A 72089-nucleotide genomic window follows, 5' to 3' on the forward strand; every position below is an offset into this window, starting at 1 on the left:
GACCCTGGGATTATGACCAGAGCCAAAGGCAGATGCCCAATGACTGAGCCACCCGAGAGCCCCAGTTTTTGCTTTTCCCATTTAGTTGGTCTTTGTGCATTTTCACATCAGTAATAGATGTTGAAGACGGAAGGAGCAGGTGTAACAGGAGTTGGGAAAACCAATCAGAGAAGCTTATGAAATCTGTAAGAAGAGGAAAGTTTTATGAATGATGCTGTTTGTATAACAAAGTGGGTGTGTGTGTCTGTGCGTGTCTGTGTGTGTGTGTGTGTGAGAGAGAGAGGCAGTAAAGAGAGAAAAGCAAAGGGAAGACACTGAAGTGAGACTCACAGAGTGGCCCTGAGGGACACTAAGAAACAATTTTGATGTTGAATCCCTGGAGAGAAGATAATTACCATTTTTTTTCCCTAAGAAAAACTTCAAAAGTATGGCCAGAATGAGAGTAAAAGAATCAGCAAGTGGTTTGGTAATACCTTGTTGGGTGTAGCATGAGGGGTGAAAACTCCCAATATTTCATTGGCCTGACATCAATAAATCTAAAGATACAGGGACTCAAGAAAATAGCCTCTGAATATGATCAACCCCCATAAAGCTGCAAGTAATCTTTAAGATTAGGTCAAAGTTTGTCCATCAGCTTTCAATGAGGCTGGCCAGAAATTGGTTCAGGTGTCCCAGGAGAGCATCCCACTGTTTGGATCTGGAGTCTAAGTTAACTGAAGGAGAGGTTGCCCGTAATCTGTGTATTGTTACTGACATCTTTTTTTCATGCCTTGGACTGTAAATTTGTCCTGGAGGCTCACGTGTCATCAAGCTCTATTTTTGCCGGCTGGTCCAGTTCCAGAGGCCTGTGCGCCGATCATTTTGTATGCATACGCGCTGATGTCCAGGACACATCGCTGTGTTGGGTCAGGCAGCCCACAAGGGCATTCTTGACCTTTTTATGCATAATATGCATGCCCTGGTCTTGACAGAATGTGATTAAGATGGAGAAATTAAAGGGCAAAAGTGAGATCCGGTTATTTTCAAAGCAACTGTAATATCCCAGATCAATAACGTGCAGCTTGTTTTTACACCGATCTTTATGGTTTTTGACAGATTCCCGAATGCATTAGGTGCTATGTCTTTCCGTGTTATCTAGGCACCCCCCGACAGGTCAGCTGGTTTCACTGGGATTATTTCATACTGGGTTGAAGCATAATGGTTCATTCTGGGCTTGCTGAAAGGCAGGATTTGTAACAGTGTGTGAGCCCTGTGATTCACTGGCGAGATTGTGATGATGAATTACTTGCCTGAGGGGCAGACACAAAATGTTATGAGATAAACCAAGGCCATTATCCAAGCATTCTTTGGTGTGTTTGGGTCGTTTTCAGCTGGGTATGATTTTTTTTTCTTTTTCTTTTTTTTTTTTTTTATTCTTTTTCTTTTTGTCAAAGATGGGATGGAGAGAAGTCTCTTGCTGGTCCCGTGCTGGAGGCACAAAGATGGAGAGTGTTTTCATTCTAAAATTATGAGGCAGAAACCACCCTCCTGACATTATCTGGTCACCTTCAGGCACCTGGCAGTAACTCACTGAAGCTACCATGAGAAAATGCTTTGAATATGTACTGTTCAACACTGTGTAATATTATTATTAATAGATTTACTGATCCTGTCCTTACAAGGAGAATTCCAGAATTGTTCATTGGGAGAGCATTTCTATGTCTCCGAACTATGGAAAGCCAGCTTGTTTTTTCTTCTATCTCATCTCAATCATTCCCTGTCTTGTCTTGTTATTCTTTAACAAAAGCAATATTCATGCTTCCTCTTACTCTGTAACTTCAGAGGATCCAAAGGCTCTAGTGGTTCTATATTAATCAAGGTAAACTAATCCTCTTTGTGGCCCCCGATAAATCCCACAATCTCAGTGGCTTACTGCAGGAAAGTTTCATTTCTTGGCACAAGCAAAGTTCACTATGCTTTGGGTGACCTTCCTCCATCTTGGAGTCATGCCATTTTGAACCTGTACTCTCCATAAGACCTTCCCAGCAGCGAGGGAGGGCTGAAGGTATGAGTCGGAGAGGGTCACTTGGAAGGTGGTTGGCACTCAAGCATATCCCACTGGCCGGCCACATTTCCCTACCCGGAAATGGAGAGTAAACAGTTTGATATTTGGTAGGTGTTTGATAAGCATGAATGGTTTTTTGCCATATATCTTTGCATCCTCTTTTCTAAGCAAACATTCTGTGATTTATTTGTTTGTTTGTAAATCTTTGTGGCCTGTGTGTTTTCCCCCACCTTCTAGCATTTTATTGCTCTCAGTTTACTCAGTTGTATAGGACCTCAGAAGAGAATTCTCATCAGTCTGAAAGAGGGGTCTGTATAATCCATGATCCCTGGATCCATATCTACACCCAAAGTAAATATTATCCCAATTACCTAAGCAGATGGTAGACATTATTCATTTCTAATTTCTACTTCACTGGAAACTATATAGGATTTTCCTATTGAGGAGTTGGGTTTTTTTGTTTGTTTTGTTTTGTTTTGTTTTATAGTGTCACAAAATCGCCCAAAATGTTTGCATACACAATTCACATTTCTGCCTCATTCTTTTTGTTTGGTGCAGACACCCCACTGATGCCCAGTGAAGAGGATTTCCTCTGCCAGCCCATTCTTACCAAGTAGTCTAGAACAGGAACAGCTTAACTTTTCACTCAGTGGTTTTATTTTATTATTTTCCCTTTTCAATAAAGTGTGTGCCCTCTGGGAGTAATTCACATTAGGAGGCAAGAATCAAGTTAAACACATCCATTAAAATGCATATGAAATGAAACAGCAGAAGATTAAAAGAGCCTGTATTTTAAAATACCAAATCCATGGCCATTTTGCAAGGAAAAGCAAACAGTTAATAAAGGGCAGCAGCTGTGCAAGGACTAGGAGGTGGCCTTCTGTCCCTCCATCCCCTCCTGAGAACGCCCCCTTGCATGACCTGCCACCATTCTTCTTCCTCGACAGGAAGAAGACTTAGGAAATCGAGGCCCATGTGCGAAATGATTTTAAAATCATTTGTCAGGGCACCTGGGTGGCTCAGAGGTGAGCCTTCTGCTCAGGTCATGATCTCAGGGTCCTGGGATCGAGCCCCGCATCAGGATCTCTGCTCAGCGGGGAGCCTGCTTCCCCCTCTCTCTCTGCCTGCCTCTCTGCCTACTTGTGATCTGTCTGTCAAATAAATAAATAACATCTTAAACAAAAAAAAAATCATTTGAAGCTCTTGTGACTAGAACACGATGTTCCCACATGAACAGTGCCCGAGTGAGACTGCACACCGTTCCCTCCATCCTCAAAGGAGCCCATCTTAAGCAGCAAACTTTCTCCTCTTGGGTCCAAGAGACCCAGGGCTCCCCTGACCCACCAACTTTGACACTTTGGCTTTCTTTAACCAATGTGTTGACTAGAACGTTGCTGGGCTTGTAGGGTAGAACTTCTCAGTGAATGAGGCCTCTTAGAGCACGAGGCACTGCAGAGAGCTAGAGAAAGCACGCCTCGGGGTATACAGATAGGGGACAAAATCCAGACACTGGCATCTAACAGCAGTGTCCCCTGCAGGAGTGGGGGGTTACTCTCCTTATCAGAAAAATGGGCATACTGATTAACTTCAGTTGTAAGATATTTGTAGGATTAACTAGAAATATATGGCCACTCACTTGGTATACAGTAAGAGCATGATAATTGATTGAAATTACTTGCTTTTCCACCCCCTACCCTGACCCAGTATAGCCTTGGGAGACTTTTGCAACAGATGACTTGTTTGGGTTTCCTGGGTTCAACTACCTCTCATTTGGCAAAACCCAGCACCATTTATTTTAGCTTTCACTTCAAAACACAGATAAGAAACAGAAACCCACTCTGACTAAATGCTTTGCCCAAGGGCATAAAGTTATTGAATCACCCAGAGTCAAGGCATTAATCCTGGCTTATTGAGAAGGATGCAAATTTGGAAGCATGTTCCTTTTCCCTTTGAGTTGGAAGGAGCCTTGGATGTCACCAGGTCCCCATAGGCAGCCTAAAGGGACTTTGTGAGGGGGCTGATTACTTAAGAATATTATTCTTTTTGAGCTATAAGGGATTTGTGTCTATTACCTCATTTCCATTAGCATTACAAAATGAAGGGCCTTCCATACCACAAAGGTTGAGAATCAGCCCGAGGTGGTAGCTGTTAGATTTTTCTAGCCTGTGTATCAAGAGGGTCTGCTTTTCCCTCATCTCAGGGATAACCTTTGAAGGAAAAGACCACGAAGTCAGGGAAATACTAGGAGCTGAGTAAAAAAGAAGAGATTTAAGTGAGAAGTTGCTGTTATTACAATGGTGCCTTTTATATTAGAAACTATAATCCGTCTGTACTGGGAATAAGGATCATGAATCAGTTGTAAAATCTTGTTTTATCCAATATTAATTCACAAAATGTATGGGATGCCTCCCTGTACTTAGCTCTGCTACTGTGACTAGGGAAATAGGAGAAGCGTGGGCTGGAAACCCTGCTCTCACATTACACAAAAGGTTCGGAGATAAAACTTACAAACGTAAATTACTTACAGAATCAGTATCACGGAAATTAATTAATTGTCAAACATTTTTCGGTTCCAGATAGTAAGTGTTATAGAAGAAAAAGGCAGACAGAGGTACCAAGCCCCGTCAATACAGCTGAGGAGTATATTTTAGGGGAAAGATAAGGAGGTTTTATCCATTTTATATGAGGTATTCACCCGATATCAGGAGGCAAAGCTCAACAAGATAGAAGGACAGAAGACGTCAGGACTCGACATGGGATCCATTTGGGCTACGTGGAGACAATAGATGTTAGAGAAATACATTTGCAAAACAGTCTTTAAGCAACATGAAAGCAGGGACAGGGGTTACACAAATACTTGTGAATTAAAAAAAAATTCATGCTTTAAATATTTTAATATGCTGTTGACTGTTTAGAAACATATTAAAAATCGAATAAAAAATTTAAAACAAGCCATCGAGTATATTCTAAACATAAATTTCAACATATTACATCGTGCTTGTGCTTGACTCTGTCGTCAGTACAATTCATTTTGTGCAGCTATTAGATTAAGCCTTCTCTGCTTCTGGATATGTACTTGGTCTTTCTGTGCAGGATCCATGAATTTGTCCTTTTCTTCAAAGTTCCCAATCGTGGAAAACTAGTCCAAGCAAATTCAATCACACATCCCGTAGTGAAAATATTATGGTGTAAACAGTTCTAATGTTTCTTGGCAGCTTCTGGTGATATTGTACGGGACTCAACTGTGAAACAAAATGTCCAAGTACACTTAATACTGGGGGAAAACAGTTTAAAAATACAAAAAAAAAAAAAAAAAAAAACCCTGTTACTGTGCGCACCAGTTTATCTGTGAGAATCAGGATCATCTAGATCCTGTGCAACTGAAACAAGATGTACAAATAATTGAATGCTAGGTTTGCTGTAACACTCCGCTCCCCAAAGCTCACGCGGTAAACATTTGAAGGTCTTCAAGTTCACCTTAGTGTTCTCATGGGTTTATTTTCCAAGCAGTAATTGCTGTTATGTGGAGTTTAAAATACATCAATGCTGAACAAATAAGCCTTTTCAAATCTGTGTTGAGAATCCGATTTGATATTTTTTTGGATAAAGGGATTTATGATTAAAGAAAATTTGAAAACTATTGATCTAGGGGCAGAAAAGCAGAGGGCTGGTTCCACACCTTGGCATCTCCAGGCCTGAAGGAGATGCAAAGGGAGAGGGAGGTGCAGAGGGCACGGAGAACAGAATTAACCACGAACAGAACTTATTGGTCTTAAATTCAACTTGGATTTTCCATGATTATCCTTTTGAGGAAGCACTAAGAGGGCTAGACTATCCCAAAGTGGGGGAATTGATGCCATAATAACTGTTAGATGACTCACGTTTTAGGGTTAAGCAAAAGCTTTCCTGTGTGTCCAGCAGTGGCCCCAGTCTGCCTGCGTCTGACTGTAATGCCCTGGCTGGGAACCACTGCTCTCTCGGGGCCTGAACCATGAGACTGCGTGAGAGGACACAGAGTTCTCTTCTGGATGGCGCTGGTGTTAGGAACCCAAAGAGAGAGCCCTTGGAGCGAGGTGCGAGGGGAATTAAAACATTCCCGGACAACAGTTTCTCACTTCCAGTTGCTCAGAGGAAAGAAATCCACATTAGGGGCTCTTTGTTGTTGAATGCTGTGCTCAGAGGGGCAGAATTCATTTCAACTTACCATGGCTCCTCTGTGACCAAGAAGATTTGCTGAGACAACTCTGTGTTGAGGTGGTAGATAGGGTTGGGAAGGAAAGATGCGCACCACAGCTCGCCAAGAATGAGTGCGGGAGGTAGAGGCAGAATCAGACAGGTGGAGGGGGGTGGAACTCCATTAAACCACCCCTGTTGGTAAGCATTCGCCAAGCCTTATTCTGTGTCACGCTTGGGTCTAGGCCCTGTGGAGATGCGGGAAAGATGAAAACACAGCTCTTGTCCTCCAGGAGCTGGCAAGCTTGAAGGGGCAAGATGAGTAAGGAATGACGCCACAGGATGATGGGGGCTCAAAGGAAGTTAAGCACAGGATGAGAGAGAGACCCAGAAGCACTCAAGGTAGTTGAGTCAGTCTTCGAAAGATCAGATACGATTCATCAAAGAGGGGTGGAATAAGAAGGTTGTTTTCAGATATCAGGGACAGTCACACAAAGGCACAAGGCGAAGGAAGAAGCAGGAGGAAACTGTTCATGGAGTACAACAATGGGGGATGGGGGGGAGCCTCAGTCAGAAAACCAGGAAATGAAGCTGAAGACAAAAGACAGGCAATATCATGAATGAACCGAAATCCCAGGCCTCAGGAAGCATAGAGGTGCCTCGTGGAAACGGCAAGACAAATAATTAAAGTAGATGATAGAATACGGAGGTATAGTTGACTTTGCTATTGCTGGAAGCCATAGTCAAATTCAAGAGGAGTGATGGAGAATTTAAGGGGTGATTTCATCTGTAGGCCTGCCTGTGAGCAGATTGGAATAAACAACATCACAGCACTCCTTGATGAATCACAAACATTGGAAATAAGCAAGGTTCTCTTTGATCGGGAGGAAAAATGCAGGGTTGTAAGTACAGTAATAAAACTGGTGTGATGCGAGGAGAGAGAATTAACTTTAGGAGAAGAAGGAAAACATGTTCCCGGAGGAGGGCAGGCCTTGTTGTGTGTTTAAGGATGAAGAGGTGTTTATTAAAAAGTCAAGGAGGGTGAAGAACATTCTAACAACAAAGACCAGCTTGTGCAGAGTCATAGAAATGAGAAGTTGGCCAACTTTTGATTAGGGGTCTGGACAATGCGTGAGCCTGTGGAGAGAGCAGATGCCACAGAGGATGGATCTTGTTCTGTCGGTGTTGGGGAGCTCCTGATGGGCTTTAAGTCAAGAAAGGACAAGAAATGGACAGTCTCAAGAAGAACTTCAAATCGGTACTTTTAGCTAAGAAAAGAGAGTTGGGAAATGTGAGGAAACAGCCTCCATCCTTTCCTTGGCCTGCGCATAGGTGACGAGTGCGATCTTGTTGAGCTGTAGTTTCATATGTCCTCTCTCTTCGAGAAGACAAATGGTATTTCTCAAGCCTACTGCCTCTGGTTCATGGGGCTCCCTGAAGTCCTAGCCCTTGTCAACTGCTTCCAAAGGAGGGAAGGGGGGACCCTGAGGAGACAGAGGTAGGAGGGAGACCTACGTCATGGAGGCGCACCCTTTTCCCCTTCTCAATATTGTAACACATGCTTATAAGACTGGCCACCATTTATTTACTTAATTCCCTTTTAGAGTAAATATTTCCACATGACTCTCTCTGTAGTTTTATGACACACAGATTACATTTTCTTTTCTTTTTTCTTTCTTTTTTTTTTTAAAGATTTTATTTACTTATTTGACAGACAGAGATCACAAGTAGGCAGGGAGGCAGGCAGACAGAGAAGAGGAAGCAGGCTCCCTGCTGAGCAGAGAGCCTGATGCGGGCTCCATCCCAGGACCCTGAGATCATGACCTGAGCTGAAGGCAGAGGCTTAACCCTCTGAGCCACCCAGGTGCCCCAGATTACGTTTTCTGATAAGCACAGGTTTTTAAAGGAACAAATGTTGCAAAGGAAAAAAAAAATGCCGAGCGAGAAGCAGAGACCCCCCGGTTTGTTTGTCATTGAGCCAGAAATCTTAGACTCAGTGGAAACAGCAAAGAACCTCAGCACCACACCAAGGGCCTTTTAGGCTTTGTTTACAGCAAGCCGCTTTAAGGCCCTTTCCTTGGCTGGGCTGTGATTTTAACAGGTGGTAGGGGAGAGTGAGGTATTCCTAATTTACTTTGCTGTGAGTTCTTTAGCAACTGAACTAGGCATTAAAGTGGCAAGAACAAGGCAGAAATAATGTAAAGATGCACAGGCCACTCAAGATATATAAGAAAGTCGGGAGAGAACATTTACCTGTTTAAAAAGTTTAAATCCTAGCCTAGATGAATTCCATCCCAGGGTGCTAAAGGAACTTGAAAATGTAATCTCAGAATCACTAACTCTAATCTTTGAGAATTCCTGGGCCTAAAAGAGAGGCCTAAAAAAGGAAGTCCTGAATTTTGAAATTGGATAGGGAAGTCGAATCCGAAGCATTGTAGATATTGACACACGGATATTTCTCTCGGGGTAAAAACGATAGCAGGATGGTACTAGATCAGCAGTTCTCTCCTGAGGCTCTAGGACCCCTGAGTTACAGTCTTACATCTTACACAGTCTTTGCAGAGAAAGAGCACAGACTCAACTTAAAACAAGGCTCTGCTGCCTGTGAGGAGGGGCTGCTTGGCAGCTCTGAGCCCGGTGTGTCTCACCCCTGTTCCTTTTCACTTCAGAATCACATGCTTTGTGCTTGAAAACAGCCTAGCACCCCCTCCAAGTGTTGTTCTGTGGGCAGCAGGGGAGCAGAGCCCTTACGCTGGTTGGTAGGGGAGACAGTTATTAAAAGGTTTGGCATGGAAGGGAAAGGCCCTTAGCACACCATGGATCAGCAAACCTCAGGCTATTTGAAAGACTCAGGCTTGAAAGGCATAGGGATTTGCAATGTGTCACCTATTTGTACAGAAAAATAGGTTTGTGTCTAAAAGAGCTGATGCTGGTCTAAAAGGGCAGAACACCACAGGTAGCTTTCTTAAATGAAATTTCAACTTTCTGGAAACAAAGATATGAAGTTCTCTTGGTTACGGAGGACTGATTTGATAATTACAACATGCAGAGAGAGAGGCTTCGTGTCTTTTTATGGAATGAAAAGCCTCTCTTCTTCCTTCCCGCTGCCTGCTATCCCCTACCCCTGGCTGGCTGTCTGTCCGTCTCTGCCACACTTCCTTGCATATTTATGTACGGTTTCCTCTGTGTTGGGGGCTGTGATGGATTCAAACCCGAGTTTTCTCAACTCCTGGCCTTCGCGTTCTGGAGGGAGAGTCTGAGAAGTAAACTAATATTGTCATCGTGTGTCATAAACACCGGACGAGAGACAGATCCGGAGAAGTGTAGAGAGAGCCGGGAAGGGGCCCAGACAAGTCTTATTAACCTCGTGACATGTAAAGGTTTGCCAACTGGGAAAGGGAGGCGGGCGCTTCCGACGTCGAGCACAGCCTGTGCAAAGGCCTGTGTTGGGACAAGGTGGCAACATCCGAGGAGACGGCAGGGTCTGGTGTCATAGGAGGTTGGCCCCGGGCAGACAGAGGTGGGGTTTGACACGCAGGACAGGAGAAGACAGCTATTGGCAGTGGTACCCATTAGGAAGGATTCAGAAAAGCTTCTCCTGTGTTAGGGCCCAGGGAACTAGCCTGCTCTCTCTGGCCACAAAATCTTAGCTTGGTTTTCAGTTCAGGGACACTCAGTCCTAATAGGGATGACAACACACAACAAGGCTTGCAATGTTTGCCTGTCTCCTCCCTGTCTCTCTCCCTACCATTCTTCCTTCCTGTCTCTCTCTCTCTCTTTTCTTTCTTTCTTTCTTTCTGTCTGTCTGTCTCTTTCTTCCCTCCCTCCCTCTCTTTCTCCCCCTCCCCCCTTCCTTCTTCTTTCTATTAGGAATTTGCAAAGGGAATAATTGGTAGAAATAACTAAACCAATATAGGGAAATGAAACAGCTTAATGTAGAGCCAACTTAAATGAGTAATCTATTTATTTAATAGACTGTCCATTTCATTACTGTTTCCTTCATTCCGTTGCTGGACAAGTACCTATTGAGCTCCAGCTTACCCTGGGCCCTGTCGGAGCCACTGGGAAAACAGGAGTGAATGAGATGATCAATGTCTTTGATCTCGTGCTTTTCCACTGTCTGGGCAGGAGGCAGGCGAGGAGGGAGTCCACAAATAAATGAATAATTTCGCAGAGTGATCCGAGGGCAACGTCGTCCTGATTTGGTCAATTTCCTTTCTATGCTCGGGCCTGTTTCAGAGGTGAAGTAAGGGAGAGACAGTGGACCAGAGGTACCGTTGCCTGACTGTGGCCCGAAGGGTGGCATCCTTTAAGGGACCCCATCGCTGAGGGATGGGGAAGGGAAGCGCTGCGGAGAATTTAGAGGCAGGAGGAGGGTCCTGCTTGTTAGAGACTCCACGGCCCTTCCCTGGCTCCTGCAGCCCTGTGTCGTGTTCCCTTATGGGATGGTCAGTCATGTGCCGCTGCGCGAAGGCACACTGGGGACACTGAAGGAAACAAAGCCCAATTATGCTCACAGATCTTAGAGCCACGAGTCTGGCCTGCCATGCAGGGCCACATGGGGAAAAACTTCAGGTGGGCAGGAGGCATTCTGTCAGGACTGAGCCTTTACTAAGGTTTCTGGGGGGGAAGGCAAAGCAGGTCAGGATTGGCTACTTTGAGTGATTTAAGTGGCCTCCAATCTGGGGGGGCGCCTTGAGTTGCCTGGTGCCTGATGCCTGGCCCCGGGAATGATCCAGGTAGGGGAATGCTGCCTCTTAGGGTGGGTGAGGCAGATAGGGAGGTCAGGCTCAGGTCGGTTAGTTTGCTTATCAACAGCATACTCCCAGCTGAGTCCTTTGCTTTCTTGAGAATTCGCTAGCAGGAAATGGGGCAGTGTCTCTCTAGCCAGAAAGGGTTTTAGGACATCAAAACATCATAATATATAGAAAATAAAAAAGTAAACAATACACAGCCTTATGGCTGGGCTTTCTCCTGCCCTGGCTCACACCCAATCAGCCGATGTGTCCAGCGCCTCCTTCAGAAATCCTTATGGCTGGCATGTGTGAGGGGGGCTCCTTTGCCCTGTGGCTTTGGCCAGCACCTTCTCCTCCAAGTCCTGGGGGATTCACAGGACTTCTCACAGCTGCTAATAACTTCTCAGCCTTTCTAACACCTTTGTAACTGATTTCTTATACCCCGATCCCTCTGGTCGACAAACCAGGCAGCGGTCCTGCTGATGGAAAGATGTTGACTCAGATGACTGAGAAGGCTGCTTTGGGTTGGCCGGTTGGGCATGGCCTCTCTCAGGAGCTGCATTAGAATGGAGGTGTGAACAATGTCGAGGACCAGGCATGTGTATATCCAGGGATGGCACTCCGGGTAGAGGGCTCTGTAGGAACCACCGGGAAGGAGTGAGTCGGATCCATTCTAGAGTTGACTCAGCAGGACTTGGATATTTACCTTGGTCACCCCTCATAAGGAACAGACTTCAGTTTCAGCCCATCTGAGTATCCTTGTGGCCATGTGCAAGGCTCTCTAGTCCACATGGTGACCGAGGTCTGACTCGAGATTCCTTCTGTTTCTCGGGTTCTGTTGCCACCGCTACTCTTGTTCCCAGCAATGATTTCTGTTTTCCCATAAGCGGTGTTGGAGCTCTTCTCTCTCTCTCCCTGCCATTTTCTTTCCCCAATCCTTATCCCCTTTTCTGTCATTTCCCCCTTTTTGGAAATCAGCTGGGCTGAGGCAGAATATGAGGGGACAACTTTGTCTCATCCTGGACGTGGGCAGACAGAGTAACTCCTGGACGCATCTGAGAAGAACAGAGCTCTCCCGCTGTGAAGGGGTCCTGGAAGCCATGGGATCTCCTTATTACTGGTATTTTAGGGTTTATTCTCACACAGCCATGTTCTTTTTCACTATAGGATTAATTCACTACCAATGTCATCAATGTGGCAACTAAAACTCGCTGTGAAACTTGGATATCACAAAGGGGCTGAGCTCTGTCATTCACTTTATTCTCATTTGCCCTTGGAAAGCATAATCCAGTATCTCTGAGTCCTTAGGGGTGAGTGTAAGCTTCAATCACTTTCCGAGGGGGACTGGAGCTTTAGGACCTGTGCCCCCCCTCTTTTAACAGAAGGGGGTCCCCTCGATGTCTATTTAAGGCTGGACGAACCCAGCAGGCTCTTGTCTGCAAACAGGTATCTCTAGTCTAGAAAGCCTTTTCTATTTGCTTTGGGAGAATTAAAAATAAATGATACCACAGGTAAACTGTATCAGTGATGTGTAGCCTCGTGATATTGCAATCCAAAATATTTTTGTATGAAAAGCGTGAAACAGCGAACATAACTTTGATCTTTGTCTAGCCTGGCTGATAGGCCAAAAGTTGTTTATCCAGGACAAGGATCTTCGTACAGTGGGTACAGGGTGTTAATAGAAGGCCAGTCATTCATTCTACATGCTCTTTGAGATCTTCACAATCAGAGGATCAAAAGCAGTGTTGAATTCTTACCTCTGGCCATAAAGAGGCTTCCAGGAGGGCAGAAAGCCTGGATGGGACCATATTCATTTTCGGACAGTCAATGACAGAGTCTATGGCTAGAAAATTCTACAAAGAATTGTTTAGAGGCTCTGTACTGATTTCACAAAATTTATTTTCCTACTTCTAGTTCTATTTCTTTAAGACAATGATGCATTTTCCACTTGAGACTGAAGGGAAAACTGCACTGTACCTTCATATGAAAGATATGATTTTGTGTCTTCATATGAAGATTCAAAAAGAAGATTTTGTGTCTTCATATGAAACGTCCTCTCTATTTGCACAGAGATCAAGTTTTTCCACCAAAAGGACTTCCCAGACTATTGGAACATGCAGAGATCATCTTCCCCGCCCCTCCCATTTGACAAATTGCATGCACAGTGATTAGGGCATTGTGTATGTCATGCTCAAGGTCTTATTATTTTTTGTCAGTTTTATTTTGTTACTATTGTATTTCTACTTGTCAATCTCTAATGTATCCCTTCATTTAGGTCAAAAGCTACTTGAGAACAGGGGTCAGAACTTCTAATTTTTGTGTCTTTCATGGTTCCAACCCAGCTCTGGGCTCAGGGTAGATTCCAATAGGCTTGTTCATTTCATGACTGTATGACAACTATATAAATTATGTATCTTTTGGGGCACCTGCATTGCTCATTAGATTAAGCATCTGACTCTGATTTCATCTCAGGTTAAGATCCCAAGGTTGTGAGATGGAGCCTCACATTGGGCTCTGTGCTGAGCGTGCAACCTACTTAAGATTCTTTCTCTTTCTCTCCCTTCATACTTCACTTTATAAAAAAATAATAAAGTATGCATCTTTTTATTCAAGAACTTAGAGTAACAGGAAGAAAGTCAGATTTATATATAATGGGCTAAAATTTTTTCTTTATCTCTATTCTTTTGTCTGGTAGGTATGTTTTCAGACTTTAAAAATGAGAGGTCTTGATATCATAGTTATTTTCAAATGTTCAAATTTCTCAATTGTCCTCTAACCCATTTTCCTATCTTAGTAAATAGGCACCACAATCCTTCTGACTGATGTGGCTGAAAACCTAGGAGGCTTGCTTGGCTGTCTTCTTCCCTCATCTTACATATCCAAGCCATTGGAGGTCTTCCCTGGCAAGTCCAAGTCAAATCCAGAAGACAACCCCTCTTTTCATTCCCACCATAGTCTAAGGCATCAGCCTTTCCTTGAGATGGACAACAAACAACCTTCACGGTCTGCCTGTTTTCGTTGTTACCTCCCTCATCTACGACAACCAGTATGTTCTTCCTCAACAAATGTTGGTAAGTACATATAACCTCCTGCTTTAGATGCTTAAGTGGCTTTTAATACATGTGCATCAAGATCTCATTTTGGGTTTAACTAGCATTTTTCCAAGGAATAATAATGTCAAGAGCCTTTTCATGTACTCATTGGCCATCCATATATCTTTTCTAGTGAGGTGTCTGTTCAAATCTTTGGCTCACAAAAAAAAAAAAAAAAAAAAGAATTATATAAGTTGTCTGTTTTCTTATTGGGTTTTGAGAACTCTTTATATATTCTGGATAAATGCAAGTCTGTTGTCAAACACGTGTTTTGCAAATGAATATTTTCTTGTCTTTTCATTGTTATCACAGTGTCTTTTGAAGAACAGGTGTTCATTGTTGTGATGGAGCCCAAAGTATTAATCTTATCTTTTATTAATTATTCTTTTGGTGTCAGATCTAAGAAATCTTCCCATAACCTACAGAGATTTGCTCCTGTGCTTTCTAATAGACGTTTTAGGTTTGGTATTTAGATCTAACTTTGAGTTAGCTTAGAATTAATTTTTGTATATGGTACAAAGAGTGAGTCAAAATTGCTTTCTTGTTTTTAATGTCTCTCTCATAATCTGTTGAAAAAAAACATCTTTTCTCCATTGGTTTACCTTTACATCTTTGCCCAAAATCAATTGACGAAATTTGTTAGGGTCTATTTCTGGGCTTTATATTCTGTCCCACTGCTCCATGTGTCTGTTTTTCACTAATAGCACAGTCTCTTGATTATCGAATCTTTACAGTTAAGTCTTGAAATCAACTAGGGTGAGCCCTCAAACTTTGTTTTTTATCTTTGTCCTTGTTTTTGACTGTTATAACTGTCTTTCCATGAAAACTTTATGAACAGCTTATATGTTTTAACAAAATACATTGTTAGGATTTCAACTGGAATTCCTTGTATCTGTGAATCAATTTCAGAAGAATTGACTTGAATGATAGCATCACTTTCAATCTATGAACACAGTGTATCTAGGCTTCTTTTGATTCCTTCCCTCCCTGTTTTGTGATTTTTCAGCATAATGATTTTGTACGTATTTTGTCATAAATTTTGTCATGCCCAAGTATTTTGTGGTTTTAGTGCTATTGTAAAAAGTACTTTAAAAATTAGTTTCTAACTATTCTCATTGATAATACGTAGGAATACAACTGATGTTTATAATTGACATTTTATCCTGTGACCTCGCTAAATTCATTGATTAGTCCTAGTAGGTTATTGGTAGGTTCTCTGGGATTTTCCATTTAGATAACTGTTAATCTGCAAATAGAGACAGGTTTATTTTTTCCTTTTTTAAAAAAATCCATATGCATTCTACCCAACACCACAAGACCCCAGTCTCATCCCGTGTGATGGCGAATGGGATTGGAGACAGTAGATAGCTTTGTCTTTTTCCCAGTCCAATGGGAAGGCAGTCAGTCTTTCATTAACGTGTGTGATATTTGCTGTAGGGTTTCTGTCGATGACCTTTATCGCTCTGAGGAAGCCCCCTCCCACTCCCAGTTTGCTGAGAGTATTTATCATGGACGGATATCAAATTTTGTTAAAGGATTTTTCTGCATCTATTGAGACATTGTGTGGCTTTTCTTCTTTAGTCTGTCCATGTGGTGTATTACACTGATTGATTTTCTAATGTTGAACCGCATTCACATTCCTGGGATCAACTCCCTTCGTTATGAGGTATTACCCTTTTTAAATCTTGCTGGACTCAATTTCCTAACATTTTTTTGAGGGTTTTTGTTCCTCTGATTATGAAGGATATTGCTCAGTAGGTAGGTCTCTTGGCTTGTGATGTCTTTGTTTTGCTCTCAGGGTAATTCTGGCTTTAGAACGCATGCCGTGGAATGTTCCATCCTTTCCTATTTCTGAAAAAAAGCATATGTAGGAATGGTGTCATTTCTTCCTTAAATGTTGAATAGAAGTCCTCAGTGCAGTCATCTGAGTCTGACTTGGTTTTGTGTGGGGAAAGATCTTACCCACAATTTCAATTTCTTTGATAAATATAAAACTATTCAGGTCATTCAGTTCCTTTCAAGTGAGCTTGGGTAGTTTGTGTCTTCCAAGAAATTGATTTAGTTCATTAAATTTGTCAAATTATTGGCATAATTATTGGTTTATATCTTTATTAACCTTCTTATGCTTAAAGGTTCTATAATGAAATCCCCTATTTAAACATTTCTGATATTGAACATTTATTTATTTTTTGTTTGTTTCCTTCATCAGTTGGATGAGAGGAAGGTAAGGTTGGGTAAACTTTTTGTATAATGGGCTATATAATAAGTATTTTAGAATATGCAAGTCATTTGGTCTGTCTCAACCACTCAGCTTTCCTATTGTAGCAAACAACAGCTACCAAAAATCAACAAATGGGTTCCAATAAAATTTTTGTTTACAAAAAACAGTGAACTGGATTCTGCCTGTGGCTGTCATTTATTCATCATTGGGTTAAAAGATGATGAACATTATTAAACTTTTCAAAACATTAGCTGTTGTTTTCATTGATTTGTTTCCATTGTGTTTAATTTTATTGATTTCTGCTCTTACTTATTATTACTTATTACTTATTATTTCCTTTCTTCCTGATTGCCATAAGTATGCTTTGCTTTTCTTTGCCTAGTGTCACAGAATGACAATTTTCTAGTGTTATCTTAGTGTCAGTGAAAGCGAAAGATCCTAGACTTGAGATTCCTCTTCTTTTTTTTTTTTTTTTAAGATTTTATTTATTTGACAGACAGAGATCACAAGTAGGCAGAGAGGCAGACAGAGAGTGAGGGAGAAGCAGACTCCCAGCTGAGCAGAGAACCCGATGCAGGGCTCGATCCCAGGACCCTGAGATCATGACCTGAGCCGAAGGCAGAGGCTTAACCCACTGAGCCACCCAGGCGCCCCTCCTCTTCTTTTCTAACAGGATCCTTAATTCTGTAATTTTTTCTCTAATTGTTGCTTTAGCTGCATCCTACATATTTTAATGTTTTATTTTATTTTCATTCAATTGAAATATTTTCTAATATGCTAATAACCTATTGACCCACAGGTTATTGAGAAGTGTGTGTTGCATGTCCAAATTTGGAAGGATTTTTTAGATATTTTTTGTTTTTGACAACTGTTATAATTTAATTCCTTCTAGTCAGAGAACATAGTTTATATAATGTAAATTATTTTGAATTTGTTGAGACCTTTGTTCTGGAATGGAATATAAACTGTCTTGGTGAATATTTCATGTGCTCTTGAAAACAGCGTATGCTACTCTCTGATGAAGTGTTCCCTAAATGTCAATTTTGATACATTGAGTGATACTCTCAGTCAGGTTTTCCAAAGACATTCTGGTGTTTTGTTACTTGCTTGATGTATTCCTGAGAGGAATTTTGAAGTCAAAAACTATTAGTTTTTGCTCCATATGTATTGAAGCTTTGATGCTAGGTGCAAACACATTTAGGATTATTTTGTCTTTTTGGTGAATTGACTCCTTTATCAGCATATGATGCCTCTTTTTGTCCTTAGTAATGTTTCTTGTTCTGCAGTCTACTTTGTGTGATTCGTATATAGCCACTCCAACTTTCTTTTGATGAGAGTTTTTATGGCATGTATTTTTCTATCTTCTTACTTTATAAGCATATTTTGTACTTACAGTATGTGTCTTAAAAATCAGCATTTAATCGGGCTTCTTAAATTTAATACGACAGTATTTGTCTTTCAGTTGAGATTTTACATTTAATGAAATTATTGATATGATTGGTTTGCAATCTGTTACTTGGCTACTGTTTAAAAGAACTTGTTCTCTCTGTTCTTGTCTTTTTTTCACTTTTCTGTTAGTTTTGGAATTAATTGATTACAAGCAGTCCTCTCTTTGTACAGTAGTGTGAGATTGTGTAAATGACTGTGCAGGCTGAAACCACACAAAATGATCTTAAAAACCAACTTGATAATCTTCCAATGTTCTGGGACATTTAAAATTTTGTTCAAAACATTAAAAGCTCCCTTACTGTCACCTTTATATGGATAGGAAAGTGAAAAAAAGAGCAAAATTATTATTTCTTTGGTCTACTGTAATTTAAAACATCAGAAACACGAAAGTTAAATGATTTATTGCTTTGTGAAATACAAGACTACCTTGGGCAGTGCTTGCCTTCTTTTTGTTGGTGTAACTTACCAGGCAGAGTGAACATCTCTTCTATATTTTGACCAATTGTCCTACTCTTCTCTAAGTTTGAATCAGCTTTCAGCAGTTGGTCCTTTCTACATCAAATGTCAGGAAATATCTTTGAGAATTCCTTGAATGAGTTGTTTTTACATACGCACACACACACACAAATATATATTTGAGAGAAGGGGAGAGCATCAGACAGAAGGGACAGAGAAACGGACTCAGTGCTGAGCAGAGAGCTTGACATGGGACTTGATCTCAGGATCTTGGGATCATGACCTGAACCAAAGTCAGACACTTAACTGACTGAGCCACCCCAGTGCCCCACCAGCATCCCTTCTGAGACATCTACTTCTTTACTCTCATACCACCTTCCTCACTCATGCCAATAAGTTTGTCCTCACTAAGTTCCTCTGGCCGAATAGCCACAGTTTGTTGGACGATGGCCCTATCACCATAGCTGTGGTCAGCTACCTTTTCTATGACTTCATCCATGTTCCATTTGAATTTCAGCATCACCATTTCCTGTGTCTTTGCTGCATGTTCATTGTTGCCAGCCATTTCCCTCTTGAGGTAATCCATTTTTGTAAAATGTCGCGTGGGTTTATTACTGGGAGATGGAGACGCAACACAACTACATACTTTGCTGTGGGTTCCAGGACTGAGGAATGGATGAGCAATGGTCAGTCCCTGAGATATTTGGAAGGGAGTGGTTTGATGGGTCATTGGTCATTGGTCATTGTGAATATCGGTCATTACTGATTTGGGGACCGAAGAGCTGGCAGTGAGGTTTGTACTGTATGCAATTAATTGCCATTTTTATACAGTGGTAACTGAAATTTGATATGTTTTGGGGGAGGATCAACTGAACCATGGTAACTAAAATTTGTGCACACTAGAAACATGCAAAGTAAGGGCTACCTGTAATGCAATTATTCCATTTTATCTCTGTTATTGGATTATTACCCATATGTCTTTTTCTAATTTTCCCTAGTGTTTCCTCTAGGATTTATAATATGTATTAACTTATCATGGTGTACTTTCAAATGGTATTAGATAACTTTTTGTAAGGTTGTAAGAATCTCATAACAACATAATTCCAACTCTTCTGTCCTTACTGTTTTGGTATAGTTGTCATACTTTTATGTATGTTATACCTCCCCCGCCAAGTAGTTAGTCTTAGCTTTTAACAGTCAACTATCCCTTAAAAACATTACAATTAAAAAGATTGTCTTTTTCTATTTACATATGAGCATTTTCAGACTTCCTTATATTTTCGTGCAGAGTCAAATTTCTATACAGTACTCTATTTCTTCTGAGTGAAAAACTTCCTTTAATATTTCCCATAGTATAAGTCTGCTGACAATGAAGTCTTTTAGCTTTTTTTTTTTTTTTTAATTTGTTTGTATTTGGGTATTTTTTGAAAGAAATTGAAGTAAGCAGGATTTCCCATCTGGGAATGTCTTCTCTGGCAGTTAACGTGGGCCATCGAGTCAACTTACTCAGGAGTGGAGCTGGGTTTGTTTCTTGTTATTATGATGACTTCCAGACACCATAACCTTCACATTCTCCTACTGATGCCTTTTTCTTACAATGGAAGCTGGGGTCCAACGGATTCTTCTCAGTGCTTATGTCGCAAACATTCTGCTTTCAGCCATCATTGTATGTCTGTACCACAGAGGGGGAACTCTTCATTCTCTCTGTCCCCCCTTCTCTGCTCCCCACCATAGATTCTTTGACTTGTTTCCTTAATTAACTAGGATAGTCTTGCCAATTAGAGGCTGTCTATTTTGATCTAATCCTTCTTCTGATCCATCTTCCCTTAGGTAGGCTCTAGGTACCTGGACTTTCAAGGTAGATTCTGAGCATTTCTCTCACCAGGTTTGGCCGGGAGCACTGATCTTAGAGTGATAGGAAACCTCTGTTAACACTGAGTAGGATTCTGGGCTCACAACAATTTTGTGTCCCTCCTGCAGGGATAGAGGTTGTTTTCTTCCGTATTACCCTATAATAATGGGTTTCCACCCACCTGTGTTCTGGGGATGACATTGTTGGTATTCTTCCATCTCTGGCTCAAAGATTTTTGTTCCACATGAACGGAGGGGGGTGTGAAGGGACATGAGGCTCTATTCCCTTCTGGTGTTGACAGGCTTTATCTCCTTCCTCTAGGTCAGCTCTGATTTGATAGGTTCTCCCCAGTTTCCTATTTGCCAGTCTTTCTTGATGTACCCAGCAGAGATCCACAAAAGAGCTTGGGAGTGGAAACTAACTTTGCCTGTGTCTTCAGCTAGCATACTCTTGGCTGAGCAGGGGCTCAGCAAAGGCTGACATGGGGCTTGATCCCAGGACCCTGGGATCATGACTGAGCTGGAAGTAGATGCTTAACCAACTGAGCCATCCAGGTACCCCATTCATTTACATTTTAACTCAAGTCTTCTTTTTTTTTTTAATTTTTAATTTTTTATAAACATATATTTTTATCCCCAGGGGTACAGGTCTGTGAATCACCAGGTTTACACACTTCACAGCACTCACCAAAGCACATACCCTCCCCAATGTCCGTAATCCCACCCCCTTCTCCCAAACCCCCTCCCCTCAGCAACCCTCAGTTTGTTTTGTGATATTAAGAGTCACTTATGGTTTGTCTCCCTCCCAATCCCATCTTGTTTCATTTATTCTTCTCCTACCCACTTAAGCCCCCATGTTGCATCACCACTTCCTCATATCAGGGAGATCATATGATAGTTGTCTTTCTCTGCTTGACTTATTTCGCTAAGCATGATACGCTCTAGTTCCATCCATGTTGTCGCAAATGGCAAGATTTCATTTCTTTTGATGGCTGCATAGTATTCCATTGTGTATATATACCACATCTTCTTGATCCATTCATCTGTTGATGGACATCTCGATTCTTTCCATAGTTTGGCTATTGTGGACATTGCTGCTATAAACATTCGGGTGCACGTGCCCCTTTGGATCACTACGTTTGTATCTTTAGGGTAAATACCCAATAGTGCAATTGCTGGGTCATAGGGCAGTTCTATTTTCAACATTTTGAGGAACCTCCATGCTAACTCAAGTCTTCTTTCCCCTTGTGTTGGAGACTCATCTCTACCCCCACCCTCCCCACCCATGCTGAATGCTTGCTCATCCCATCTCTCATTGGGTAGGGGAGTAGAGTGATCTCTTACCACGGATTAAGTTCAGTTGGTTGCCCTGTGATCAGAACAATCTGATGGATGCCCACAAAGTTGCCATTTTTCAGTGTATCCAACTCCTCCTGGTTCTTTAGGTGGGAGAGAGGCTCCTTGCAGATACCTATATCCCAGACTTCTTTTCATTGAATTTCATTTTTCATAATTTAATGTCTGGCTTTCAAAAAGAGTTACACACATCATAACAGAGAAGGGAAAATACATCCTTTCTGATGCATGTTTTACCCATATCCTTCAGTCTGCCTTTCTGGAATTGAGACAGTAGAGGAGGAAAAAGAGCCTAAGGAGGGAGCCCACTGCTCACGGTGTGATGTTATCAGCATGGACCAGGCTGGAAGGGTTGGTGAGAGGACACAAGACTGGACTTAGGATATATTTTAAGAGAGCCCTTGTGGGGACTATTGGCTGAAAACCTATCGTTGTGAGAACCATAAAAGAATCAGGATCCCTCTGATGTCTTGGACCTTAGCCACTGGGTAACTCAGTGGAATAACTAAGATCATTACTAGAGTATTATTACTAGAATCATCACGCAGGAGTATGGACGCAGATTTGTTTTACATGAAACATTAATTTTCTGCACACATACACGCACACTCACTCACACACACCCGTGGGCTGTCCTGATGGGCTGAGACAGCTTAACATCAGGACAAAAGTCACAAGAAAGGACATGTGTAATGCATAAGGGAGTCCTTGTCCACACCTTACTAAGTCATTTCATTAGCTGAACTAGGGAGCTCTTGTGTGGTAAGGGAAAAGAATGCGAAATAAACTCAGAAGTGATTTATGGGGAACGTTTGTCTAAACTTTGTTTTTTATTAAACACCAGCTGATTTCGAACTTTACATATTATAAATGGTTACTCTTGTGCAGTCCCCTGCATTTGCATAAGATTCTTTTCTGTCACATCTCATTTTTTATGACCTAATGTCTGGCCTTAAAAAAAAAAAAATCATGTATACAATAACAGAAAGGGATAAAAAAGAATAAAACATGAGAACAGGAATATAAATGACTTTAACAAGTGCACTATTAATGCTGAACATAATGGTAACTTCTGCTCGAAGTACTCCGACCTCATACATTTTCTTTCTTTCTTTTTTTTTTTTTTTAAGGTTTATTAATTTACTTAAGAGAGAGAGCACATGAGCAGCAGGGGAAGGGTGGAGGGAAAGGGGGAGAGAGAATCCCAAGCAGATTTCCTGTTGAGTGTGGAGCCCAACGTGGACCAGATCCCATGACCTTGAGATCATGAGCTGAGCCGAAATCAAGAGTCTGGAGCTTAACCCACTGAGCCCCCCAGGTGCCGCTCCTATGCTTTCTAAGAATTATCCTGAATCTCCCCAGTGATCTGAGTATGGCAGCAAGGAGCAGGGCAAGTTTGGTGGGGTCAGTAGTCCAGGGCTTGAAGTCAACACTTTGGGACTGGCAGAGGCATATTAGTTCACTAGCCACTGCCCTCTCCCAAGTCTGACTTCTGCAGGTGGGAACCTTGCATATCTTCCATCCTGTCCTTGCAGAGTATTTCTTGTTGAGGGAGGAGGAGGAGGTGTTACTGGGCTTCATGAATTAAGGGCTTAGATTGATGCATGGGTGGGAAGTAAAGAGCAAAACGTACAGGGGACTTTGTCCAGCCTAGAGCACAAGCAACCTTTGTCTAGGGATGGACTTATTCCAAGGTGGCCAGGAGTGCCCATACCTGTGCTGTCCTCCTGAGGTTAGTTACAGGAATCACGTTTACGTATGCAGGAGCTCTGAGCACTTACACAGCCGTGTTCTGACTGAGGCCTCAGAGGAAGGTAGTGGCGTAACTGTACAAAAATGAATTAAATTAATATTAAATTAAATTAATATTTACTTACGGACAGTGCACTAGAGACGCGGAATGTTAAGAGGTATAAAATCTCACCTCACAATTCAATTGAGTACAAAATGATATAATAGTTCGTTAAAATCAGATTCGATCTGCCTTTAAGCCTCTTCCTTCTGGATGACTAAGGAATGCTGAAAGGGCCCCTTCTCCTCACACCAAGACTTGCCTCTTCCGTTTGCACCTTATTTGTGGCAGAACTTTCCAGAAGGGCTTTGTGGTCTTCACGTCGCAGTAGTCAGTGCCAATGTGCTTGTGGCGCAAGCCAATAGAGAAAGCTTCAGGCTCCTGAGAATTTGTAAAATGTAGGGTCCCCATCGCTCCTCCCTAGGTCGACGACCCAGCCACTGTGCTTCTGCCAAGACCCTGGAGAGAGGGGCTTGTATCCTGCTGTTCACTTATTCCCAAGGCCTCCAGCTCAGTCATTAGAAAATGCTTCTTTGGGGCGCCTGGGTGGCTCAGCAGGTTAAAGCCTCTGCCTTCGGCCCAGGTCATGATCCCAGGACCCTGGGATCGAGCCCCGCATCGGGCTCTCTGCTCAGTGCAGAGCCTGCTTCTCTCTCTCTCTCTCTGCCTGCCTCTCTGCCTACTTGTGTTCTCTGTCAAATAAATAAATAAAATCTTTAAAAAAAAAAAAAAAGAAAATGCTTCTTCCTCTCTGGGCTTGCCCCTTATTCTCCTCAAAGTCTCTCTCCTCATTTACCTGTTTCTAGGACCATCTTTGCACAGTCTGTCTTTGGTTCTGATAACAGAAGCCAGGATGGACATTTCTCCTCCCTCCAAGTTTGGCTTTCAGTCCTTCGTCACCAACAGTGCCAGGTGGAGAAGGTCTGCTTTGAGTTGTGCCGACAATATGGAGATGAAAGGCATTTCGTGGAGAGGGACTAGCGTATGGAAACTCTCAGATGCGGGAGGGAACATCTTGCCATTGACGACAAGAAGCAAGGACTAAACTGAGCAGACAGTAAATTCGGAGTCGAGGCTAATGGCTCGTGATACCAAATCTCAAGATATTTCTGGTCTGAATGTTTCTGGTTTTGTACACAGAATATGTACTTTGTGATGGAGAGGACAAAGGAGTGAGGAAAAACAGAGTGTGGCTTTGAAGAATTTCCCTCGAAAGTTCGAATTGGGATCATGAAATCCTTCCCGTTTAGGGCCCTATCTCCGTGGCCAAATCTAACCCTTTTCTGAACTGTAAGAGGAGTTCAAGTATTCCCCATTATCGCCCAATGGGGATATTTTTGCCCATTACCGTAAGAGCTCTACTGTCTGAAAGTCATCTGTCGCCAATCACTCTGATGACCCAGGGAAGGAGGGATTTCTGTGCTGCCTGTAGGGCTGAGTATAAACCACAGCCTGGAGGGACTCTGAGCTGTGCCCAGCACGTGTGCTGAGACTTCCCTTCCTGCACCCCCTCCCATCTCTCAGACTTGCTGGTACCTCATCTGATGTGGATGATGAGAGAGCCGGTAGGACAGGTTACAGCCTGGAGTCAGAGCCCTGAGGGCCATCGGATGACTTATCCTAAGCCTGCAGGGGGAGAATTTCAGAACTGTGATAGAATGCAAGACGGGCATCTAGTTTTTATTCCCCTAGGGATTAGTGGCCTTGCATGGCCACAACATTTCAAACCCAGAACCTCTGCTTCTGAAACAAGATTAATTTTAGGTAACCCCATACTGGGACTGTGTGAGAATGCATGCCAGTAATGATCTGTGCATGAAAGATGACTTTGAACATAATGTATTAATAGAATTCACAGTGCGAGATGGCTGCACCAGGAACTCAGCAGGAGCAAGGTACTACATAAATAGAAGGCAGCATTATTTTTATAATAATCTAACCCTGCTCATATTCCAGCTCTCAGAACACTTAACCCTACCCTGTTTTCCAAGCTGTGTGGGTGGTGATTTGCCTGGGTGATGCATGTCATATCATGTGTGTATATAGACACTGTTCTTTGGCTGCCCGTGTCGTCGTTTGCTGAGCAGTAGGAGAAGAAGATTTTAGTACACTGTCTCTGCTTACATTTGCTAATGCTGGCCCTGTACCATCTCCTCTGGTCATTTCTCCAGGATCCTGAAACAGCCGATAAAATAATAAGCCTTTTGCAATTACACATCCCATCTATTGATTTGTATATTTTTTCGTAGATTAGATTGTAGAGATTACTTAAATATGGACACACAGACATTTATGGCAAATTATGTTAGAGGAAAACATGCTGTAATTTTTAATTGGATTTTCCATGGATACAATCAGAACTTGGAATTATATTCCTGCTCCACGGGCAGCATGCCCAAATCTACTTCATTATTTTATAAGAAAAATGACGACTAGCATTTCATTTAGCAACCTGGAAATTATTTTTCATTTCCACAATGTTGACTAAAATGCTTCAAATTATACTGAGAGGGTCTTTGTTATCTCTGTGTTTTACTCGGATGCCACACAAAAGAGAAGGGCCAGAGAACTAGGCGCTCAAGTTTTTCTCTGGGATGATCTTACCCTCCCTGGCCCCCCCCCCCCCCCCCCCCCGCCGGAGACTTCAAAGGAGTCATTAGCCTCATTTGATGGCTTTGCCAAAAAAAAAAAAAAAAAGGAAGGAAGAGAGAAAGATGGAGATGTGCTTTCACGGTCATCTTTACCGCATTCCGTGTGTTCCCTGTAGCAAGACTTTTCTTTCCTTCTAATGGTCTTTTCTGGTTTCTTAGGGGGGCACCTCTCTCTTACCTATTTCTTTTTCTGTGTCTCTTTCACAAGAGAAGCCATCCCTGCCTTTATAGTTTGGAACCAGTCCTGACTGGCTTCTGGCTCATCAGCCTTCCGTATTGGACTATGTGGTCAAGCAAGGACGCCAGATACGTCAACACTTGAGCTGGAATGGTGACCCTGCTCCGGACAAGCCATCCACAGTCTTCTCCCACAGTTACACCGTCAAAACCGCCTCTCCCCTCGCCAGCCACGTGCTCCATGACCTGTAATGGTGAACAAAAAGATCAGCTGGAGAACCCCTTTCCTTTCTACTGTCAGACACAGAGCATGCTTGAACACACGGTTGGACTAGACATACACAGATTTATTGTTATGCTTGCAGTGTTTTTGAATGAACCCTTCAGCAGTTTTGTAGGGAAGTGACTTCAGGTTCATCTCTTTCGTGGGCAACGCTCTTATCCCAGCAACAAGCCAATATTCCTACGAATATCTTACAACCTCTCTTGTCACATTGCTTTGTAAGTTGTTGATACTAAACCCAGGAAGAAAGGACGTTATTTTCAGGTGAAGATGCTGTCACACACGTTCTTCTTTGTCTTTTCTCTCTGTCCCCTTCGCCCTGTTGAGACTGACCCTCCTCAACACTCATGCAAAGAATGGAGTCAGTGATGGGTTGACTGCAAGTGGGAGAGGCTTTGCGGCCATCGGTCTTCCTGGTGAGAACTCAAAGCTAAGTAAGTCCCACGTTCCGTGAATCAGGAATCTTTGATCTTTTCTGTGACTTGGCCTCTAACCCTCTCAATGTTTGGCAGTGGGAGAGGGAAATATGGACTGATTTATCACTGCTTTTCCCATGAGGCTGTTTGTCGTGTCAGGTCACTACTAGTGGATTTGGGAAATGGTCTTATGACCATTACACGATGACCTCGGCGGGCATTTTCTGTCTTCTTGATGGCTCCGATAAAAGTAGGACCTAGCTTATGATGTTCTTGAGATGCTCATGTTCAGTGTTTGCATTTCTTTTAAAGTTTTTTTTTTTTTTAAAAAGATTTTATTTATTTGACAGAGATTGAGAGAGAGAGAGAGTGAGAGAGTACAAGCAGGCAGGGCAGCATACAGATGGAGAGGGCGTAGCAAACTCCCTGCTGAGCAGAGAGCCTGATGATAGACTCGATCCCAGGACCCTGAGATCATGACCCTGGGACCATGACTTGAGCTGAGGCAGACACTTAACTGGCTGAGCCACCCAGGTGCCCTTCAGTGTTTGTATTTTGAAAGTGCTCCATTAAAAAAAAAAAAAGTGATTTTTATTATGGGTGAGCCCTGTTTGAGACATTGCCACATATATTCGGGAAGGTTCCTGGGTGTTTGAGTATGCGTACCTTCCATGAATTGTTTTACCCTCAACACCTGCTATCATCTCAAACACCAATTAATTGCGTGCGCACACACACACACATGCGTGCACATGCAATGATATTTTAATATAAGGAAAAATATCTTCAAGATCAAAACCACAAGCCTCGGATCTGAATTATTTAAGATACCCACTTAATTGTAGTAATAGAGAAAGACTCAAATGAACTGTGACACAAATGAAAAAAGAAAAAAAAAAGAATTTATTTCTTTGCCACATAAAGTTCCAGGGCAGGAGAAGTGTTTTATGATCTTCTAGAATCCGTGCTGCCTCTGTCTTGCTCTACTGGGCTCTTAACCTGAACCCACACTCATGTTCCTGGAGGTTCTGCTCCAGCTGCCGCCCCTCATGGGCATGGCAGCCAGCAGGAGTGGGGAGAAAAGAGGAGAAGAACGTTCTATTTCCCTAAAGACACAGTCTCCCGAAGGTTCAATTTCCCGAAGACACAGTCTCAACATTGTATCGTTTGCTTCCTGCAACCTATGGCCAGCCTCATCTGCAAAGAAGTTTGGAAAATGCACTCTTTGGCCGGTGGCTCACATGATAAGAAAGTCAGAATCTATTTTATATAGAGATGCCTAGCAAGGTGCCATGGCATATTCCTGCTGGGCCTGGGGTGGGTGGGGGTGCCACGGTGAGCCTCGGGGAGCTGCTGTCTTCAGGGGAGAGGTCTGGTATAGGGGACACTGAAAACCACCCACGCTCAGCCATTGCCCTGGAGGAAGAGAACCTCATTCATCTCTTTCAGTTAACAGCGTGATTTATCTTCCCATCACCTAGACCGGCCTCCTCGGACTTTGCTCTCTCCCTTGACGTAAAAATCCAATAAGTTGCTTTGTCTCATCTAATGCTTCTTACACACATCTTCCCTTTTCCGCTCACACTACTACCCTAATTTAGGCCTAATTACATACCACCCAGACAACTGCAATTACATCCAAATTGGTCTCCCTTCCCCCAGTTTCTTTACTTTCCAATTCATTCTACAATACAACTGCCAAGTTAATCTTCCCTGAGCACAGCCCTCGGATCAGCGCTGCCCTGCGTAGAACCCCTCAATGGCTCCCCACTGCCTATTTCGCAAAAGCCCAACGCCTCCGTGAAGGCACCCCATGTTCTGGCTCAGGCTTACCTTTCTAGCTTTATGGACAGCTGTATTCATTCTTCTTCCACAAACCTCACCCTCCCCAGATTGCGACACGTTTTACTACGTCGACTTTTCTGCTCCTGATGGAATGTATCATCCCCCCTCCTCCGTGGGGTGAAACCATTCTCATCATTCGAGCCTAGCTCCAACACCACCATTGGAGACTCGGTTTCCTCTCGGGGAAACATAGCCTTCTTCCATAACTTGTTCAGAATTTATTTTAACTCTCTCCTGTGAAATGTCTTATATGCCATTTGAACGAAATGACTCATAGGTGTGCAGCTCGATTGGTTTTCCTAAGATGAATATACCTGCCTAACCAGCATGCAAATGAAGAAAGTAAGCATTAGCAGCCCCCAGGAGTCCCCTTTGCCTCCCGCTGGTAATACACTCTTTATACCCATGCCCACAGTAATCACCACTCTGGATCCCATCGTGGCAAAGTAGTTTTGACTTTGGGTCTTAAATAAGTAGAATCAGAGTTGTTAATGTTTTCTGCTTGTTGCTTTTCCAAGTTAAGAGTATGTTTTTGAGATTCACCAATATTGTCACCTAGAGCTGTAGATCATTGACTTCGTCGTATAATATTCCATTGGGTGAATGTGCCACAATGCATTTATCCTCTTGTCTTGCTGAAAGGTATTTGGGGATAGCTACAAATTTGGGATTATTACAAATTGTGCTGCCAGGAATGTTCTGCTTTTTGTCTTTTGGTGAACGTAGGTATGCATGGGAACCACTGGCTCATGGGGTGCCTTATATTTTGTTTCCCCAAAGTGGTTCTGCTCCTGCCAGCAAAGAACTAGGGTTTCAGTTGCTTCATGTCCTTGCTAACACTTATTATTTTCTGGATTTTTAATTTTAGCCATTCTAAAGTGGATATTTAGTGATATCATAGCGTAGTTTTAATTTTCAATTCTCTAATGACTGATATACTTGAATCTAAATTTCTTGGTTTATTAGTAATTTGAATATCCTACTTGGTACAGTGTCTTTTCATGTATTCTGCTCATTTTTTTTCTATTAGATTTTCTATCTTTTTCTTATTGAGTTAAAAGTTCTTTATATATCCTATGTTTGAGTCTTTTGTTTGTTATATATGCTACCAAGTCTTACATACATTAAAGAAAATATTTAAGCTCAATACAGGCAGGGGATATATAAATACATAGACACACACACATATATATACAAATATATATGTATGTGTACATGTATGTACATATATGCATATTGTATGTGTACATGTATGTACATATATGTATATATACATACATACATCTACACAGTTGAAAATGAGTGAATGATTCAAGAAATATCTTATCATGCCTGAGATTATTAAAGCAACGATGCTCTTTCATTCATTTCTTGTCGTCTTCCCCCTGTTGTATTCATGGTGACTCTTCAGTCTGTCTTTGTCAAATTAATGACAACAGCTTCCCGCAACCAGAAACGTTTCAGTGTGTGAGCAGTTCTCCAAAGTGGGGGTCTCATGATGGTGACCCCACAGAGATCCAGCAGGCTGTTTCCCTCTTGAAATACCTTGTTTCCATTTGAAGAGAAATACTTGGGTTTTTCAGCCCATGGATAACTCGGGAAGTAGGATTTTAAAAATGCAAAGTGCCCATATGCTCAGCTTGTACTGAGAAATGGTCTCATGAGTAATTAAAAACAGTTACAAAAAGCAATGGAGTTGTAACAATGGAAACATCGCACACATATGTGTGCACCGAATCAGAAAACCCCATAATACCCAGCCACGGAATATTTCTGTGACTGTAGGGTTTGTGACACTGAATGGGTATCCTTAGTCAAGGCTTACCTCTGAGAGCTCAATCACCCCTCAGAGACCTCACCTGTTTCTCTGTGTTGAAGCTGTGTGCTTTGCTTTAGTTGAAAGGCTTTAGGCTAGTGATTGTGGTTTTATGTGTTTTATTGCCACAAGTGCTCAACAATCCAATAATAATCGTGAAATCAGTGCATTTGTCCTGTAGCATTTCTCTTTGCTCATGCAGGTGTCTAAGTGATTAAAGATTTCCTTTTTTGATTTTCTACCACTGCGTTTAAAACAGAAATGTGTAATGTACACGCTGCTTCCTGAATCAGATTAATTTCATTCTTGCACTCCATTCTGCAAGCGATCACCCAACCCACATAGGAGATGAAAGGCCGGGCAGGTGGGACAAAAGAGGGGCCAAGATCTGATTATGGTGCTGTCAAGAACTGGACGAGGATTAGAGTGGTATTACAGAGTTAGGGGCTAGACATGATAACAGAAAAGCATGAACTTACGTTACAGGGTAGAAATTGACATACTTCTCCTGCAAAGGCCAAGCAGGCCACACAGTGTTTGTTAAAACCACTCCACTCTGCTGTTGTAGTGTGTGCAAAAGCAGGCTTGGACGGTCCATAAAGAAATGACTGTGGCTTTGTTCCAGGGAAGCTTGATTTACAGAAACGGGCAGTAAGCCAGATTTGGCTTGGGGGCTGTAGTTTGCCCACTTCTCATCTGGAAGACTTGAGTTTCAGTTGTGCTGCTTAAGAGGTTGTAGTCTTTACGTCTCCAAGATCTCATCTGCCAAATGGGCCTAATGACTTCCAGGCTACCAGCTCCCAGGTGGTGAGGATGGCCTGAGATACCATGAAACGCCTGTACAAACTCATACTCAAAGAATTCATAGCACTGTGTTCAGGGTAAGTCTTCAAACTACAAAATCTTAAAACCAGAAGGAGTCTCATTATCAATGTTCACCAACATTCTTGTTTTTGAAACAATGAAGTTAAAATTCAGAGAACTTAAGGTAGATGCTAAAGGTCACACAGTTAGCTGACAGCAGATGCAGAACAAAAATGTCATTGTAATGGGTATACACATTGTGAAGAAGCAGCAGCTTGTGGAGTGACCTTTCTAAACGAGGCACCTTCATGTCTCTTTATCTCTAACTTGGCGATAAATAATCACACTCTTCCTTTTCTACTTTGTACCTGCTCTGGGGAGCCGTGGGCTAGTTTTCACCATATGGAAGAGTGCTTCTCTACGGCTGTCTGGTCCTAAAGGTGTGCTGTGGGACTGAGAGGACCTTTGTCTATGATATGTCCACTTTGTTCTCAGACCAGGCCATGGTAGGACAGAACATCCAAGTGGGTGCCTGGCCATTCGCACCTGGACCTTCCTGGTGGTGTCTATGGAAAATTGCGCCTGGGAGCAACACATCTTCTGAATTCATCTAAACTGTTTAATTCAAGTGGTCTGGCCTGGAACACATTCCCAATGATACAAGTGCCAGACATCTCAGGGCAAGCTTGCCTGTCAGGCAGCTACTACTACTGCTGGAGAACAGGCCCAGCGCCCCCTCCCCCTGAGGCTTTGTTCTAGACCTCAGCATAAGAAAGGGATGGCCTCTCTCTTCCATAACCACTTGCCTGTTTGTGAGCAAACTGAGGGTGATTAATCATTTCTAAGACAATGATATATTAAAAGTAACATTGACTTTTAGGCAACATGTTCTAGTGGTGGAGATAAAATATAGGAATAAGGAGACCAGACTCTGGCCTTAGCTCTGCCATGGAGCAAATGCTAGGTCTTGTGCCTACCTCTTCCCGTCTCTGGACCTCTGTTTCCCCAGTCAGGCTCGGTGACATTTAAGGTCTTTCTCCACAGTTTAGTTTGTTCCTCTCCAATTCTATGTTTTGGTGATGTTGGTATTTTGAGGGCTCACTACGTCGGCAGAAGGTTTTCCAAAAACGTTTAAGTCACTGCCACTGTTGAAGTGCCTAACATCCTCTTGGGCAGGCAATGGAGGACATGATGAACTTCTGATGAATAGCAAAGTAGTAGGTGTTAAGGGTGAGTCAGAAATGGGAGCCTGGAATGGTGAGGGAATATTTTTTAGCAAAGGCCAAACTTCCTGCAATGTAGAATTCAAGCCCAGCGTTAGTCAGCAAAGTAAGAAAACACAGCACTTTTAAAAGGTCGTAGAAGTTAGATATGCTAATAGAAAGGCAGGTATAGAGGTAAATACCAACATATCTTTGTTGGGGGCAGTCCAGTTGGAAGAGCGTGCTTCATAGAATCAGAAGGTGATTTGAGATAAATAACTTTGCACATGGTGAAGGATGTCCTTGAGCGCCGGAATGGAGAACTTGGACATGTCTTCAAGAGGGAGTCACTGTCTGAGTATTTCTGGATAGTTGAATTTAGGAATAGCCCTGTATTAAGATTATTTGACAGCAGCCTTTTGAACAGATTGGGAAAAATAAATTATAATAAAGCAGGGACTATTTGAGTAGCTATGGAAACAATACAGGTGTGAGATAAGATGCTGGTAGTGGTCAAAATAGACAAAGGTAAAAAGTGTTACTGATGAAGAATGGACAGGACTTGGCTGTCTTATGAGGTCTGAAACTTAGCTCAAGAAAGATAACTGTTATAGGGTTTTGTGATGACAATAACTCAATTGCCCTGCATACATATATACAAGTAAATATATATGTATACGTGTGTGTATGTGTATGTTTGTGTACTTGATATGGAAAGACTACTAGTGTATAATCCTAGGTATTAATGTTGTGTGACAAGATATTTATTTTATCTATACATGTCATCACATAATGCCATCCAGAAGAGAAGTGTCCTGGCAGAATTTATTTCTCTATAAAGATTTTAGGATGATATTGATTTCTAATTTGAAAAATGCCCTGAACTGCACCTATTTCTCAGGTTATTAATTTTTAGATCATTCTTTCTTCATCTTTATCAATATCCCACTAACATCTTACGACTCTCCTCACGATAAGGTGACTTGTTCTGTGTCATTTGTTCATCAATTCACTTAAAGCCACAATCTCCAATTTTTTTTTTTTTACAACTTGATGGCTGTAGTACAGTCTAGTATATAGTATAGTATGACCATAATTAATTTTAGAACATTCCCATAAAAACTCTGTAACCATTCGCAGTCACTTACCTTCAATTTCCATGATCTTGGGCAAACACTAACCCAATAATTCTGTCTCTATGGTTTTGTCTATTGGGAGTATTTTGGACAAATACAGAATCATGCACTATGTGATCTTTTTCACTTACCTAATGTTTTCAAGGTTCATCCATGTTGTTGCATGTATCAGTGTTTCATTCCTTTTCCTGATCAAATAATACTCATTGTACTGCTATACATTTGCTTCTTCCCTTATCAATTAATTGACATTTGAGTTGTGTCTTTTTTTTTAGTATTATGAATAAAGCTGCTATAGAAATTTATGTGCAAATTTTGTGTGTACTTATGTTTTTATTTTTCTTGTGTATATACTTAGAAACATTGGGTCACATTGTAACTCCAAGTTTAACCTGTGAACTCCTGCCAGAATGTTTTCCAAAGAAGATGCACCATTTTATAGTCTCATGAACACGATAAGAGGTTTTCAATTTCTCCACGTTCTCTCCAGCAAGTGTTATTAACTATCTTTTTGATGATAGCCATCCTAATGGATGTGAAGTGGTATTTCAACGTGGCTTTTTTTGCAAAAAAATCATCATCACTAATGATGTTGAGAGTTTTTTATAAGCTTGTTGTCCATTTGTGTATCGTTCTTGGAAAATTGTTTATTTAGATACTGTATCTATTTTTAAGTGTTACGTTCTTTTTTATCATTGAATTGTGAAAGTTCTTTAGATATTCTACATACAGACACATCATTTGCAAATATTTTTCCTTTTTATGACTTGTCTTTTGACTTTTTTGATGGTATCCTCTGAAACAAAATATTTTAATTCAATGAAGCCAAATTTACCTGTTTTATCTTTCATTGCTTATCATTTTGGTGTCATACCTAATACAGCTTTGACCAACACCAGGTCCTAAAATTCACTCGTGTTTCCTTGGAATTTTGTAGTTTTAACTCCTATTCTCACATTTATAACTCCATTTTGAATGTATTTTTGTATATGGTGTGAGGTATGATTCCAACTTTAGTCTTTTACATGTGGATATCTAGTTGTCTCAGCACCATTTAGTGAAAAGATTCCCCTTTCTGCATTGAATCACATTGGTATCCTTGTCAAAAATCAAATGGCTGTAAATGTGATTTATTCTGCTTTTAATGTTCAACATATGGTGTTTCAGAAATTGTGGAAACCACAGGTGACAAGAGACTGTCACGTAAAAACCGAGTGGCAAACCAAGGCTACCTAGAGCTGCCTGTGTCTCAGAGGCAGATACATAATGGATTGGAAAGTTAAAGTCCAGAGAAGAAATAATAACAATGATCATCACAATAGTATTTACAACTGTGAGTACTGAGCTCCTGCCATGCACCGTGAGTGGTTTTAAGCTTTGCTTCATGTAATTCCCACAGCCACCTTGTCCAGGCAGGTACTATTGAAGAAAGGTAGAAATGGGGAAAAAAAAAATGTGACGCAGAGAAACTAAAGAACTTGTCTGACCAGGAAATGGCAAAATGAGCTTTAAAGCTAGCCAACATATAACTTCAGAGATTGTTCTGTTAACCACTGCTCTTTGACCCCCTTCAAATAATCCAAAATTCACCAATTTCCCAAAGTAATTAATTTGGGTTTATCTCTTCTTCATGCACACAAAGATTTTCTCAGTACTTTGTGACTCAAAGGAGGAGGCTAGATGTTGAGGTAAATCATTTCCCATTAACCAGGGAGAAGCCATTTTAAAAGCTGAAAAAAAAATTCTGAGTTTTACTCCAGGGTTTCAAAGAAGAAACTGTGATTCCCTCTTCACATGATTTGTTAAATCAATGAATGCAACTGTCCACTATAATGCTGGGAATGGGAAAGCTGGATCTGGGTATGTATTTTGGAAAAATCACAGCTTTTGGAGTCAGGTAGTCATGAGTTCAATCTGGGACATGGGCTAGAATGGGCTAGAATTTTAATTTCTATAAACTCTCATCTGTGAGGTGGATATAATAAAACATTCAGTATTGTTATGAGTTTTGATGGAAAGTATAACCACCTGGCACAATGCCTATCACATAGAACAGGTTCAGTAAGAATTACTTTTACTTTTACTGTGATGGTGGTTATTTTTTCCAAATGGGAAATGGGTTCCAAAATGGGCTAAAAACATGTTCAACAACATAGATTGGCAACGAGGAGTACTATAGGGTACCTTTTAGGGAAACTGACAAAAAATATACTACTTTCTGGAAGCTCAACTCTACTTTCCATCTGCATTATCTCCTGACAGGGATGGTTGGGTGCCCACAGTCCTTCTGCATTCAATTTTACATTGATTTTTATGGCCCCCTTATTACATGTAATATCTGCATTCTCCAGCTTCGCAGCCCCTCTCGGTCCCTCTCCCTGGTGTGGTATGAAATAAAGTTCACAGCAACATTATAACAGGTCGGCCAGAATTCAAAAGTAGGGGTTACCAAGTAATTATATGGAGGATATTCCAAAAATGTATATTTTATGTCCATATATAAAAACTACATTAAATTTAGAACAAGCCAAAACATTGTCCCAGCTTCAGTTCCCAAAGCATATGGCTTTATAAATGCTGTACTCTCTCCCCCAGCTCTTCATTTGAAAACGAAATGATAAACAGAGCCAAAGAAGTAACCAGGGTCTTGGCTGGACCTTGACCCTCCAGAAAGATAGAGTGATTTCCTTTCTTTCCTCCCCCCACCCCCCACCCAGGGGACAGGGGATGTTGTTCTCTGAAATGGGTGCCTATCTTTACAATCTGCATTCAGGACTCACATCTGTGTCCTATTACCATCCAGTCCTGGGCCCATCTGTTTTATTTATAAATCCTCCAGGGCCCTTTAATATTGACCCTTACTATGAGCTCAGCTTAACATTAGGAAAGAATATGCAACCAACTTTTGCTCCTGGAAGCTTCTAGAGCTGTCTACTAATCTGTCTTTGGTTCTTAGGTACACACCTCCCATGCACAGGACCATATGTGCTGAGCAGAGGTTCTTGGGCAATCCAATCCAGAGGTTCTTTGGGAAATTGGATTCATTAGGACATAGGGAGCTAGTAATTATGAAGCTAGAAAGAAATGCGGGGACCAGCTAAGTCCATGGTTTTCAACCAGAGGTGTTTTATGCCCAGTGAAACTCCGGAGTGGTGTACGTACACAGACACCTCTCAGAATTTCCAAGAATTACCTCTTCCATAATCCTCATGCTCACCAGCAGATATGATGAGCTAACTCCTGGCAGTATTGTCTATCAAAGGCTATCAGAGTAGGGACCTCCAATATGCAACTTCCCTCTTCTTTGCTTGGTCTCTTACAACACAAGAATCCTTGTTGCTTGCTCTTCTACCCTGTCAGTCTTTCCCTCCTGGAGGATTCTCAGCAATTTCTTTATCATCAATCAGAAGTAATTGATCCAAAGTATTGATGCAAAGATGTACAAATCTACCAGTATTCCAACCCAGACCAGAGGAGTCTGGGGCTTGTCTCACTTCAGAGGTGGCTGCATTAAAGGGTTAGGTTCCAAAAAAAAAAGGCTTTTGGGCTTGCAAATTGTTCTGGGGCCCACATGACGGTTGTCTGGGGAGGCTGTAAGGATATAATGATTAGACAAACGGGTGGCATTAGATTGTATCACATGCTGCTGTCTTTTATTGTGCTATAAAATGGTTCATTTGGGGGGAAATGTGAATTTAAACTTTTCTGCTGTGCTCAGTTGTCCTAGTGGTTTTAAACATTATTGAATTGCTCCTTCTCCTTATTACCCTATGCTTTCCACCCCTAGATTGATTCCTTTCCTTTTCTTCGTTTTTGCCTTTCTTCTTTTTCCTTTTCTTTCCTTATCTTTTCTTTCTTCCTTTCCCTTCCCTTTTCTTTCTTTCTCTCTTTCTTTCTTTCTTCCTTTTTCTTTCTACTGGGCTTGAATTCAAACCTACTAGCTCCGCCATTACTAATCGTGTGACTTTTTGACAAGCTTATTAAACTCTCTGAGGCTCATGTTTAGGATCTTTGAAACTACGATAATAATACCCATGTCATAAGGCTATTGAGAGTTTTAAATGAAGCACAGGGTGTAAAAGACATCATCGTTCATTGTTCCTAAGCTTAACAGGTCCCCATGTATGTGAATTCTTTTCTCCCTTCCAAAAGCTATGCTTTAGATGATGAATGGGAACGTTGATGGTCTGATGTTTCAGTGCTTGCAGAAATGGGATACAGGATGGCTAAACAGTAGTTGTCTATATGCACAGGTGCTCCCGCTGCCCCTCTGAAGGCTTCCTTCACCAGTGGAGGGGGTACTGAGGATGGGGCAGTAGAACAAAATTAGCTTCTGGACAATGAGATCTACCAGCGTTATGGGCTGGATTGTGTCCCCTGCAAAGTCCTAACCTCCAGTACTCCAGCGTGTGAGTGTGTTTGGAGAATGGACCCTAAAAAAGCAGCAGTGAAGTTAAAATGAGGTGACTGGGTTGGGCTCTCCTCAGTATGACTGGTATCATCGTAAGAGGAGGAAATTAGAACGCGGATAAACGCAATCAGAAAGGAAAGACCATGAGACAACACGAGACGACAGCCACCTACAAGTCAAAGACAGAGAGGTCCCACAAGAAATCAGGATGGTGGGCAACTGTGAGAGGCCTCCAGAACTGTGTGACAATAAACTCCTGCTCTCCAGGCCACCCAGCTTGTGGCGGTTTGTTCCAGAAGCCCTAGCGGACTCATGCAACCCACAGCCTGTATTTCTGAACCCATCAAGCGGAGGTCAGCTGTCCCGGGGAGAAAGCAGAAATCTTTTGGTTACGAAGTGGCTAGACTAGAGAAACATGAAGGAATTTTTCAGGGCAGAATACGTTGCTTAATGACCTATGAATGGCCTGAAAGTCTGTCCTGGGGAGCTGGTTCAGACTGAGCGGTGAAGACAAGACGCCCTTTGACAAGCTGGCGTCAGTCACGTCTCCGCGTCCTGCCGTTTCAGCAGCTGCTGAGAATTATCTCTGCCTTTTAATCCTCTTATTCCAGAGCTGTTCCAGGCAGATTATTCCTAAAAACCTCATGTAATTAATATCAATTATTGAGATTGGCTGCTTTAGTCAGTGTCAGATTTTTCAGCATAGGACAAGATGTTATTACTATTATTACGGCTAATTACTGTGTCAGGGAGCCCGTATGACAATTGGATTTAAACGCAGGAAAATCAAGGTTTCATGATAGCAAAAGTTTATGGGCAGGAAACTTGGAACTGGAATCGCCATTCTTTATCTGAGAGTTACCTTCCGGTAGTTTCTCGAGCTGTGGGATGTGGCACTAGGAGACCAACTGCCTGGTTTGCCTCTGGCTTTTTGGCCCCTATTAACCATGTAACTCTGACATGCGTTGCTCTCTGTGTCTCCTTTTGAGGTTAATGTTAGGGTCTAACTTCCTGAGGCTGCTGTGAAATTTGAACGAGTTAAGACATGGAAAGCTCCCAGAACAAACCTGACCCATAGTAATTTCTTTGAATGCATGAAAGATCTCATTATTAGTACTGTGAATATATTCCAGAATGTGTTCCAAGGGGCAGTAGTGGAGTGGGGTGAGCAAGGCGTCAGGCCAACTGAGACGTGAATCCCAGCTCTGCCCCTTGCGAGTGACTCTGAGAAAGGCCAGGCATGCGATGGACGTCAACTGCTCATGCTTACCGAGTGCTTATGACTTCCCAGGTACTGCGCTGAAAGTTCTCCTGCGTCTACTAAGTTAACACTCTCTTCAAATTTACAGATGATGATGATGATTTTCATGTTCTAGAGAAAAACAGTAAGGATTGGAGACAGTGAGCAATTGACTTGGGGTCACTGAGCTTCTCACTGGCAGAGCCGGGAAGTCTAAAGCCCAAGCCTTGTGCCTAAAGCATCTGGGTCTCATAGCAGATGGTTAATAATTGTATTTTAGTTTGGCTTTAAATGGCAGGCAAATCACCTACTTCCTTGAGTTGGTCTCATGCAGGAGCAGGTAACCTTACATTTAAAGAGGAGGAGGGGCACCTGGGTGGCTCAGTGGGTTAAGCCTCTGCCTTTGGCTCAGGTCCTGGTCTCAGGGTCCTGGGATCAATCCCTGCATTGGGCTCTCTGCTCAGCAGGGAGCCTGTTTCCCTCTCTCTCTCTCTCTCTGCCTGCCTCTCTGCCTACTTGTGATCTCTGTCTGTCAAATAAATAAATAAAATCTTAAAAAAATAAAGCGGATAAGTTGATGCTAATTTAATTTGGCATAGCCTCTCAATATAGATAATTGTCTTTGATCTTATCAAGGATTGTCCAAATTTTCCCCACTCTGATCCAGGGTCTTAGCTGATTGCCCTTGAGCCCTGCTCCTTTGGAATTGAGATTTACTTATACTTTTTCAAAAACTTCTGGCAATCATTTGATTGAATGAATGACATATTGACCACTTACTCAGATCGCAGTTGGAGAAAAATAGCCTTTAATTATTGTGGCCAATTAAAATAACTCTAATGAAAGAGGCTTCTGTCTGGATGGCTCAGTCGGCTAGGCATCCAACTCTTGTTTTTGGCTCAGGTCACGATCTCAGGGTTGGGAGATCGAGCCCCATGTTGGGCTCTGTGCTCAGCCAGGAATCTGCTTGAGTTTCTCTCTCTCCCTCTCCCTCTACCTCTTGCCCAGCTCACGTGCTCTCTATCTTTAAATAAATAAATAAAATTAAAAAACAAAAACTCTCAGGTGCCTCGGAGGCTCAGCTGTCTAAGCATGTGCCTTCAGATCAGGACATGATCCAGGGGTCCTGGGATTGGGCCCCATATCAGGTTAGCAGGGAGCCTGCTTCTCCCTCTCCCTCTGCAGCTCCTCCTTCTTGTGTTCCCTTTCTCTCAAATAAGCAAACAAAATCTTTTAAAAAGTTAAAAAACAAAAAAATAACTCTAGCGGAAGCCTATTTCTTCAAAACTACATAGAGCTCTTGAGTGAAGGCTCCACTCATTTTGGAGAAACAATACTCTGTACTGGTACAGTCGCACATTCTTCCACAGAAGAAGTATTTATGGAACTAGTACTATGTGTTAGAGTCTGTTCCGAGTTCTTGGAACATAACAGTGACAGAAACATTAAAACATCCCTGCCCCAATAGAGCTAGCATCCTAGAGGAGGGAGACAGACAGTAAGCAAATGAATGATTGAAAGGCATAGAGCATGCCAGAAGGCTATATCAGTACTTTGGAAGGCAGCATGTTGGAAGAGCTCAGTGCAGATTCTGGAGAGAGACTCCTTGATTTTAATCCCAGCTCTGTCTCTTGACAACTGTTACATAATTAATTTCTCTGTGCCTCTATTCTTTTTTCACCTGAGAATGGGGGTGATAGTAATAGTATCGGTCTTATAGGGTTATAGGAAATGTAAAAGAGTTAATATTTGTAATAATACTTAAAAGAATATATGAGTATATGAGTATATTCTACCTAATGTTTGATAAATGTGGAGAAAAATTAATTGGAAAATGAAGACATAGAAATGTAGCTATAGATATTTGGAGTTCATGGGAGAGGCTCCTATTGGAAATACGAATTTGGGGAGTCATTGCGTATAAATGATGTTTAAAGCTATGAGATGGTATGGGAACACAAGGGAAGCAACAGTGGAGTCCCGGATCATGCCAAACGAAGACACTGGAGCAAAGAAAATAGATCAACCAAGGCCACTGAGACCAATATAATGGGAAGAAAAACCAGAAAAACCAAGAAAGTACTGTTCTAGAAGCAAAGTGAAGTAGAACAATGTATATGAATCAGAGATGGGGGGATGACCAAGTTCAGGAACTATTGCTGGCAAATCAAGCAAATTTGAGGCCTTTGGCATTAAGAATGTAGAGTTCTCAGTGGCCTTGAGAAGCATGTGGCAGGGTGGTGGAAGCAGATTCCTGACTGAATTTAAGACATCTGTTTTAAGAAATAACTGGAGGAGAAGAATTAGGGACAATGAATATAGGCAACCCCTTCGAAGAGAGTTCCTGCTATAGAGAAAAGTAGGAAGGCAGAGTGTAAATAGTAATTTGTGAGTAAACATGATCAAGTTCCCTTATGACTGCACCAGTTATGGCATATGGTTCCCTTATGACTGCATCCTTTTTCTCGGTGAAGTAGGTGTTGAGAATATGAGCTGAGAGTAAGAATCAGGGAGAAGGTGGTGGAGATTTGAAGGAAAAAAGGGACTTCTGGCATTAGACTGCTGGACACCATTAAAAACTGCTTGAAGTTCATGTCGATATATTGAAAGTGATGCAAGTGTGAGAGCTTATGGGTTTTCTTATGTTCTGTAATTAGAATGTGTATGAGGTAGACAGAGGTGGACTTGACTATGGTTCTGCCTTCACCTGTTGCGTGTGATGAAGGGAAAAGGAAAGAAGGGATATTTAACGATAGACTGTGGAGGAGGAGATGAAGAAACAGCAGGAAGAGAGAGGGTGAAAGGGTGCAGACAAGATTGTACTGGAGTCAAGCGATGTGAGAGAATTGCCTGGAATGAAGGGGGGCAGTGGTCAGAGAGTGGGGTGCATAGCGTTATGGTTGCAGAAAGCTTGTGATGATGGGTGATGACAGGGTCTAGATTATGGACATAGAAGCGAGTGGTGGAGGTAGGGTAGTGAGCAAAATCAATAAGGAAGAAAGTTCAAGGAGCTGAAATGTCTGAAAAGTCATTACATGTGTATCGAAGTTGTCAATTAGTAAGAGTGGTGTTGGAGAGGAGGGAGGACAGCACGCAGAAAAAAATCTTCCCGACCCAAAGGGAAGATGACACAAGAATTCAGAGAGTGACTAAAACAAGGAGTTCTTGGTATAATCGGACATTAAGAGATTCAAGTCTGGAAACTTTAGAAGAAGAATGAGATGTAGCAAGAGGGTCTAGAAGGCAGGGAGGAAGCATGCCTTTGCCATCTCTGGAGCCTGCAGTAGTTAGGCCGTGGGAGAAAATGGCCACCCCTTGAGAGGGCACCCAGTGGAGCAGTTCTCAGGGCAGACTCTGGGTTTAGTTAGAACGAGAAACTCAAAAGGAAATTGAGAGAAATTTTGAAGGTGTAGGAGATTTAGCTGCCAAGGGCCTGATTCCAGGTGGTTCTGTGGGAGGGTTTCAGAGTTTGGGGAGTTGTGGAAGCAGGAGATAGAGGAGGGGGAATGAAGAACTTTATAGGAGTTGGAGTGGGGATGGCAAGGGTGACCTGGGAGTCTGGAGTTTCTTATAAAATAAACAGTAATATGGGACGACACGAGATTAATCCTAACGAACTCAAGGTAGCTGAGAGTGAGTGTGGGGAGTGGGCAGGTTTATAAGCAGGGACTCCCGGATCTCTGTGGTTGAAGGTCCTAGTGCATTGGCACCTCGATCCTTCTTGATCACTGATGGGAGGGCTGGGTTTATATAGCGTGCGGGGCTCCCCTCTGACAACTCTGAATGGAACAGAGGAGATTTGGGGAACCCAGGCATCACTCCCTGCACACAGAGCGCCCCCCGCCCCACGCCACTTAACACTCATCAATGGAGTGTGAAAATATTTACGCAAAGCCAAAGTGACCAGCGGAGCTGGGCACCCATTGACCTACCTGCTGGTGGTTTGGAGGATGAAAGTTTTCACACTGTGGTTAAATAGACTTCTCGGCTGGCTGTGTGTTGAGAACCCTTTATGGAGGAGCAGGGCCACTGGCAATCAATCAAAAGCAGAAGGCTGTCGTTCCAGGGATGTGTTTGAATGGATCCCTTGGGCCAGTGGCTGCAGGAAAATGAAAACCCTTCCTGCAGTGAAATACCACAGGCTTCAAGTTTTCTCCTCTGCCCTGGAGCCCAAGTTCCTCTGGGCTCCCCAAATCCCAGGAGACATTATAACACCATTCATCTGTGTTGTTGGCTCTTCACGGATCCCCTGTGAGAAAAGAAAACAGTTAAATCCAAGGAAGATGTAATGCCCACCCCCACCCCCCACCTTTAGTGTCCCTGCTAATCAGGCTCTGTTGCCAAAGTGTCTGCGATTTGTGTTGTTCTGCAAGATAGAAATCCATAGGTGGACAGACAGGTAGATGACAAGGGAAGCATCAGGCAGGCTATTCTGTTGAGCTTTGAGTGGAAGGAGAACACTGACAGGCAGTGAAGAAGGAAGAATGACAGAGTGGAGTCCCCGAGGGACCATCGGCATATCGTGAAAACAGACTCCAGTGAAACAACAGCTCTGAGTTCTAAAGACAATGCTCAATTAAGTCCTCAGATGGTTTGCTGCTACGAGTTGATGAATTGGTTTATTCTCCACTGCTGTCTGCAAAGTACCTTCAAACACCCACATCTCCATCTGCTTCATTAATAAATTAACTTAAATCCATAAAATTAGCAAAGAAACAGAGCAAACAGCTCTGTGATGAGTGACCAGAATTCATTCTTGGAGTAGACTTCACAGACGCCTTGACAAGAGTGAATGCGGAAGAATCAAATGATTTTTGAGGATCAAATTTGTTGTGAGTTTCTTTCATTTCAGGACATGAGATGGGAGGAAAAGCCTAGGATTAGAGCAAAAATAAGTTGACAGCATTGCCTTTCCTCATCCTGTTCAAGAGGTCACCACTCCAAAAGGACTCCAAAAGGACACTGGTGCAAGGCAGCTTTGCACAGGAAGATGCAGTTTCACCTAGAAATCCTTACAGAATCACCCCAAGCCAGCTTCTCCTACGAAAGAGTACAGTGAGGATGTGGTTACCTTTGTTCTGCTGTGGTCTGGAACTTGAGAGCAAGGATGTTTGAATGAGATTCAAAGCCAAGAGTCATGGCCATTGTCGGGGGACCCTTGTCCTCTGCCTTCCACAGGAGGGGGATTTTGTCCCACTCACCAACAGAGAAGAGTGTTTGGTTTTGTTGGCCCTGTCAAGCAGAATACAATGATTGCAGGATTTGCCAAAACCTGGCGTTTTGGTGATCTTAGGAAGAGGCAGAGTGGGAGAAACTGACGTCAGAGGAGCGTGCACTGACAAGTGAGGGAGAGGGAGAAGGGGAGAGGGCATGTCTACACAACACAGGAGGAGTCTGGGAATTGAAACCAAGGAGACATAAAGCCGGAAATGGGATCCCGGAGAGCAATGGCCCTGGGGTGAACCAAGGTTGCAAGAAGAGGCCCAGGCTTATTTGTGTGCTGATGGGGATAGTCCGGAAGCAAGACCAGGGGGAGGGGGCAATGTGCGGGGTGGGGTGGGGTGGGGGATTGACCGAGGAAATCTTTAAGAAGGTGAAAAGAGACGGAATCCCTTCATGAGGGGGAGGGACACTCAATGGCGAAGGAGAAAGGAAGAACATGAGTGAGCCTAAGGCTTAGCCAACCCAGCTGCCTACTCACTAAGACGATGTGGACCTGTTGGTACATTGGGAGGGATATTTATGCCCAGAGAGATATGCATTGTTGATTCAAGCTTGAAGCATGCTTAGTTCTGGGCATCTCTCATATTTACAGTCCTTTCACTCGTGACCACAATTCTGTTTTTTTTGTTTTGTTTTTTAATGCGGAGGGGGTTGCAAAAAAAAAAAATCACACTCGTGATAAAATGTTTATTATAAACTCATCACTTCTCAGGGAAAAAAAAATATGTTGCATTTTATAGTTTTAAAGAAAGCAGCAACAAAAGAGGGCAGGGAGAATATTATCTGTAAAAGCTTATGCATCATCCTCTTAGAATGTTAATGTCCCATTTCCAGCTGAACGAATAAGCCTCTGCTACTTGGGTGCAACTAGTTCTAATGAATGTGTGTGCCAAGCTAGAGAATAAAGACCCCTCCCCACCCCCGTTTGACGGCAGAAAACATCTTTCACATGGAAAAAAAAATAATGTAGTCATCATTTAAAAATTGCTCCATTAATGCATCGTGAACAAAGGACAGTTCGCTTGAAAAGACCAAACAGCTTTTATTTTTGAGCACTTTATTTTCAATAGGATTATAAACGAGATCTTCATGAAGCTCTTCTCACACGCAGAACACCAGGATGAAATACTGAGCTGCTTTGGCCCCTTCCTGGTCTACAAGAGCCCCTTTGGTGTGTGGTTTCATTTCCTTAAAGCATTTAGAAGTTCTTTTCTCCTTGTGGTTGTGGGTATCAGGGCCGTTTTGGTGGGGGAAGTGGAAAGGGCATAGGAGCTGTTCTCTCCTCAAGTTTGCGAGGGAGAAGAGATTCCGAGCAACTGGAGAGTGTCACCAACCCAGCGAAGAGAGACTTGAAGGCCAACTTTTGGGACAGCAGCAAAGCCCCGTACTTGGGTGTTCTTCTGCGAGAAGGTGGCTTGCGTGATTCAGTATTACACTGGCCGTGAGGGTGGGGGCTCTTCTCTTTTCTCGGCCCTTCTATGTCCTGATTTTGATTGAAGGACACAAAGCCTTGGGAACGTTATTGCTAAAGCTGTTTGACATTTTTGGGGAATATATGTAATCCTAAACACAAGTGCACACAGATATACAGATTTGAGTAAATGACATGGAGAGAGATTCCCCTCCTGAAAAGACCTGTAGCCTAATTTTAAGACGTGTGGTTTGGAGAGAAGATTGAGAATTTTTCCATTATTAATATGGAGACAGGCCAGCGTGAGGCCAGACACTCAATCATAATTTGTAGGTACACAGGTGGCTAAGGGGAATGTACAGCATTGCTCAGCTCAAGCCCCAGCCAAGGAAATAGATGCTCTTTTTACCCTTAAGTCACAAACTAGTGTTTAGAGTAAAATGGTACCTTTCTTCCAAACCACTTGTGTTTAGCCACAAAGAAACACACAAGTAATCTGAATGTGAATCAGCCCCACCCACACATACCCACAGGGCTTTCTCTCTTATTCCTTCTGTATTAGTCACTTCATTTTGGTTCATGCCCCTTCCTTAATAAACCCCCACGACAAGGATAAGGCAATCGTGGTCCTCTGCCAATATTTCTGTAGACAGAGGAAAGCTGTTCACAGGATATATGAACACAGCTGTGTCAGTCACCCAAGGCGCTCACAGCCACAGCCTGGCAAAACACATACTACCTGAGAAATGAGACAGACTACTGGGTTCCTTATGCCAACTATTTATACAAGAGCCAAGAAAGATAAGCTTTCTAGTTAGGACCACACAGTGATAACATAATGAATGCATTAACTGTCAAATTCAATCGAAAAAATTGCCAGTTCAACTACCAAATAAGACCCAGTAAGGAAAATTAGTTAGTTGTTCGAACATATCCTCTAAAGATGTACTAAATCATTTCAATAAGTTTCTTTTTTCATAAATTATATCCAAGAATGACTAGTGTTGCCTACAACCAAAGGACCTTGAGAATTAATCAACTATTTTATGTACTATTCCATCAGAGGCAAATCTGCTCACAAAGAGGGAAGGGCAGATAAGTCCCAGAAAACATCTTGCTTTAATCCAACTGATTTGATGTTCTTATCCGGAGGTATTTTCTGGGGAACCGAAGTAGTGTACAACACTATTTCAGCAGTGCACAACGTGTACAACTATGCGGTGGCCTGGAAACTCCCCTTCATTTCTGAAGGCAGTTTGGCTTTCATTTAATTCAGTGGTGCAGACGCAGAAGTGAGCAGGCTCAGAGAAGATCTAAAACACATGGCCCACTTGGAAACAACTTATTCGGTAGAGCTTTGGACCATACCTTCTCCAAAGACTACTCTGAGTGGGAAATATCTAAGGTAAAGGATTATGACAGTCTTGTAATAGCACAGTGGAGGGAAACTGGGTCCTGAGACCCTCTATCAACAATGTAGCAGTGACAGATTTGCCTTCTGGAGCCCTATTCCCTGACTGCTGATTTGACCTGCATGATTACCATACATAGTCAGATCTGATGACTCAGCAAGCTGGGAAGTGCCTTGGAGAGAATGAATTAGTGGACAAGCAAGTTCTTCCAAAAGATTATTTTGTTGGCCTGCATAGTGCACCCAGTGATGGCTATTAGGTAACATGAGCTCCAGCAATCTGTTCTGCTTTAGTCCACTAATGAGGTCATAGCCCAGAGGGGCAGATGAACTGGTCCTACAAGAGGACTTGTCTCAAAATTAACATTTCCCATTAAGGAAGGGGAGGGAGTAGGTTTTCTATGTGACTCTGGGAAGCTTCTGGCCTGTGAGCCTTTTTACCTGTATGTGCAACTAGAAGCCACAAAATTTAGGTCACGGCCTCAGGCAAGATCTTCTAGAAGGTTCTACTGCACTTTCGGAGATTCCCAAGGACACTTACCTGGAGGTACCATCTAGGTCAGTCGTGAACTTACCCATTCTCTTTGATGACACCTTTTTATGCCATTAAGTCTGCAAATGATGGCTCTGAGTCTGTTTCCACTCAGACAGGATTATCCATTCGTATGGTCAACATGTCTTGTTTCAGGCTGGGCTTCTCATGCGTGAAATGCATTGTCTTTCCCTTTAAGGAGTTTACTGCCTCAGTGACCTTTATATTTGACAAAAAGCCTTTTTAATCCACCACGCTGCTGCTTTCCTAAGTGGTTTCTCCTCTGACTGGCATTATTGAATGGACTTTCCCTGTTGATGGGTGCTATTAAGACATGCTGTTTTTTGTATTGAATCAAAACTGTGCTCTTTTATTTGCCTTTATTCTATTTTTTTTAAGTTTGCCTTAAGTGACAATGTGTGCACTTACATAGGACAATCACGTCAATATATATCAAGCATGACCACAGTAGGTTAGCATTAAGTGAAGAGTTCAGCTCATTTCTCCTATTTACTCAGATCCCAGATGGGAATAGTTTGGGGTTCAAAGAGAATAAGGGTAAGCTCTCCAAAATCTCTCCTCGGACTCTGAGGACCGGGATTGGATGCTTTATTATTTGGCTTCTAGATTATTCGAATGTTTTGGTGGGTGGGTAGGGGCGATGAGACCTCTGTTCCAAGCCTTCCTTTAACATAAAGAGGTCTGTTCTCAGATCCCCAAACAGAACAGAGAGAATACTAAAGGTGATTGTACTTTCTGCTTGCGGTCCGTTACCATGGGCAACCAACATTCCGTATGTTGCAAAGGGTGCTAACATCCCTTTAAAAATTAGTGTAGTGCAAACAATTAGTCCGAGTGCAAAACAGGATCTGTGTGGCCTTGCTGTCCCATTCACTCCTCGTGCAACTTTGAGCAAATCACTTTATTTCTCTGTCATGACATATCTCATCAGTGAGCAGGAAGCTGAAGTAATATGATCCGTGTAAAAGAATGTTGTAAAATTTAAAGCTCTGAGGTTATTTTTAATACTATCATTTAGGTCCTGCATCATTTAGGAGGAAATAGATTCATTATCTCTCAAACGGGCCTCTCCTCTCTAACATTTGTTGCCTGCCTCCTGAAGGCCAGACGATCAATGAGATAGGCATTATTGTCTCCATTTTTATGTTGGGGAATCTTATGATCTAAGAGGGAAGGTGGGTCTCCTGTGGTCACACAGCTGGTCAGTGACAGAGCTGGGACCCAGCACAGGTCACTCTGATCCTAAAGTCTAAAGTTTATTTACTTTTTGTCCCCTACCCCCTTTTCTAATACGAACGCCATGTCATCTAGACAAGGAAACAGCTGTCTCTTGCCTCCCACTCAGACCTCTGTGCTGTTTCTGAACTTGACCTACAGTCTCAAGGAAGCACTGCCCCTTCTTGCATGAGTCAGGAAGAATAAAAACCACCCCGTGACGGCGTTAAGGACCATGCCGCCATGATAATGAAGGCACCGGGATCAAAAGCAACGACATTATCACAAAACTGATCACTTTTAACAACGAATTGTGACTAATTAGACTCTGAAGATGAAATCAAAAGAAAATGCAAGGAGGCTCAATTTTCCATAGAGCTGACAGTCTGACCTTTTTAAGAGTGGGAATGGAAATTATTTTTAATTAACATGACTAATCATTTCCCGTCACTTGGAGGTAATTGGCTTTGTCTACAAAGTGGTGTTGGGGGGTACTGCCCCCCACCCCATGGCTGGTTGCATCTGGCACGATTAACCCCAGGGAGATTCGGGGGCATGGTCCCCCTCTGGCTTGGCGATTCTTCCCCTCAGAATCAGCAGTGGGAGGAGCTCATGCTTCCGTTTGTGTCTTATTTTTCCTTCCTTACGTTCTTTTCCTTTATTTTTTCTTGGCTGTCCTTCCTTCAAAGACTAAACGATTTCTTTCTAGTTCCCCTCATGTCCATTTCCAGGGCTGTATTTGTCCTTAATGCTCCTCTGTTCCTTCTCTTGTCTCCATTCATGACCACCCTATCCCTAGATGTTTGCCCAGAGGACTCTTCAGTGGTCTTTTAGTCTGTCCCTCCAAGAACCAAGGAGGAGACAGCCCATAGATCCTACACACTCAAAGTGCCAACAAAGATGGCAAGCAACATTCTATCCTCTCTGGCCACGAGCATGCCTGTGAGGAATCTGTGACCCTGAAGTTCAGTGGGCTCTCTGGGACCCAAACACCCTCACTCCTTCCCAGGCGTGAAACAACTTTCACAGAGCAAGCAAGCCGGAACCATCTGCTTGGCCCTCTCTTAGCTGTTTGCTCAGGTCCTGGGATGAACCTGAAGTGTTGCATGAGTACATAACAGATATGGTTTGTTTCTGCTGGTACCAATTCACTCTTCTAGCATCACATTGACTTGTTCTTAAAAACCAAAAACTTAGGGTGCCTGGGTGGCTCAGTGGGTTAAAACCTCTGCCTTCAGCTCAGGTCATGATCCCAGGGTTCTGGGATTGAGGCCTGCATTGGGCTCTCTGCTCAGCGGGGAGCCTGCTTCCTCCTCTCTCTCTCTGCCTGCCTCTCTGCCTACTTGTGATCTCTGTCTGTCAAATAAACAAATAAAATCTTTAAAAAAAAATCAAAAACTTGGGGTGCCTGGGTGGCTTAGTCAGTTGAACATCCCACACTGGTGGTTTCTGCTCAGGTCATGATCTCAGGGTCAGGGATTGAGCCCTGCATCGGGCTCTGTGCTCAGCGGGGAGTCTGCTGGAGACTTCTCTCTCTCTTTCTGCCCTTGCCCTACTTCCACGCATGCTCTCTCTCTATATATAGAATAAATAAATCTTAAAAAAAATAAAATAAAAAACACTCCCTGCCCTCTGCCACCACGGTCACCAGAGCAATAATAAGAAATAATGAAAGGGCTAAATGGATCAAAAAGGACCATTCTGGGCTGCCTGGGTGGCTCAGTTGTTAAGCGTCTGCCTTTAGCTCAGGTCATGATCCCAGGGTCCTGGGCTCGAGCCCTGCATCAGGCTCCCTGCTCGGCGGGAAGTCTGCTTCTCCCTCTCCTGCTCCCCCTGCTTGTATTCCTGCTCTCGCTGTGTCTCTCTCTGTCAAAGAAATAAATAAAACCTTCAAAAAACACCATCCTATTACAGCAGTCATGTTTGCTACTTGATTCCAGGAAGGCCTTTGTCCTGGGACAAGGTGTTGGAACGCTTGTCTCCCCCCCTCCCTTACTTACTGCAGTAACACACCTACTTTCTTGGCCCAGAACTTTGTAGGTAAGACCCACCTGACTCCTTCTGATCTTAAGTACTTTGATTCATTTTTTTTGCTTAAATATTTATTTATTTTTAATTATTCAAGCAGGAGATGAGTATACATCATTAAAAATTCAAACGATTTCAGACAGGTCAACTTTCCTTTATCTAATGAAGGAAAACTCCTCTTCACCTCCTCTCAGATCCCCTTCTAGATGAACCATTATTTTAGGTCCTGTGCCTATTCTTCCATATCTTTTTCTGTGCCTTTTAGATGCATATATATTTGTAGGGTAGGAAGTAGGGAATTTTGTGTATTTGTGTTTGTTTATGGGAATGAAGACGTTCTGGAACTTTTCTAAAAATAATATATCTGAAAGATTTTCCTACATCACTACACATAAATCTAACTCATTTTTAAACTTCTACGATGATCGCTTCTCGGCCTTTTGGCTCAGATCAAATGTAAACTTCTACAATGTATCCAACCACAATTTTGATTTACCTGTTTCCCCTATTTGGACATTTTGATTATTTTTGAGTGTGTGCGTGTGTGTGTGAGTGTGTGTGTGTTTAACTGCAAGCAAGGCTGCAGCCAGTGTCTTTATATATGCATCTTTGTGTACATGCACACATCTTTGTGCAAATATTTCTTGGACATATACCAAAAGTGGAATTGTTGAGTTAAGGTCATTTATATTTTAAGTGTTAATAGATATTGCCAGATTGTTCTCCAAAATAGCTGAATAAGTAGGTATTCCTATTAGTGGTGTCCAAGATTATTCACAACCTCACAGTCTTAATAATACTTGATGTCATCAAACATTCAAATTTTTTGTTCAGTCTAGTAGCTGACCAGTGGTATCTCCTTAATGCATTAATTTCATCTTCCTCGTGATCAATAGTGCTGAGCGTATTTTCATCACTCCATGGCCATTTTTTTAAATTTTTTAAAAAGATTTTATTTATTTATTTGATAGACAGAGATCACAAGTGGGCAGAGAGGCAGGCAGAGGGAGGAAGGGAAGCAGTCTCCCGACCAGTGGTATCTCCTTAATGCATTAATTTCATCTTCCTCGTGATCAATAGTGCTGAGCGTATTTTCATCACTCCATGGCCATTTTTTTTTATTTTTTTTAAAGATTTTATTTATTTATTTGACAGACAGAGATCACAAGTAGGCAGAGAGGCAGGCAGAGAGAAAGGAAGGGAAGCAGGCTCCCCACAGAGTGGAGAGCCCAATGCGGGGCTCGATCCCAGGACCCTGGGATCATAACCTGAGCTGAAAGCAGAGGCTTAACCCACTGAGCCCCCAGGCGCCCCTCCATGGCCATTTTGATTTCTTTTCCTATAAACTACTACTATCCTTGGTTATATTTCCGTGGGTTCCTTCTGATTGCTGACACCTGCCTCAAGTGACTCAGCATCTGGTGGGCCTAATCTCTAATTGACAGCATGAAAAGCATGGGCTTTGGAGTCAGTCATATCTAGATTCAAATCCCAGTTGTGCCGTTGTCTAGGTGTGGTGCTACAGCAAGTTATCCACTTACACTGATCTCCTGCTTACCTGGCTATAACACGAGTACGATCACGCCTACCCCGTGAAGCGTGTTTGTGTGTATGCACGCCTGTGTTAAGATGGGGACACATGTTAAATGCCATGTAGGCCTTTGGGACCGACCCAATAGAGTGATCAATTCTTCCCAGGTTTATTTGGCATTCTGGATGGGTTCGAAGCTTGGGCTCCTCGATTTGGTCTTTGCCCTAGTCCCCGGCAACGAGAGTAGCTGACTCACACATTCTAAATAAATCCTAGTGCTGAAGCTGATACAGTGTGGTCTCTATATAATCATTTCATTTACCTGCTTGGATTCTGAAACTAAGGGTTGGCTGAAAATGAGGGCCTTCTGAGCTCACAATATTGTCCTGTCCTGTCTCTTCCCTCTCTACGTGCCCACTCCTTCTGTGCTCTGCCCTCTGAATGCCATGCCTCGTACCAGACTGTCATCGCAGACTGAATCCCAGGCCTCCACCACTGCTCTTTTACTGACCGAGCCAAGATTTGACCCCTTTATTGTCAGGTGCCTAAGCCACCGCTCTTAACCAGTGTTAATAGCTCTGCAAATATCACTCCTGGATCTCTGATTAATCTCTCTGAGCTTCAGCTTCCTTATCTGTCCACAGAACTAATAATGGCAAATCTGCACTACTGTTTTTGGGGATTCAGGGGAGATCATGTACTTAGCGCCATGTCACCAGCCTTCCCTTGTCTTCTCATCTCACTCACAAGCTGTCACAGAAATAGCTTTAACTTTCCTTTCCTTGTTTGTTCTATTATAATCCCTTTATAGAGTAGATCCTTATTACATAGTGAGTTTCATTAAGATTCCGTGGGCATCTTGTCTGACTTCCTTCTCAGAAACACAACCAGAGGTAAAATGTTAAAATGATGACGAATTCTGATGAAAACTGAAGTAATCTTTGCTAGCCGTGGTCTTAATGTTGTGGTTTTGGATAACTGTGAAATGACCCATTAAAAATTAAAAATTAGTTACTGGGATTTGGAGAATAAGGTTTTTTTTTTTAAATTTATTTCACAGACAGAGATCACAAATAGGCAGAGAGAGAGGGGGAAGCAGGCTCTCCGCCAAGCAGAGAGCCTGATGCGGGGCTCGATCCCAGGATCCTGGGATCATGACCTGAGCCAAAGGCAGAGGCTTTAACCCACTGAGCCACCCAGGTGCCCCTGGAGAATAAGGTTTTATAGGGATTATTAATTTTCCAAAGAGACATAGCTGAGGCTAGACGAGAAATTTTCCGGGTCGTGCTGACTGGCCTTCTGTATGTCATTGCATCTTTGTCCATAAAAACGGCAGTGCCATGGGCCAGAGGAAGGGAGGCTTGACTTTAAAAGATTAAAAAACAAAAAACCAAAAAACCAAAAACCATAGGCTCCAAAGGGTGAAATCTGACTAATGAAAGTTTTATGTGATACCACCAGTGTTTTATAAAGGAATCAAATGTCTATCAGGAGGCAGTGTGACCACTGTGGCAGGTCAGTTCTCCAAGAAAGATGGCGGGAGGGATCGGTTGGGAGACAGGGCATGCCTTTCTGAAAAGGCAACCAAACACTTCTTTCAGCTTGTACTCTGTGCTTTATCAGATGGGTATTGAGGCAGCTTAATCATCTCTCAACAACATAGATTGTTTCATTAAAAAAAAAAAAAATCAATATTGCCTTTTTTGCATGGAATATTCCAGTTACTTTGATGACTCCCCGACCAGGGCAAAACAATGAAAATGATGGTCAAGAAAAATAATGGGTTTTGAAAAGTCTTACTTTAGTTAATTTTATGTGATAGGGTAAAGGCCTTCCTTCTCTACTCTGGCTTTTTTTCCTTCCGGAATTAATTTCCCGAATTAATTTGATCCTGGAGTTACCTGTCAGATTAATGTTTGTTGACATGTGAGCTTGAAAATGAACCTGTTGAGCGGGGAATGCCTTGGGCTCACAGTCAGTGAAGCAACCAGTTCTTGGTTTTGGCTCAGGTCCTGATCTCAGGGTCATGAGATTGAGCCCTGCCTCGGCTCCTCGTTCAGCAGAGTCTGCTGGAGATTCTTTCTCCCTCTCCCTCTGCCCACCCCCAAACACTCAATCTTTCTCCCTCTCAAATAAATAAATTAAATCTTAAAAAAAAAAATAAAAAGAATATGAGTCCCATTGGATCTCTGCCCCTTGAGACTCATATTTTCCTGTTGTCTTCCTGTCTCACTCTCATGCTGTCCTAAAGACAGTTTTGTTGTTGTTGTTGTTGGTGGTGGTGGTGGTGTGTGTGTGTTTTCTTAATTGCAGTTTCTTTCCAGCTGGATTCCAGCCTTTCCTTTCACTTGGTAAGAAGCATTCACAAATATGTTGTAGAGGGTGTGCTAATTAATGGATGTCCAAACATCTGGGAAGGAACAAGCAGAGTTACAGTTAACACGTAATAAACAAATACAGAAAGGGCGGACAGTTTGAGCACATCAAAGAGACTGCTTGGAGGAATTGTATACTCTCTCTGCACCTGTTTTCCAGCACACTTGCATTTGGAAGGGAAGACGATTTTGTCTCCCTCTTTATGTGTCTTAACTTAATGCCTTACACTGTAAACTAAGCCATTCTATATTCAGCAGGGAGGTCTCTTGGGAAGGGGAGTGATGAGGATTCTGTTGGCAATCCACAGACACTCCAGAGCTTTAGTGACGGAGCCTGTGTGTCCCTGCACAAATATGGATTAGAATGCTTCAACCCTCACCTTTCAGGCAGGCTGAAAAGATTCCTTCTGCTTCTCTTTCCCAGTTCTCTCTGCTTTGGTTAGTTCTCCATACCACACCCCAGCAGGTCTGCAAAGCAATACAATATGAAGACTGAGAGCTAATGGTGAGTACCAGGCCAACTTCTATGTGCATTATTCCATTTACACCTTGGGGCAAACTCAACAGTTCCATGTGGTTACTCTCCCCATCTCATAGAGGAGAGAACTAAGGGACAAGAAGGTTCTGTAACTTGTGCAACCCCGGACAGCTGCTGTTCATAGTCCTTACCCAAGGTTGACTTGCTAAGTGATGACTTGTTCCACCTTTTATTCAACATGATTCTTGACCTTGGATTCTCTCTCTTTGTCTTAGGTATAGCTTTGGCCACTTGAACTTCATCATGTGATCTATCTAGCTCTTGACTCTTCGGTCTCTCTCAAGAGCTCTAGGCTATACTTACCACAACGATTCCCGCCTTGTGAACTGCCTCAGTCATTTTTCTCTGCTGTCGGGTCTTCCAAGTGAGGACTGAATCCCAGCCCCAGAGGCTGTGCTCTTGCAAGTCTTCCCTAATTCTCTCGAAGTAGGGAAGATTCCTGTCTATTATGTTTTTATGTAAATATTTCAATAATTATAAAGTTGAATTCACCAGTCGTGCTAATTCTCAGTCACCACTGACTCCCAAAGTATTATTTTCAGAGGCCAAATCAAGAAAACAAGGTGGTTTAGAGGAGCTTCCACTTTTAAGGAATCCTTTTCTGTTTCTGATGTAGCTGGCAAGTTCCTTAACAGGCATGTGTAAGACAGCACCAACCTGGTTTTTGCTTTTAGCCCTAGCTTTGTTACACAACCTCTCCTTCCACCCTATCTTCTGGTTTCTAGCCCTGCTGTATCGTTGGCAATTTCCCAGATATTCTTCTCTAGCTCTTCCTCCTCCTTTGTTGATCCTATAATGGGGACAGTACTCCCAAATATATTCTATGCCCTCAAGTCATTCAGTCCTGTAACTTAAATATTATCTGTTTTTAGCAAATCCTGAGTCTGCATCACTAGCCAGGATCTTGTCCTGGAAACCAAACTGGTCTATCCAGAGCTTTCTTCATTTTTTTCTCCTTCCTTCCTTCCTTCCTTCCCACAAGATAATCTAATACCATGTGTTATACACAGTGTGATTCAGCAGAGAGTGTGGAAAGGGTTGACACCCAGCCTGTGTCTGTGTTCCAGAGACTAAGCCTTATGCTCAACATGGCATGGCCCGGGCAGAGGGAAGGGGTACCATTTATCTCACCAGAAGGCACTGATCTCCTACCAAGTCGTGGACTCATGGAACTGTTCCCTCCAATAAGGGACATATATATATATATTTTTTAACACACACAAAGGCAAATTAACCTAAAATGTCTACATTTTAAAGAAACCTCCATGAGAGCATGGTGTTCGTTGGTCTCATTTGTTGTTGTAGTTTCAGCACTCAGAACAGTGCCTGGAACACAGGAGGTGCCAGTAATATTTGGGAAATAAATGATGGTGGGGGGGAATCCCTTCCTCCAAAATCCAGTGCTCTGCTTTAAAGAAATTCAATTAATGACGAGTCAGAAAAATGACCTAAAATTCAAAACTTCTAAAGTTATCGAGAATAATGAAAATAACAGCTAAATTTATCAAATACCTACTATGTGGTAGGCCCGTTTAAGTTTAATCCTAATAGGAACTATATCAGGAAGACTCTGGTATATCTCCATCTTTTTTTTTTTTAATTTTATTTTTTATAAACATATATTTTTATCCCCAGGGGTACAGGTCTGTGAATCACCAGGTTTACACACTTCACAGCACTCACCAAAGCACATACCTTCCCCAATGTCCATAATCCCACCCCCTTCTCCCAAACCCCCTCCCCCCAGCAACCCTCAGTTTGTTTTGTGGGATTAAGAGTCACTTATGGTTTGTCTCCCTCCCAATCCCATCTTGTTTCATTTATTCTTCTCCTACCCACTTAAGCCCCCATGTTGCATCACCACTTCCTCATATCAGGGAGATCATATGATAGTTGTCTTTCTCTGCTTGACTTATTTCACTAAGCATGATACGCTCTAGTTCCATCCATGTTGTCGCAAATGGCAAGATTTCATTTCTTTTGATGGCTGTATAGTATTCCATTGTGTATATATACCACATCTTCTTGATCCATTCATCTGTTGATGGACATCTCGATTCTTTCCATAGTTTGGCTATTGTGGACATTGCTGCTATAAACATTCGGGTGCACGTGCCCCTTTGGATCACTACGTTTGTATCTTTAGGGTAAATACCCAATAGTGCAATTGCTGGGTCATAGGGCAGTTCTATTTTCAACATTTTGAGGAATCTCCCTGCTGTTTTCCAGAGTGGCTGCACCAGCTTGCATTCCCACCAACAGTGTAGGAGGGTTCCCCTTTCTCCGCATCCTCGCCAGCATCTGTCATTTCCTGACTTGTTGATTTTAGCCATTCTGACTGGTGTGAGGTGATATCTCATTGTGGTTTTGATTTGTATTTCCCTGATGCCGAGTGATATGGAGCACTTTTTCATGTGTCTGTTGGCCATCTGGATGTCTTCTTTGCAGAAATGTCTGTTCATGTCCTCTGCCCATTTCTTGATTGGATTATTTGTTCTTTGGGTGTTGGGTTTGCTAAGTTCTTTATAGATTCTGGACACTAGTCCTTTATCTGATATGTTGTTTTCAAATATCTTCTCCCATTCTGTCAGTTGTCTTTTGATTTTGTTAACTGTTTCCTTTGCTGTGCAAAAGCTTTTGATCTTGATGAAATCCCAATAGTTTATTTTTGCCCTTGCTTCCCTTGCCTTTGGCGTTGTTCCTAGGAAGATGTTGCTGCGGCTGAGGTCGAAGAGGTTGCTACCTGTGTTCTCCTCAAGGATTTTGATGGATTCCTTTCTCACATTGAGGTCCTTCATCCATTTTGAGTCTATTTTTGTGTGTGGTGTAAGGAAATGGTCCAATTTCATTTTTCTGCATGTGGCTGTCCAATTTTCCCAGCACCATTTATTGAAGAGGCTGTCTTTTTTCCATTGGACATTCTTTCCTGCTTTGTCAAAGATAAGTTGACCATAGAGTTGAGGATCCATTTCTGGGCTCTCTATTCTGTTCCATTGATCTATGTGTCTGTTTTTGTGCCAGTACCATGCTGTCTTGATGATGACAGCTTTGTAATAGAGCTTGAAGTCCGGAATTGTGATGCCACCATCGTTGGCTTTCTTTTTCAATATGCCTTTGGCTATTCGAGGTCTTTTCTGGTTCCATATAAATTTTAGAATTATTTGTTCCATTTCTTTGAAAAAGATGGATGGTACTTTGATAGGAATTGCATTAAATGTGTAGATTGCTTTAGGTAGCATAGACATTTTCACAATATTTATTCTTCCAATCCAGGAGCATGGAACATTTTTCCATTTCTTTTTGTCTTCCTCAATTTCTTTCATGAGTACTTTATAGTTTTCTGAGTATAGATTCTGTGCCTCTTTGGTTAGGTTTATTCCTAGGTATCTTATGGTTTTGGGTGCAATTGTAAATGGAATTGACTCCTTAATTTCTCTTTCTTCTGTCTTGCTGTTGGTGTAGAGAAATGCAACTGATTTCTGTGCATTGATTTTATATCCTGACACTTTACTGAATTCCTGTATAAGTTCTAGCAGTTTTGGAGTGGAGTCTTTTGGGTTTTCCACATATAGTATCATATCATCTGTGAAGAGTGGTAATTTGACTTCTTCTTTGCCGATTTGGATGCCTTTAATTTCCTTTTGTTGTCTGATTGCTGAGGCTAGGACCTCTAGTACTATGTTGAATAGCAGTGGTGATAATGGACATCCCTGCCGTGTTCCTGACCTTAGCTTTCAGTTTTTCTCCATTGAGAATGATATTTGCGGTGGGTTTTTCATAGATGGCTTTGATGATATTGAGGTACGTGCCCTCTATCCCTACACTTTGAAGAGTTTTGATCAGGAAGGGATGCTGTACTTTGTCAAATGCTTTTTCAGCATCTATTGAGAGTATCATATGGTTCTTGTTCTTTCTTTTATTGATGTGTTGTATCACATTGACTGATTTGCGGATGTTGAACCAACCTTGCAGCCCTGGAATAAATCCCATTTGGTCGTGGTGAATAATCTTTTTAATGTACTGTTGAATCCTATTGGCTAGTATTTTGTTGAGTATTTTCGCATCTGTGTTCATCAGGGATATTGGTCTATAGCTCTCTTTTTTGGTGGGATCCTTGTCTGGTTTTGGGATCAAGGTGATGCTGGCCTCATAAAATGAGTTTGGAAGTTTTCCTTCCATTTCTATTTTTTGGAACAGTTTCAGGAGAATAGGAATTAGTTCTTCTTTAAATGTTTGGGGGGACTTTAACACTCCCCTCACTGAAATGGACAGATCATCCAAGCAAAAGATCAGCAAGGAAATAAAGGCCTTAAACGACACACTGGACCAGATGGACATCACAGATATATTCAGAATATTTCACCCCAAAGCAACAGAATACACATTCTTCTCTAGTGTACATGGAACATTCTCCAGAATAGATCACATCCTCGGTCCTAAATCAACCGGTATCAAAAGATTGGGATCATTCCCTGCATATTTTCAGACCACAATGCTCTAACGCTAGAACTCAACCACAAAAGGAAGTTTGGAAAGAACCCAAATACATGGAGACTAAACAGCATCCTTCTAAAGAATGAATGGGTCAACCGGGAAATTAAAGAAGAATTGAAAAAAATCATGGAAACAAATGATAATGAAAATACAACGGTTCAAAATCTGTGGGACACAACAAAGGCAGTCTTGAGAGGAAAATATATAGCGGTACAAGCCTTTCTCAAGAAACAAGAAAGGTCTCAGGTACACAACCTAACCCTACACCTAAAGGAGCTGGAGAAAGAACAAGAAAGAAACCCTAAGCCCAGCAGGAGAAGAGAAATCATAAAGATCAGAGCAGAAATCAATGAAATAGAAACCAAAAAAAACAATAGAACAAATCAACAAAACTAGGAGCTGGTTCTTTGAAAGAATTAATAAAATTGATAAACCCCTGGCCCGACTTATCAAAAAGAAAAGAGAAAGGACCCAAATAAATAAAATCATGAATGAAAGAGGAGAGATCACAACTAACACCAAAGAAATACAAACTATTATAAGAACATACTATGAGCAACTCTACGGCAATAAGTTTGACAATCTGGAAGAAATGGATGCATTCCTAGAAACATATAAACTACCACAACTGAACCAGGAAGAAATAGAAAGCCTGAACAGACCCATAACCAGTAAGGAGATTGAAACAGTCATTAAAAATCTCCAAACAAACAAAAGCCCAGGGCCAGACGGCTTCCTGGTATATCTCCATCTTACAGACGAGGAAACAGCCTTGCAGAGTCTGTGTAACTTGAGTAAGGTCATGTGGGTACATAGTGTTATGCAGAGTACGTATCTTCCTCTGAAGAAAGAAGTGGAAGAGTAAAGTCTCAGGACCAGAGCAACCTGACTGGGAGTACTGTGCTTCAGGATAGGTCTATAGGCACATATTGATTTAGGTAGCTCCAGGATGGCAGTTGAGGCCCTTTCAAAGAACAGCTTCATGATTTATTACCTAAGCTGGGATACATTTTTTTTTTTTTTAATCAGAGAATGGGTTAGCAGTCATGAATTGGGCCTCCACTGAGCCTACTGAGGTAAATGGGACCCTACTTTTCTCTTCCTGTGGTATGGGCTCTAGTCACAATGAAGCATATTGTTCTACCTTTACTCATGTGTTTTCCACTTTTCAGACTTGACTTTGAAACACACAGTAAGCACATACTGAGTTAGATTGATTATCTACTAACAATTCTGACATTGAATTATCTCATTCAGGATGCATGATGGTATGATATTATGATGTCATGGGACATTCTGTCAACATTTTTTAACAAATTCAAATTAATGTAAACAGTACAGACAAAACAAAATCAATAAGAAAAAAATTGGTAACTGAGTTAAAGTTCTTGTTCTGATAGACTTGTGTTATTGGGAGGAAGTTACTTAACTGTCTGGACATTTTTGTACTTGTTTTAAAAATGAATGAATCATCACTGGAGATCCTAAAGGTCTTCTTCCATTACTCGCTTTCTAAAAAATGCCTGTCAAGCTTATCCTAAAAGAATCTCAAAATTTTGCACACAGCAAACCAAGACCATGTGATGGGATATGTTTACCAGATAATTAAAATGACATGTTTTCCATCTACTAAAAGATAACAGGAAGAAAAACATGAGCAGTGTTGAGATGTTGCTTTTCCATAACGTTGCTGTAATTCCAAGACAATGATGATTCAAAAGATATCCATTTGAAATGTCTGTATTTTCTTTTTAAAAATAGACATTTTATTTTAAAACAGTTTCAGATTTGCAGCATTGCTAGGAAGATACTATGGAGAGCTCTTTCTAATTCACATTGAGTTTCTGCTTATTAACATTTTACATTAGTATGCTACAGTTGTCACAAATCATAAACCAATATTGAAGCATTTTTATTAATGTTTCATTATAAGTAAGATCTCCTGCACACACTGCTGTTTTCAAAATATCCTCTTTTTGGTTTTCTGTCGTTTAAATATGATTTGCATAGGCACAACTTCTTTTTTTCTTTTTTTATTTATTCCATGTGGGAGTTCTCTACACTCCTGGGTCTATGATTTGGTGTCTATCATTAATTTTGGTGAGGGGGAGCATCTGGGTGGCTCAGTGGGTTAAAACCTCTGCCTTCAGCTCAGGTCATGATCCCAGGGTTTGGGGATCGAGCCCCACATTGGGCTTTCTGCTTGGTGGGGAGCCTGCTTCCCCCTCTTTTTTGGCCTGACTTTCTGGCTACTTGTGATCTTTGTCTGTCAAATAAATAAAATCTTAAAAAAAAAAAAAAAAGCTGCCAGTTCTCAATAATTTGGGGACATTCCTCATCAGTATTATTTTATGTGTTCCTTCTGTTGCATTCTCCCTTTTTTCTACTGGTGTTACAGTCATGTGTATATTACATCTTTTGAAAGTTTCCAATTGCTACTGAATGTTCTCTTTTTTTAAACTATTTTTTAAACTTTTTAAAACTATTTTAAACTATTATTTTTCCCTTTCTATTTCAATTTAGGAAGCTTATATCTTCAAACTCACTGATTCTTTGCTTTAATTTTGACCAAAGAGTGAGCCATAAAAAACACTCTTTATATCTTTTCTTTTTATTTCTACCCTTTCCATTTGATTTGTTCTTAGAATTTTTATCTTGGCTTATTTTACTCATCTGTTTCCTCATGTGGTCTTTTTATCCACTAAAGTTCTTAACTTATGAATCATAAGTATTTTAAGTTCCCTGTGTTATAATTCCAACATCAGTATCACATCTGAGATGGGTTTTGATGCACAACCTTTTCAGATTCTGTTTCTTTCTTGCCCTTTAGTATGCCTTGTAATTGGTTGAAAGCTGGACATGGTGTATGTAGTAATAGGAACAGAGATAAGTAGGACTTTAGCATGCAGTATTATGTTGATTTAACTGGGAGTTGGCTTTTGTGTAATGTTTTTGTAACTTTAAGTGCCAGAGGCTTCACATTCCTCTAGTATTTTTGTCTTGTCTTCCCTCTTGACTTTGGTTCCCTTGAGTTCTCCTCCTCCAAGAGAGTCTGTGTCTTGCACTGATTTCAGCTATAATCTAAACAACTCTTATGATGCTGGAGCCATGTTTCTGTGGTGCAAGGCCTGGGAAAAGGGACGTGTTCTACCAATGTCCACTTCATCCCCAGTCTTCCCATGAGCTTGCTTCTCTGACCTCTGGCTTCTCACCTCCATAAGTGTTTCTTTGCTTAGAGTCCCATCTTCCCTTTTGTTGAGAAAGGAAGTCTAGAGAGGATGGCTTCTCCCATGGCTTCAAGACAAAATTCTGTTAAAGTTTTTTCATCCAGGGAAGGCTCTGGTCATATTTCACAAGGAATATTCTTTCTCCCTTCCTACCATGATTAGGAAGGGGTCTTTCTAGACTTTGACCATGTGAAGATCACTGTACATTCTTGGAAACAAGTTCTGCAAAGTGTGGGAGACCCCCTCCCACCTAAGATAGCAACCCACAGGTTTTTTAAACTCAAATTAGGCCACATTCACCCTCCCAGAGTTCACTGGGATGATCATTTAAGTGTTTCTACCAATTTCTGACTTCAATGGTCTCTGCTCTATGTAAGCAGATCTTTCTCAGCTGCGACTTCTTGAATTCACCTCTCTTTCCAGATTTCAGGCAAGTCATTTGCCCTGCAAAGTTATTTCTGTGTTGAGTCCACAGAAGTCATTTGGTTTTCAGTTTGCCCAGCTTTTTCTTGTAAGGTTGGGAGCGATAAGTTCAAAGTTCTTTACGTGTCAGGGCTGACACTAGAAATCTCTACATTTTCTTTTGGAGAGTTGAGGATCTTGTATCTTGATACACTTTTACAAAGGAGGTAAGGGTGATGATTATAATTTTATTTTTAAAAAATATTTTATTTACTTCTTTATTTGAAGGAGAGGGAGTGTGAACAAGGGGAGGGGAAGAGGGAGATGGACAAGCAGACTTCACTCTGAGTGCAGAGTCTGAAGTGGAGCTTGATCCCAGGACCCTGAGACCATGACCTGAGCCAAAATCAGAGTCAGATGCTTAACCCACTAAGACACACAGCCCCCCCCCCCCCCCATTATCATTTAAAGAATGGAACCACCAGACACAGTTTAAGAAAGTTCCTCACCTGGGCTGTATCATCCTCCCATACCTGTGGCTGGAGAATCATATGAATATTTTCTCTAAGTTGGTTTTGCCCTGGAGGTATCTCTTTTTCATCTGATGCTTGAGAACAGAAAAGAGTAAGACGTTTCATGGATAGGCTCTATTTAAGGATGTCACCATTATATTTACATTTTATAATTGTTTCTCCAATGGGTGTTGTGAGCTGAATCATAGCAGAGTGATCTCTCCTTCCCACCCTCCTCTCTATCTTTATTGTGTTGAGTTGAAGAATTTTAACGAACTTTATTTCCATCCTCCAAAGGGATGCTTGGATTCCTGCAACCACAGCATATTTCCCTCACTAGAATGCCAAATCATTGCATTCCTTCAAGATCCTGGGTTCCAGTGAGTCCGGTAAAGCTGTGCAGAAAGACTTTTTAGGAAGCAGAGGATAGATGGCTCAGGGGTAATGATTTCCCACAGCCTCCTCCACCCCATCTCCTCCAATTAAAAAAAAAAAAAAGATTGATAAAATACTGTCCAGGATTTTTAAAGTCCCAGAGGGATTCTAAATGTTCACTATTATAGCACACACATTTATACACAAAGAGATTTGAAGGATTTCTGATTTCAATTAAGATTATTATCTTCTCTGAGTGATGGTTTCTCCTTTTTTTCCCTCCAGAAATCCCTTTGGCTGATCTATTTTAAAAGAGCATTAGCTAGGGATAACTAGGCTCACTTGTATTGAGTCTACTTTCCCTCTAGGTCTCTTTGTCTTAAATTCTGAAGTCTCTTTTCCTATCCTGCTAAAGGTTAGCAGCTCAAAATCAAGGACATGAGTCATTGTTACTCTTTGTGTAAAAGATAAGCTCTGTAGCTTTTATGACTAAAAGTGTATAAGATTCTAGAAATAAGGTAGAAGTCAGAGAGATCATTTGGGGCTGTGAAAAGTCCTTTACAATCTAAATCAGAAGACCAAGATTAAATTGCTATCATGCCTACTAGTACCTGGGTTTCATTAGTCAAATTACCAAATGTTTGAGCCTCAGTTTCCTTATCTGTGAAATGGGGGTAATGATACCTGCCCTAACATTTGACAGTCATTGGGAAATTCTAGTGAATGCATAAATATCAGATTGCTGTGAAGCATGCTTACATAAGTGTTTATCTTCTAATTTTCTTAGCCATACTTGAACATGGTAGCCCATTAAATGTTCTGAAACAAATCATGGATTCTTGCTGGTGTGGGGATATCCTCCTGGACCTGCAACACTCAGTAGGATATGAGCCATGTAATGGTCTTGAAAAAACTTTCTTCAATAACAAACTGGAGAACAGTGAAAAGATTTTGATTGAGGGGACTAATGGCACATCCCCAGTAATACATTCAGCTTCCTAACAGAATATTTCCAAAGCAAAATGCTGCTTAGATTCATATGTTCCTACAACAGGTTATGCAAGGCTAATGTATTGAAATTCATCATTTAAAAGAGACATATCGTTCGTGATTTATGATAAGAACCCAGGTAACTACCAGGTAACTACCATTAATTTCATTAATATGAAATTCAAATCTCACTGATTAATGCTTTAAAGTGTTATCTTGCCACACTATTTTTAGGAAGCTGCCCTATATGTTTGACCTGCTATGCTTACTGTGCCAAGCACACCTGTATATACCTAATATACTAATTGACCCTGTTCTGGCCCCAGGTTTCAAATGCTCTTAATACAAGACTACAGATATGGAGTATATATTTAAAATGCACGTGGGAGTGTACAAGAGAAAGGTAAAGAGTGTGCAACTCTCTTAGTATGTGCATACTAAGTGCACACATGAGTATTTCAAAATCAGTCTGATTTTTTTAAAAATTTATGATATTCATGGCCTTTACAAAGAGTTTTCTTTTCTTGCTTTTTGCACTAAAAGGCCTCTGGCATATCAGTCCCACACATCCATACCCCACATAGGGAAATTAATTCCAAATTACTAATTTCAGCTCATGCTAACAATGTTTATTGATCAGTCAGTGCCTTAAAGCATCTTCGAATGAAAAGAGGTCAGTTTCTGTCTCTCTGGACTCTTGCTATTAAACTCTCCTTTGTGCTCAATCTCTCATAATACCACTGTCATAGACTATATGCTCATTGCTGGGTATTATACCGCCTCTACCAAAACACACACACACACACACACACACACACACACACACGAAACTGAGCTCCAGAATGGTTGGTGGACTCGCCTGAAATCACACATACCCTTGCTGACTTCAGATTCAAATGTCTAACCCCTCTAAAATCTCAACTACTTTCTTCACATTAAATGATTTTGATCTCCAAATTCTAACACTTATTTCAGGAGAGCAAATTGCATGGCTTGGCTTCTCTAGCCAGTGGATTCAAATACTGAGAACATATTTTACATTCTAACTGGAAAGCCTATCAATATGCTACTTTTTCTGGATGAAGAATTTAAAATTGGTCTCCCTCTTCATTCTCCCCAGTTGTTATCTGCAACTGAGTAGAAGATTTTAGGGGGATTCTTATGATTTCTGAAGACCACTTTTTTTTTTTAAACTGAGCTATAAGTATCAAAAATATATTGTTAAGATCTTTAGGTTGATGAGTTTTGACTATTGAATGTGTATCTGTAATGGCTACCCAAATCAAAATATAGAATATTTCTGCCTTCCCAGAAGGTTTCCTCCTGACCTTTTCCAGTATTCTCCATCCTGTACCCAAAAGAGGCAATTGCTTCTTGATAGTATACATTCTTTGGTGTCTTATTTATTTTGTATATGCAAAGTGTATCTTTGAGATTGGTCCATAGTGTTGTTATTTCTCAGTGATTTCTTCATTTTGTTGCTAAGGAATAGTCTAGTGACGTGTTACAATGCGTTTATTCAAATACCTCTTGATGGCTATTTTCTTTTTTTTTTTTTAATTAGTTTCAGACATAGAATTTAGTGATTCATCAGTTGCATATAAAACCCAGGTGCATTTCCCAGTGCCCATCGCCTAGTTACCCCACTCCTTACCCCTCACCTCCAGCAACCCTCAGTTTGTTTCCCAGAGTTCAGCATCTCTTATGGTTTGCCTTTCTCTAAATTTTCTTGATGACTATTTTCATTTTGAGTCTATTATGAGCAGAGCTGCTTTCAGCTTTCTTGCATAATTCTTGTGCAGATATGTTTTCATTTCTCTTGGGTACATACCTAGGATTGGAATTGTTGGAGTACAGGCTATGTGTATGCTTAACTTCATAAAAGTTTTTCTTTTTCCAAGCGTTTCCAATCGTTTTCCAAGTGATTTCTACAAACAGTGTATGGGTGTTTGTGTTGTTTCATTTCCTCTACCTCATTTGATATTATCAGTCTTTCTATAAAAGTTAACCATTCCAGAATATACTAAATGGTTTTTTATTGTGTTTTCAGTTCGAATTTCCCTGAGGACCAATGTAGTGTCTTTTCATAAGCTTATTATCAGTTCATACATTTTCTTTGTGATTTATCTGTAGTCTCAAGCCTTTGACCCATTTTGAAAACGGCATTTTGTTGTCTTTATTGTTGTTGTTACAATTTTTAGGAATTCTTTATATATTCTGGATACAATTTCCATGCCCAATATTATACATTGTAAACTTTTTCTTCTTGTCTGTTACTTGCCAACTTATTTTCTTAATGGTGTTTTATTATGAATGCACACTTTTAATTTTGATGAAGTGTTAACAATTATTTTTCTTTTATGATTAATGATTTCTGAATTCTGTTGAAGAAAGTTTTGCCTAACCCACATTTGTGAAGATTTGTTCCTATATTTTCTTCTAGAAGTTTTACGGTTTTATCTTTTAGTTCTAGGACTCCATGCCACCTCTAATTAATTTTTGTGCCCAGAGTGAATTTGAGGTCAAGAATTACATTGTTTATTAGGCCTCTATTTTTTTTAGCACCGTCTGTTGAGAAGAAGGGCCTTACTCCACTTATTCAACTTGGCACATGAACACCTCCTAGCATTCAGAAATTATATTGCCAGTATCCCCTGCATTTTCAGAGGCGGGTGGATGACTTCATCCATACGTCAAATATTACGGATCATTTCACCATGCTTTTGCATATGCAGTTTCATTTGCCACAATATCTTTTTTCTTAGCACTACCCAAAGCGCAGCTTAATAGTCTCAGAAACCTTCCTTGAATTTTCCCATATGGTATAGCTAACTAACTCTTGGGTTCTTATATAGCACTGTGAATTTCCCTTTCAAAATGCTTGTCTTACTGCATGCTAATTTTCTCTTTATTTGACTGTCTCCACAATAAGACAGTGATTTACTTGAAGACAGGCTTGTCTTTTTATTTCCATATCCTTAGTGCTTAGCACTGTGACAGGGAAAAAAGGTAGCCACTCAATTCTTGTTGTTGTTGTTGTTTTAAGATTTTATTTTTTATTTATTTGACACAGAGAGAAAGAGAGATCACAAATAGGCAGAGAGACAAGAAGAGAGAGAGAGGCAGAAGCAGGTTCCCCGCTAAGCAGAGAGGCCGATTCAGGGCTCCATCCCAGGACCCTGAGCTGAAGGCAGAGGCTTAACCTACTGAGCCACCCAGGCGCCCCTCAATTCTTGGTGTTAATTGAATTTGTCCTGGATAGTCCACAGAAACTGTGGAATATCATAGGCTTTGCAGTGAGATCCTTTTGATTTCTAACCTCATTTCTGCCACTCATGAGCGATTTAAATTGGAGCAAGTTATTGAATTACTAAATCTTGGTTTATTATTCTGTAAGTAGCAGATATTTAGAACTGCTTTTAGGATATTTAAAATAAAAAAAGAAATGGGGTCCGGTACATAGAAGCTACTAAATAAATGAGAACTAACATATTCTTTTGGTATGAAAAGGCAAATGAGAAGCTTCTATAGGAGCTCTGCTAATTACCTACTCTGATATCCAGGGCCTTTTGACTTAAGAGTTAGGTAGAAAACGCTGTGCTATCTTCTGTTTGTAAACAGAGTCACAATTTGGGCACAGTATCCAAGATAGAGTTTCAAACTGGAACCTGCTCTATGACCTATTCTGTCGCTATCAAATCACACCCAAAATATCAAAAACCAGTAGAAATCAAGTCTTGAAATAAAGATAGCCCATCAATACAGAATTTCACCACAGCCAAATGTATTCCAGAGGACAAAGCTGTAATTCTGTTGGACCTCCTGGGAACATCGTACACATCCGTGAAACACATCCCCGGAAGCTCAGAGATAGGGATGTGCCTCTACCCCGCAACCCTCGGCACATAACTTCCAGGGAAATCATGTGAGCTACTAAGTCGACAGGCCAGAAAGCCATATTCCCAGGTTGACTCCCAAGAACTTCTACCCACCACCCTCTTCCCAGGTTACCTTATTCATTCTGCATCTGTCCCACGTGGAGGCACTTGAGAAGCTTAAGAATTGCATATTTACCCTCTGAAATGTTTTTGAGTAGCATTTTAAATGCACTTTTTCCCCACATCGCAAACACTTATGGTGCCCATTCAGCATGGAGCGTATAAATCACCTCCTCGCTCATTGGCTTTCATGTGTGCTGAATGCTGTTCTAAATTGACCTGATACCTATTAATCCTGAAGTGGACTTTTAAGATCTGAAGAACATTTAATCAATGGGGCATTAGATGGAATAAATCATAACTAAGATGAATTCCTTAAATTGATACCATCTTTAATGAGTGTTGCACTTGATTTAATAATCTATTTATTAAATACATAAAAAAATGGTAAATTGAACATTTGCCTCAGAGCAAGCAATTAGGGCTGTTTTCATTCCATATTTATTTTTCTGAGTTGAGACAATATTTGTTAAGTCTTAAGCATATTGAATAAATCTTGGAATCACTTTTTTTTTTTTTCAATAAGACTCTAAATATTAAATCTTAGCATTGGTTAGACTTAGCTCCTTGTAAAATTATAGAAAGTGCTAACAAGCATGAAGGAAGATTTACTAATTCTACAATAACTAGTATTGAATCTCTGGTGAGTTTACCAAATCTGCATAATATTTAATAAATCTGGGTTAAGATTGGTTAAATCTTTTTAACCTCTATAAATCCAATGAAGAATGTGTTAAAGAGGCCCTATTGTATTGAAGCAAACTCTAAAAGAATATATTTTTTTTCCCAAATCTCATTAAACTGACATATGTGGTTTTTGGATGTCCTTTATTTCCTTTTGAATTATTGCTGGTTATTACTTCCATATTTATCTGTAAAAAGTAGCTTTCTTGTTCCTAAATCCCTTCTCCTCTGGGCTGATTCAATTCCTGAAAGCCTTGCACAAGCCTTGGGAAATTGCAGTGTGTTCTTCCAGTTGGTCCTTAGACAAACCTAAATGTTCCCAAACTGTGCTTCTGCCTCTTGTTTCCAAATCTTTGAGGGAAATGAACAATTCATCCCCTTCAGATGTATAAATCTCTTATTCCAGTACATCAAGATAAAGGTCGTTGACTACATTGATAATGATTCCTTACTCGTGTTACTAATAACATCTTACATTTTTAACCCTGAAACTATTTTAAAAATCTAATTTACTCTTCTCTATGGATGCCAGACCAGATACTCATCTCGTGTAACTCAATGGGATCATTGATCTCTACTCATTTCTGGGAGAGGAAGTCAGCCTGTGATGGCAGTTTATTTTCCATATTTCATTTTGCCTGAGTAATGAAACCAGGCTAGCCAAATCTAATCAATCAATGAATATTTATTAAGCTCCTACTAAGTGTTCACATTTGTTCTTATGTGAAAGAGTCTGTTTTCCGAGCACTACAATCTGATTAGGAAAACTCATTCAATTCAACAAATATTTCTAGAGTGTCTATTGAGCATGGCATAATATCAGGAAAGTGATATAAAGATAAAAAAATATGATGACTTCCCTCTGAAACGTTGTTATCTACTTTCGTGGGGTAGAGAGATCAAAAGAGACGTTAGTAAAATGGTGAGTATTTTCATGAAAATGTAAGGAGCTTGTAAGGAACCCAGGAAAATATGCTGTAGTCAGATTTTATTTTATTTATTTATTTTCCAGCTTTATTGAGGTATAATCAACAAGTCAAATTGTGATATATTTATTTTTTAAAAGATTTTTAATTATTTGAGAGAGAGAGAGAACCAGTGAGAGAGACCATGAACAGGAGGGGGGGGAGCAGAGTGAGAAGACGGTTTCTTGCTGAGCAGGGAGCTCAATCCCAAGACCCCAAGATCATGACCTGAGCCAAAGGCATGCGCTTAACCAACTAAGTCACCCAGGTTAAGCCAGCCTCAAATTGGGATAGATGACTTGATGTAAACACATATTGTAAAAGGATTCACCCATGGAATTAATACATCTGTCACCTCACTTTATTATTATTATTATTGTTATTATTATTATTATTTTTTTACTGCTGAGAACATTTAAATTCTGTTCTCTTAGCAATTTTACTAAAATCCTAAATAATACTTATTATTACACTGAAATTATAATTTTAACTATGCAATAGTTTTATCAGCTATATTCTCCATGTTATATAGTAGAGCTTCAGAGTTTACTCATCTCATAACTGACTGTACTCTTACTAAACTTGCCTATTTTTCCCAACTTCCAGTCCTTGGCAACCACTTCTCTACTCTGTTTCTGAGTTTGACCCCCCCTTCCCCCAATGAATAAGTGATTCCTGTGGTATTTGCCTTTTCCTGTTTGGTATATTTCACTTAGCATAATGTCCTCCTGATTCATCCACATTTTCCCAAATGCAAAATGACCTTTTTTTTAAGGCTGAATAATATTCCATTGTATACATATACCACCATTATTTTTATCCATTCATCCATGGATGGGCACTGAATTTATTTCCATTTGCTGGCTATTAGAAATAATGCTGATATGAACATGGTGGTGCTACATATATGTCTTTGAGATGATTTCATTTCCTTTGGTTTTATACCCAAAAGTGGGATTGCTGGATCATATGGTACTTCTGTTTTTAATTTCTTGTTTTTTTTTAA

This window comes from Mustela lutreola, chromosome 7 (genome assembly GCF_030435805.1).
Source record: "Mustela lutreola isolate mMusLut2 chromosome 7, mMusLut2.pri, whole genome shotgun sequence".
Lineage (NCBI taxonomy): Eukaryota > Metazoa > Chordata > Mammalia > Carnivora > Mustelidae > Mustela > Mustela lutreola.